Source organism: Balaenoptera musculus, chromosome 6, assembly GCF_009873245.2.
Source record: "Balaenoptera musculus isolate JJ_BM4_2016_0621 chromosome 6, mBalMus1.pri.v3, whole genome shotgun sequence".
Classification (NCBI taxonomy): Eukaryota; Metazoa; Chordata; class Mammalia; order Artiodactyla; family Balaenopteridae; genus Balaenoptera; species Balaenoptera musculus.
Genome location: NC_045790.1, coordinates 62,950,156 through 63,022,244, shown reverse-complemented (window position 1 = coordinate 63,022,244; position 72,089 = coordinate 62,950,156). Strand labels below are relative to the sequence as shown.

The 72,089-nt window shown below is 43.7% G+C and overlaps 1 protein-coding gene across 5 annotated transcripts; it reads left to right on the top strand.

Moving 5' to 3' along the window:
- Positions 1–25,499: 25,499 nt before the first annotated feature.
- VLDLR (very low density lipoprotein receptor) lies at positions 25,500–57,303 on the top strand. Of its 5 annotated transcripts, none has more exons than XM_036855756.1 (20): positions 25,500–25,737; positions 26,070–26,212; positions 38,873–38,992; positions 42,561–42,683; positions 44,073–44,195; positions 45,862–46,233; positions 46,336–46,458; positions 46,548–46,670; positions 47,117–47,236; positions 47,341–47,466; positions 47,964–48,135; positions 48,739–48,957; positions 50,709–50,827; positions 51,438–51,577; positions 51,900–52,041; positions 52,890–53,036; positions 54,250–54,333; positions 54,719–54,799; positions 55,630–55,799; positions 56,648–57,303. In XM_036855756.1, exons 2-20 carry the CDS (start codon positions 26,131–26,133, stop codon positions 56,681–56,683), a joined length of 2,622 nt encoding a protein of 873 aa, XP_036711651.1. In that variant the 5' UTR covers positions 25,500–25,737; positions 26,070–26,130; the 3' UTR covers positions 56,684–57,303. The 5 variants fall into 5 exon arrangements, with proteins under 5 accessions (XP_036711651.1, XP_036711653.1, XP_036711650.1 ...); XM_036855755.1 differs by having other exon boundaries at positions 25,696–25,897; XM_036855758.1 differs by lacking the exon at positions 44,073–44,195 and having other exon boundaries at positions 25,693–25,897.
- Positions 57,304–72,089: the final 14,786 nt, after the last annotated feature.

The window sequence follows — 72,089 nt, the reverse complement described above, 5'->3', positions numbered from 1 at the left end:
TTACATTTTAGACAGAGAGGAGAAGGGACGTGCAGAAATCCAGGAAAAACGCCAGTTGCTGCCCGGCAGGACCAGCAGCTCCCCTCCTCCCAAGCCCTCAACAGCAGCTTCTGCGAAGGGATCTAAGGCAGCTCCATTTCTCTGTCATCTTCTAGGGATTGAGGGTAATGAGGACGGAGACTGTAATAGAACTAAAAGGACCTTCGGGATCACTTGAGACTCACTTAAATTTAAATGAACAAATCAAGACAGCATGTCTTCTCTGAAAAGTCACTGATTATTCTTCTAAACTTCATATACATTTTACCCCATCCCCATCTCAACTCCACCAGCACCCCAGAACTTCAGCAGGGATCTAAGACTGCCATCCTTGAAAGAATATTAATAATCATGTTATAATAACAACTAGTGAACATTTACTATGCTTCAGGCACTGTATTAAAACATGAACTTGAGTATGTCACCCTCATCATCTCCACCGTCGATTCCCAGATACGGAAACAACCTCAGAAAAGTGGAAGGTTTTATCCCAGGTGACATAGCAAGAATGGGTGGATCCAAGATCAACCCCAGGCAACCCCATGACAGAGCCTTGATTTGAATCACTCACTATAGGAGGGGGACGAGGGGAGAGGAGAGGAAGCAGAGGTGAGTCAGACATACCTGAGTGCTGACTGTACGCCAACCTCTTTGCTAAGCATCTTTCACCCACTTCTGCTTATTACAACATCCTAAGATAGACTTGTTTCATCAACTTCTATTTTACACATAAGAAAACTGAGGTTCAAAGGGGTTAGATGATTTTTCTCTGGTCCTCTCAACTGGTAAATGCTGGAACTAGCATTAGAATCCAGATAGCCAGATGCCCAAGTGTTTTTGGACCCAATATTCTTGCTGCTACCATGAAGAGGAACTCACTGAGACGTTTGGCTGGTAATTTGAATCTTGAGCATATTCTAATCTCTAGGAGGATAAGGAAAGTTTCATTTTGTGTTGTTTGATGTTTTATTTTATTTGGTTTGTTTTTCTTAAAAGGCATGAAAAGGGGGCAGTTAAGAGGGTCCTCCAACACTGTAACTCCACCTTAAATAGAGATGGTGCAAAAGCACAGAGAAAAAGTTGATCGATCACTCTTCCTCATGAACCGCAAGTTTAATCACTAGGGGGTTGTAAGACCAAAGAACACTAAAAATAGTATATGTAAAAGAGGGTTGTTCTTTAGCACTATTATCTTTTTATAGACTCCAAATAAAAATAATTTCTCCACAATAAATACGATCTACAGCATGAGACCTGAATCCTGTTGGAGATGCCTGTTGGTGTCCATTACACACCATATTATTTCCCTGGTATCTGATGAAAGTGAGAAAGGTTGATGAACATTTTGGCATGCTTTATACAAGGCTGATCAATATTTTCCATTTCTCATTATGTGCTTCTACAATTCACCAGCTGAGAGGACAAGTTAACCGGATACAGCAGGAGAGAGCAGGCCAAGCAGACCCATATGTCAAGGCAAAAAGAGAAGGGAAAAATTAATGGAAAGAAGCTGGAGGAAGGCGAAGGATTAGAGAAGGACAACAACAAGCTCATAAAAAAGCCTGTGAAGTGACCAGTACACATATAATGAAGGTGGCGGAGTGAGCGAGAAAGCACCCTCCATCCACGCAGCACCAGCCCAGTGTTGTCAGTCTGTCTCCACGTGACTGTCAGCAATTCCTGGAGCCCCAGAAAGCAGAAGCTTCAGATCCTAGACTCACCACCAAGAGGAGACCCAGAAGAGAACTTTGAAACTATGGCCACTTGCAGCATCAGCTCACTCCCTCTAAGATCTGTCTCGGTAGGCCGAAGGCTGCCCGTTAGAGTCAGTGCTGACAGCTTAGACTTCAGGCTCCCTGACGCTGCTAGGTTTGGGTGCCTTGCTTCCTGGGTCCCCGCTTTCCCCAAGGACTTGAGAGTTGGCAGTAATGGAAGAAAGGTGTGCAGATCTAGGGATAAAGTCAAGTCTTAGCCAGGTGCATTACCAGCAACTACCTATCTCCTAGCATGCTCTGGTGGGTTAGCATGAGGAGACTATATCGGAGCCCATTGCTGAGTTCCTTCAACTAAATTAAGCAGAGCTTGGGGATATATTTAAGAATATCAAAGCCAAACCATCACATGACCAGGGAATCAGGAAACGGCCATGAGGCCAGGGTTAGAAATGTGGACATTAGAACCCATAAGAAGCCAAGAGAACAATGAAGAATGAGGTCAGGAGTGATGAAGACCCAAGTCAGGTTTCCTGGGAAGAAAAGGAAAATCAGGGACAGTCACTAAGGAGCTGGCTGCTCATACAGATGGGAGACTAGGGAGATGGAACTCCAACAAGAACATCTCCTGTGGCTTCAAGGGACCTGCTGCATCTGCTCAAGTCTCCTAGACTTGATTCCTCCATGAATTTACCCCAGGGGCCACTCAATCTGCTTGTTTAAAAGTGGATGTTTATTAAGTTTTCTTCTGGGATACCCACAGCCCTCACTACACGTAATAAACTAATGACCCACAAAGCAAGAGGACAGCCTTCTGTGAAGCTCCAGTTGACATGACCGTCCAAAGAAGGGCCATCAGATGAATCTTTGGCCTAATGGAATACATACTTGATAAGGGTTATCTCTAGGAAGGGCAAGGAAGAATATGGGACCAAGGCATCAGAAAGGGCTTTAATTTTATCTATAATGTTTTATCTTATTAAAAAAATTTGGAGTTTGAAATGTTAATTATAAATTTTACATGGTGGAAATAAATTGCTGTATTATGCTCAGTGCTTTCCAGTATTTTTTTCTAATGAATCGAAATAAAAAGAAAGAAACCAAAAAAAAATTATAAGAGAGAGGAAGGGAGGATTGGGGGATGGGAGGGGGAGGACTAGAGGGGGAAATAACAGGAAATGGGGGAGCTGGATGGGAGTGAGAGGAAAAGAGGAAACATTCATGTGGAAAGGTTCTGTGAGGCTACTAGAGAACCTAGGGGTCAACTGACACTGAAACCCAGCTCCACACAAGTATCTAAACTAAAGGGACAATGAAGAAGTTTTAGAAGCCTTGAACAGCGAGACAAACATTCTTAGAATCCACAGATAGACCCAGAGTCCTCCTCCCAGGAATGGTGTGACCCGAGCCTCCAAAGGAGGGAAGAGAATTACAGGTGAAATCCATTGATGTTCCCAGAATTTCAGGGACCCGGTAACCCTCTGAACCAATCATCACACGTTTTTGAAGCCATTTGTCTAGTCTAGCAAGGCAGTTTCTCTGCTTTAGAATAGAAGCTCATGAGAAAAGAGGATTCACTTTGCAGTTAAATTCTGAACCAATTTGTCAGGAAATTGACCTTTTCTATGATGGAGTACCTATACTACATTTACATTTCTGAAATAGAAGTATGAGCAGTAAACATACCACCTAGGGACAGCCTACCTCTCATGCTAGAAGCACAAAAATCCATTCCCTCTTGCGATAAGAAAGAAAACTGGAGTTTTTTCTCTTATAAGACCTTAAATATCCAAAACTAGCAGCTTATAAAATTTTCAATGTTGGAGAGAAGAAAAAATCCCAAACATGTACAGATTGTTTCCTTTCATTAACTGAATACTAGTAACAGAGGAGGATTCATAAGTGCAGGCAAAAGACATCCTCTCATTAATCCCAGCTGCTTAATTAAACCAAATGAAAGGTTCTAATTTTATTATGTCTTTTCAGATACTTAAATTCATTTATTGGGAAAGGAAGAATTTAGAAGGTTCAAGTCACATTTGGTTAAATTTCCTCAGAAGAAATCATCTTTTAGTGCAAAAGGGATTGTCTGAGACAATCTGCTGACAGATTTCCTGCCCCCCACTTTTTAAGGCTGTCAGAGAACAAAGCAACCATAACACTGGGTCTGATTTCTACAAGCCACATATGATAGGAATAAAAACGCTTAGCCTCTTCACTGGACAGTCACACTTCAGTCCCGGGAGAAGGTAAAATCTGACCACGGCATCTGGCTAGCAGAAAACTACCTCAATTTAAGAAAATGCATTTATATATACCTTCCTGGAACAGAAGGTAATTCAGAGTCGCAGAGAAAAAAGTGACACATTTCAAAGCCATACAGTAAGGAGATAAGGAAATCTATACAAGGTCAGCAAATAAATATCTGAACCTAGAGGTCATTCAAGACATGAGTCCAGTGCATTTGCGGTTGTATTTAAGCATTAGAAATGTTTTATTTCTGGGAGGGAGAAACACAAAATTGAAGGAAATGAGCAATAGATTATTGGGAAGTTTTGTATATGGGGACTAGTTTAAATGTAAACACCAGTGTCTAACTATAATCGGTAACAAATTTTTGCCCACACCACCCCAAAAAAAGAAAAATTCTTGACCATGAAAAAAGGGACTCCTGGGAAAGCTACTTTAAAAGAGGAAAAGACCTGCCAAATAGTACCACTCTGGTCTCTTTACTGATCACCGATCCATTTAAACAGCCTCTTTTCCTAATTTTCTCAAAGCGTTGTTTTCTCACAGCGTGTGGGTATATAACACTTCATGGAAGGCCTAAAACCATGGTAGGAATTATATCACAGCACCCTACATGCCCCATAATAGAAAATACAATCACTTACTTTATGCAGCTTAGTTAAATGAAAAATAATATAAAATTGTATGCAAATTCTAATTTTGTTAACATTACCCATGGTGGATGGCGGGCATGGGGAGGAAACATACAAAAGTGCGAATAGCAGTTATCTTAAGGTAATAAAATTATCATTAACTTTTTTCTTCCCCTTCCCTCAAATTATCTACATCTTCTCTGACGCACTTGCCCTTCAATATGCAGAAGTAGACGGCCTTCTCTTCGCCTCCCATACCTTTGGGTTTCCTTTATTTTCCCCATGGATTTAATTAATTAATTTTTGTTTGTTTGTTTGTGTTGGGTCTTCGTTTCTGTGCGAGGGCTTTCTCTAGTTGCGGCGAGCGGGGGCCACTCTTCATCGCGGTGCGCGGGCCTCTCACTATCGCGGCCTCTCTTGTTGCGGAGCACAGGCTCCAGACGCACAGGCTCAGTAGTTGTGGCTCACGGGCCTAGTTGCTCCGCGGCATGTGGGATCTTCCCAGACCAGGGCTCGAACCCGTGTCCCCTGCATTGGCAGGCAGATTCTCAACCACTGCGCCACCAGGGAAGCCCTGCGTTTCCTTTTCACATTTATAAAGGAATGTCATCTCTGCCCCAGCTTACCGAACTGCTTCAAGTCTGTCTCTGCACTTCCCCATCTACAAAGAACTGCCTTCCAGTTACTTATCCGAGATGACCGCCAACTCTTTGCTGCTCAATATTTTGCACAAGTTCATTTGAAAATACATAGTATAAATGGAGAATTGCCTGAAGGCTCTTTCTTTTCCTTTATAGAATCACACTTTGGCAAAATGCCAGCAATGAGGGACATTCTATAAAGCAGTCCTATATAATTCAGTGGCAGTCACTGTGGGGCATTTGAGAAAATTGATCCTCAGAGCTCAAAATATCCTCTTTATTTGTACCTGTGAGAAAACGTAATTCTGCTCTCAGTGCCAGGGACAATTGAGCTCCTTCTAAGAAACTTTATTTTTAAAAATCATGTAACCAAATGAGATTTTCCTCCTTGCCCTGGTTGCCAAATTTTCATCCCACAAGCACACATTTTCTACCCCCAACTTTGCCTTATTTCTCTTTGTCCTTAGTCCTCGTTATATTTTATATTCTTATTTTTTAATTGTCTTAGTCTTTATGAAAAAGATAGTTACAAGAAAAGCACTTGCCTTAATGTTATAAAGAAAAACAAGTTTGAAAAAGTGTCCATGGACTGATGGAAGCATATGATCAGAACTTCCTTTCACTCTTCAGTGAAAAAGACAGCCAGCATCTTCTTTGGCAAAACAACACTGATAAAGGAAAAGAATACTTCTCCAACCTTCAATATTTTCTCTAAGAATCCTGGGCTGTTTTCCATAAGAAAGCTGGATCTCTTTAAGAAGTTCTGAGCTAGCAAAATGTTTTCATTAAATCCATCCAAACAGTTTTTCTCTGTGGTTTGTCCCAGGGAAATGTGTGCGCATCAGAGGACCTGGTTGCTTGTTTTGCATCAACAGAAGCACACATTATATTCGCTTTTGGGGGAAATAGTATAGATAAGGAAGACTCCCATGAACTTCTGTTCCAGGTCCTTTCCAAACAGAATAGTAATAGGTTCTAACTCTGCTTAGCTAGAGATAAGTCGGCATGACACGGCAAACCTGTAATTCCAAAGCAGCCACTGCATATACCTCCAATTGTATAAAGGTTATTGTATGATGATCATTATGCCGTGGCTACTCAGAGGTCCCTTGGGACTGAGTATGAAGTATTAAGAAGAAATTCCCTTAAGTATTAAGGGTCAGAGGGAAGATGTCTGCTTTCACATTTAAAACATTCCATGCAATATGATCCACAGTTGGCTTGTTTTCCCCCTAAATTACTTTCTAGAAAAACTCCCATCACTTTTTGCAGAAATGGAGCTGTACCTTGTCACGGGGTTGTTCTAGGCAGCCTCAGTTGTGACGAATGCTCTTCCCCACAAAAATGACTCCTCAAAGGATGACTGTTTTACCATAAGCAACAACACAAATTAATGGAGTGAGTTCTAACCACGTGCCTGAAACTCTGCAAAGCTTTTTATTAAAGATCTCATTACTCCTCACCACCAAACTGCCAGGTAGGCCTGTGCCCATTTTCACACTGAAGCTCAGGCTGCTGGGTACCTTTTCCAGGGTCACACAGTTACCAGATGACTGAAACAGGATTCAAACCCAGATCTGTCTAACTCCCAAGTACACACTCTTAAACATGACTTGATTGGGACTCTATTTGTCCAGAAGAGCAGAAAGTCTACATTCCCTTTCCAGCACCTGCCCACCCCAACAGATCTAAGAACTCCCCAGGCACTTCCTCATAAACAAGGGGCTTCTTCATCCTTCTTGCTCCTAGGTAGCCCCTAGAACCAGAACTCAGATGTCTCCTTTGATCCCAGAAGACCACAATAGCTCCCGACAGAAGATGGTTGGCTTTAGAAAACAAAGACCAGAAACCTGGTGTTATGGACTTACTGTTTGCATCACCCCAAACTTCATACGTTGAAGCCCTGGAGGTAAGGTCTTTGGGAGATAATCAGGTTTAGATGAGGTCATGAGGGTGGGGCCTCCATGATGGCATTTGTGTCCTTATAAGAAGAGGAAGACAGACCAGAGCTCTCTCTCTGCTACGTGAGGACACAGAGAGAAGGCAACCACCTGTAAGCCAGCAAAAGAGGAACCAAATCAGCTGGCACCTTGATCTTAGCCTTCCCAGCTTCCAGAACTATGAGAAATAAATTCCTGGTGTTTAGGCCACCCAGTTTGGGGTATTTTGTTATGGCAGTTCAAGCTAATACAGCTGGGGTCCCATGAAGTTCAATAAGGTCTTCCATTGGCTATCAATGTCTTCACTAGAAGGCCTGGCCACTTCCAACTGTCTCCAGAGCAATGGAGGTGAGCTGGACCTCTACCCTTGTGCTTCTCAATGAGAATGACATGACCTCCAGAGGGTGTTTTAAAATTAGAAGGGCACATTTTGCTCGTCACAATGACGGAAGGTGTGTTATTGGCTTTTAGTGGGCAGAGCCAGGGATTCTAGACATCCTGCAAAGCAGGTGATACATCTTACTCATCAAGAACAATGACCTACATGACTCAACCATCCAAAAATACTCCACCAAGCATTAAAGTTTTATCCCCTGTTTATAATTATCTGAGCCTAGATCCTGATTCTGTTTTACATATAAGCACAAAAGATCTTGGCAAGGTTTTAACATACACTGAAATTTCCAGGAATGCAGCTACCACGTTCAGTAAAGGGAAAATTATTGGGTTTTTTTGTTTGGAACATCACCAGTTGTGGCTATTTCAGAAAATTGTATCACTAACAGCTAAGCAGCTTGTAATATGACATTCTTCAACCCACTATACCTGTATCAGTTGGCATATGTGGCCATTGTGCTCACAGAGATTCTACACGTGTAATACCTGACTTTGTATTGTGTCTTCTGGTATAGTTGGGCCATATTGCTTTATTACAAATTGGTTTCCATTCATTTTTTCTTTATATTATACTTAGGACATTAGGTTGATTAGTTTTTGTAGATCATATATGTGTATATGTGCTATTATCTATAACTTTCATTTCAATATAGAAAAGGAGCATTTTAAGATATTTCTTATTAAAGGGGTAAACTGATAGCATTGAGAACCACTCTACTCTCCCACCGAACAGAGTGCCAAATCCTGTCTAGGCAACATGGATCTTCAGGTAGAAAGAAGGAGGGTTCCCTACTCAGAGTTTTCTCAGCTGTGGGTGCCACATGCCAAACGTGACTTGGGCTCCCAACTGCCATCTCTTTAGATTCACCCACCCAAGACATTTGGTCAAGGCCAAACCCTTTGCTTTTGGGAACAAGGCAACATCCAGCATCTCTGCTCACATCCAACACATCTTTCCACCCTGAGTGCTTTTACAGAGGCCTTTTTATACTCCTATGGTACTAGATCACTCAGCCCACCCCGAAGGTTTCTATAGCCTGAAATTACTAGGAAAGAGGGTTGAGATTTTGCTCCCTTCCTTCCCAGGAAGGTTATCAAAGTCCTTATGCAAATTTACTTACCCCTACCTACCCCTTCATATGCACTTTCTCTCTTTGGAGCCAGGTGAAATGCTGTAAGAGATAAGTAGGGCAGGAACTATCTCCTTTCCCCAGTTGAAGAAAGTGAGGCCCAGGAGGAGTTCCGGAGCTTACTCAAAGACACAGAGCTCATGAGCAGCAGAGTCTAGACTCCAACCCCAGTTTTTGAATCCAAATGCCAGCACAGGTCATATCACATCAAAGTGATGAAAATGGAAAATGTTGCAAAGCCATCTCAGAGTCAAACAAGCCCCTTCTGCAACATGCTGTAAAATGTATTCATTCTTTCTTGAACAAGGTAACCAGAGTCACCCCCCTAGACAAGTAGAGAGGACAGGACTTACAATTTGGACAGTATTTGGTCACCAACAGGAGCCAGAAATTCTTTTAACACACACACACACACACACAAACTCCCACCTGTTACTTACTCAGCTGCTTATTAATGGAAAATGCCCAAGCAATTTAGAATTTTATCTAGGGGATGCAACTTCTTATTGGAATTATCAAACATCACTGCTTATTATCCCCTGCGTTCTTGAACTCAAAGGTCCTGCAGAGCCTGGAAAAGAGCAAGAAGTTTCGAGAATGCCTCTTTTTCGTGTGTGTTCCTCATCACAGCAGGGGAGCTAAGGCTGCTTTCTGCTCTGAAATTCCATATCGCTTTGACAAAAGCTATTCTTCCTTTCCCTTACCGAACATGGGCACCTCACCATTTCTCCTCAGTGGGTGCCCCTGAACTCCAGGAGAGCACGCCAGGAGCTGATGGAACAGCCCTCCCACTTGCCTCTCAGAACTAACCTAGATCTGTGAGCAGCATGCAGCTCTGTGAGCGAGAAGGGCTGTGGGCTTCTGGGATCTGGAAACCAGTGCTTGCTACCAGCAATGGGAGCACCTCCAGGCTGTATGCATGGGACAGATGTGCACCCCTAGTGCCCACCCATCAGAGTTCATCCCTTAAGGATGGCACTTGTTCTGCATAATCTCTATCAATGAACAAGTACCACAGATCACATTCAGTGGTTCAAATTACACACAGTGGAACCCCACTGTTAACTTCTCTCCACAAAGCAACTTTAGCACAAGGTAAATGTTTCTTGTGTCCAGTCCCAGACTTAAGCTGCCAAGTTACACAAGGATTCCAGTACAGAGTGTCACATCTATGAGAGGTCCACGTTACATGCTCCAAAGGACAGAACTTTATGAAGGCTTCAAGCATTTGGGGTCTCAGTTCTGATTCCAGTAGGAATTTCAGTAGGTTACAGAAGGTACAGTCAGTACAGGCTGGGGACAGACATTCCTTATGTGTGTATGTACTGAAGCCTCCCAGTGTGGGCTCCACGGTTGTGGTCCCAAACATTACAGGGATGTCAACACAGTTGAAGAGACTGGACAGAGCCTTAAAAGGTTAAAAATAACAAAAGGAGGGCAAAGTTACACTGCAAACAAAGAGTAATGTTTAGTGATCCCCAACCTTACTGAATATGACAACATGTATATAATGGCCAAAATTTCATAGACCCCATCTCACATGACACTAGCAACCAAAGACCAAAATAAGCCACGAGAAAACACAAGACCATAGCAGGGGGTTCAGGGCGGGAAGAGAGGGTGATGCACTCACAGAGACAGGTGGGGGTAGAAGGCTCCAAGTGTCCATAATAAGGGGGTTAGCCTTTGGAAGGAAAGACACTGGAACTTTCTCAGCAAGAGTAATGTGTACAGTAGGAAAAGCTGAGAAGATGAATTTGGCAGTCCATCTACACATGACCCTTGAACACATGCGTATGAACTGCATGAGTCCACTTATATATGGGGTTTTTTCAATAAATATATTGGAAAATTTTTTGGAGATCTGTGATAATTTAAAAAACATGCAAGCGAACTACATAGCCTAGATATACCAAAAAAATAAGAAAAAGTTAGTTATGTCATGAATGCATAAAATATATGCAGATACTAGTCTATCCTTATACAGGCATAAAGGTAAGTGATATTGCATATAAAATTAATCACATATTAGTTTCCTTACTGTTTTATAACTTTGCTTTCAAAGAATTACATTACCATACAATATGCCTCACTCTGGTAATTGGAGAAACTGCATATCAGCCTATCATCACAGGTAGGTGGGTTTTTAAATGTAACAATGTTTCCAATACAATATCCAATATGAATATCACTGTAATACTGTATGTCATAAAAATTTTATAACGATTCATTTAGTGTATAGGTTAGGCTACTGTGAAGCAATCGTATTGATGACACTAGGCTACCACAGAGCAATCATATTGCTGCTTCTTTGTTATCAACGCATGAAACATTATACTTGTAAATAAATATGAATTTCTTTGTACATTATCTTTTTACTTTTGATGCTAGTGTTAGTATAACATCTACAGTGTTTTATATCATATAAGACGTTACTCATGCAGGTATTAACAGACAAGGCATCTTGTAAACAAAGTAAACTTACAGTATGGATAAAAACAGTACAGTGATGTAAATGTATTTTCTCTTATGATTTTCTTAACATTTTCTTTTTCCTAGTTTACTTTATTGTGAGAATGCAGTATATAATACATATACAAAATATGTGTTAATCGACTATGTTATCAGTAAGGCTTCTGGTCAACAGTAGACTATTTGTAGCTAAGTTTTGGGGGAATCAAAAGTTATATGCAGGGCTTTCCTGGTGACGCAGTGGTTGAGAATCTGCCTGCCAATGCAGGGGACACGGGTTCGAGCCCTGGTCTGGGAGGATCCCACATGCCGTGGAGCAACCAGGCCCGTGAGCCACAACTACTGAGCCTGCGCGTCTGGAGCCTGTGCTCCGCAACAAGAGAGGCCGCTACAGTGAGAGGCCCGCGCACCGCGATGAAGAGTGGCCCCCACTTGCCGCAACTAGAGAAAGCCCTCGCACAGAAACGAAGACCCAACACAGCCATAAATGAATGAATAAATAAATAAATGAATAAATAAAAATTAAAAATAAAAAAGTTATATGCAGATTTTTGACTGCATGGGGTTGGGGGGTTGGCACCCCTAACCCCTGAGTTGTTCAAGGGTCAACTGTATAAATAAATGCCACAAACCATCAAGTCTCTTTTTCAATCCAATTCAATCAATCAAAGACTCCCACTATACTCACAAGAAGTTTTTTTGGTTTTGTTTTTTTTAATTAACAAGGGAGTATTTGGGGAGAGAAACACAAAGAGTCCACCAAAAATCCTGGTAAGTACACAATAAGGCACAGAGCTTGCTGCTGTGATTGTAAACCTAAGAAGTACACTGTCATGTCTAGATACAGGACAAGTATTTATAGCATGATTTAAATGACCAGCACCATTTCCTTCCAGAGATACTTTGGTGATTAAGAAAATAAAGATTCTAATGGAACAGCTACTTTATCTGACAGAGTATCACACCTGTCAGTGGAAAAAAAACTGAAGCCAGTTCATATCAGCATCAAAGGAAATAGGAAGAGAATTTGACCTATACTGCTAAACAGTTCCTGTTTTCACCTTCAATTTCTAAATAACCCTTGTTGCAATATTTCCAGTAATTTCTCCAGTGAATCTTCCCCTGAAGTGGACCTTGATTTGAGGAAATGATATAAGATCTACAAGGCACCCTTCCATTCCTCTTCATATCCTGTGAATTTTCTGCCATGGGCAGGACCTCCCGAGATTTCTTAAGAGAGCCAGGCAGAATGCAGGGCAGGGACTGGGAAGTGGAATGAAGAAAAGAAAAATAAGCAAATTTATTGGATGTGATTACATTTCCCTTGCACAGGCAGAAAAAGAAATAACTACCGCATTTGTTCTTTCCTTCAAGTTAACGGAATTTCTAATTACCCTACTTTGCCACAAGATCCTAATCAGAACAACAGAGGGAAGTATGACGTTTCCATTTCTCTCTTCAAGGAATCTTCTCTAAGACTCCAGGTTTTGCTGAGGTGAGTCAATTTGGTGTTGTCATGATAACACAAATACTTCTCGGTGTCTCTTGTTCTGTTCTGTCATTTTATTTTTGCCTTGCTCCAAAAAACAAACAAACAAAATGGATGGAGGCTAGGTTTAAGCATGGCCATTTGGGAAAAAGAATAAGAAACAAGAAAAACATACAGTGTGCCTTCTTAAAGCATGAGACATAGAGTTCACCAAGAGACTGCAATGTAAACTTTATATGGCCATGTTTAGTATTAACACCCATCTTTCTCTATGTGAGATTTAGAACTCAACCAATCTGGGACACTTGCTTAAGCTGAGTCTGGACACTGATCTCTGCTTGAGCTCCTTCCAAACTGCTGAAGAGGGATTATTCCCCTTAAAGTCTGTCCACAGTCTCCTCCCAGGGAGTAATGATGTCATGTTTGTAGAGTACTTTGAACATTCTCAGAAGAAAGGCAGTGCACAAATTCAAGACATTCTTCTCACACTATGTAAGACATAACCATCATTTTTTGTTGTTGTTTCACATTTAGAAAACAGCCCCACTAGCCAGGCAAGCGCTATGGAATCACTATAAAAGGAAGAGAAGATCTTCCATGACCTTCAGAGATTTTCTGTTGAGTGTTCTGCATAGAGTTTGTGCCAGCCAGCCTGCCCTTTCTCCCTCATCTCTTTGTTCTTTGTTGGAGTCTCTGGCAAACGGAAGAGAGGAGTAAAGGAATGTCAAGAGAGAAACCTCAGCAATGACCCATCTTCCTTTCAGCCACTTATTCACAGAAAGATGCCTTTCTGGAGTTCACCAAGAGAACCTGATTAAAAGACCTGTTCATATATTCCAATTCAATTTCACAAACATGGCAAATATTTAAACCATAATTTTTGCTTACTATTTACATCAGGAAAGGAGTAAGTTTTGATTGCAAAGAAGAATACTGGTGATATTGGGGTGTTACGGTTAAGAAGATGAAAGGCAAGATTCAGTAGAAGTCTCAGCTATGTCTCATTTCCCAAGCTCCCTCATCCCAATCCCAGTACCCTCCCAACTCCATCTCTATCTACATAAGACCTCTGATCTGTGCTTCCAAATGGCCTTCTGTTATCTTCTTTTTTTTTTAAAGGTCCACATGTGTTTATTTAATTTATTTATTTATTTTAATTTTATTTATTTTTGGCTGTGTTGGGTCTTCATTGCTGCACATGGGCTCTCTCTAGTTGCGGCCAGCGGGGGCTACTCTTCATTGCGGAGCACAGGCTCTAGGCATGCGGGCTTCAGTGGTTGCAGCAGTGGGCTCAGTAGCTGTGGCGCGCAGGCTTAGCTGCTCCGCGGCACGTGGGATCTTCCCGGACCAGGGACCGAACGCGTGTCCCCTGCATTGGCAGGCGGATTATTAACCACTGCGCCACCAGGGAAGTCCATGTTATCTTCTTCCCAAGTCAAATCCAAGGAACAAGGTCTGATTTGGGTCGTTAACCATCAATCATCCTTCAGTTTGGATCAGTAACCATGAACCTTTCTTCAACTCTAGAAGGAAACCCCTCCCAAAGGGTGAAGCTTTTTTATTTCCCTCACATGTAAGAATTGTCCATCCAGAAAAACAATCAGACCCAGAAAATTATTGTGGTAAACATACTCTCTGAGAGAGTTCAATTTCTCCTGGGGTAGGGGAAATAATTGTTAAGATCTCAAGATAGAATTTCAATTTCTACCAGGTCTTACATGTGTTCCCACCACGGTTTAGAAAACAACCACAACTTGCACGTTGTTATCCTATGAGATGATCAGATGAAATCACTATTCCTTAATGTTCAAAAACATACTTTCTCTCCCACACAACGTATTCAAAGGCTCCTTTAAGACTTCAGTGGAAGACCCAGCTCTTGCTCAAAGTGCCTCTCCGAGTACAACGGAATCCCCTTAACTCTTTGATCTGTCTATCCATTTATTCCAGACTTCTGACTCTAGGAATCATTAAGTGGTCTTTCCTCTCTTAGATGGCAAACTCTGTCATGCTTCATAATTGAGTGGGCACTCGATAAATGAATGCTGTAGTGCTAGGAGGAATAATACACTTCCTATTGGCAGCAAATCCAAGAGAAACTTCCTTAGAAGAAAGGACTGTCAATTACCACTTAACAAGCCTGAATTTTGGCTCCTGTAGAAAAGGCAAACAAAACAATAACAACTCTCTCCTCAGTGGCAGCCAAAACGCTATCTGGTTGTTGCCCTCCAGTCACCTGGCAGGCGGCTGGGCCCCAGAAAGTGCTCAGCAAGTCCTTGCTGGGGGATTGATGTGCAAAGGCATGAGACTGGCGATATATAACCTATCCCTGATGGGTAGACACCAGCTGGGTTCCTAGCAGTCTGGTGGTGCAGAGCTTCTGACTTCCCATGGTCCTTGGCTCTCTTACAGCCAACAAATCTAGCTGAATGTGGGATGCCAGGAGCAGGACACACAGAGCGAGGACAGGGAGGCTGTTCTGGAACACAGACGGGGGGATTTGCTCGTGTTTCCTCTGCAGCAGCCGCCATGGCATCGTTGTCGCCCTCGGGGTGAAGTTCATTCAAGTGTTACCACCCAGCTTTCCCTGTCTCCTCTGGGCCAGGGGGCATTAGGCCTGACACCAAGTGAGTCATAATTAGAATGCAAATCACTTGGGAAGCTTAAAAATGCTCACATCCAGGCCCTGTTTCCAGACACTGTTATTGAATTGATCTTGAGTAGGACTCCAGGGTTGATAGTCTTAAAAAGCTCTCCGGGGGATTTTAATGTGCAGACGGGGTCTAGTACCACTGCCTTCCAACGTTCCAATCCTGGGCCCACACCTGTAATCCCTTTGCCTCTCTTTTACACGGGAGCTGCTGATAATAATAAAAACAACAACAATAACAATAAATGTCATTACTATTAACAAGAGTAGCTAACAATTCCTGAGCATTTATTATATGCCAGGCATATTTCTAACTGCTTTACTTGTATCAATATGAGCGCACTGAATTCTTATAAGAAGTGGGTATACTTGTTATCTCCATTTTTCAGGTGAAAAAACTGAGGCATATCGAGAGGTTAAATAACTTGCCCAAAATTTCACAGCCAGTAAGTGATTGAGCCAAGCTTTGAACCCAGGAAGACTGGCTCCAGCACCTTCTCTCATAATTGTTAACCTGCATTGCCCCCCTGCATTCATTCAAGGCACAAAGGCTTTCAGGGACCACATAGGGTGACCTCTGGATCCTATACAGCCATAATCACCGTCTCAAATAATCATATTTCTGAAGACATATATCTGATCCCATCATTTCTTGATCCAAAACCTTCAATGGTTTACTAACTGCTTATGGGATACAGATCCAAACGATACACAGATAACTTCCTCAACTGTACTTGGCTACCCGTCTGTTATCTACTCCCACCTTAAGCGACTCTACCCTTCAACAGTTCAGAATTACTTGCACCTCCTTCAAACAACCATAAAAAGCAGGCTGGAAAACCCAGGCTTCCCTCCACACTCCAGACACAGTCATCAGCATTTGAACTCCTCGTAAATGTGTTTCTAAAGGATTTAGAGATGCTAGGACAAAACCTTCTCAAAGAGCCAGGTGGGACAGAAGCATATCCATTTAGAAACTCAGCCCTTCAAGGAGTGCAAGCAGCAACGTCATACGAATTTAAACTACACACATAGCCAAGTAAAACAACATTAGATATATCAACTATCCATTTCCACAAAACTCCTAAAAGTTTGAAAATGGAATTATCCTGGTGAAATGGTACAGGCTTTACAGCTCACTGCATTACTCATAACTTGCAGATTAAAATTCTTACGTTCTAATAAGCATCTATACTTAGCTAGCACAGTAGGGACCACAAAGCCCCTACTTCCAGAAACACTCCAGTTGTTAGAGTGTTTTAAATGCTATAGCACTACATTCTAAAACCTCTTGTAAATTGCATTTATGACAAATGAAAGCAATCAAATTTGGGACCAGGATCAGAGGAATTAACTATCAGAATTAAAGTAGAAGTGGTCAAGCACTTCATCCCTGCCTTGAAAAACAAAACAAAACCCTTGCAAACTAAAGGGCACTATGAATTCACAATGCAGCCAGAATGTAGATAGCCTACATTGGTCTACCTCAATTTGAATGTAATCTACTTGTCGTTTGCTTTACATCTTCCAGGTCTGTAAATCTACACACTGCCCTTTGATACTGCGTTCACAGCTGTCATTGACTGGACAAAACCCAGTTTGTGTTTTCGTTGTTCAAAGGGAGAACATCTTTCTAATGGGCCATCCAAGTTCCAAATAATGTTCCCCTACCCTGTTCGAGGTAAAAAGCTCATACATTTCAGAATCACCTGACTTTACCTAGTCTAGCCCAGGATATCTCAACTGTGGCAACATTGATACAGATAATTCTTTGTTGAGGGGGCTGTTCTGTGCACTGTAGGATAAGCAGCAGCAGCCCTGGGCTCAACCCCCTAAACAACTACAGTAGTACCTCTCCCTGAGGCATGACAACTTAAAAATGTTCACTGGGGGCAAAACTGTTCCCAGCTGAGAATCACTGGTCTACCGTCATACTCAACCCATTTTGGAGTTTCTCTCTAACCATAACTCTATTTTTACCATATTTGGCCACACTTTTACTCTCTGAAATTCTTCAAAAGCCATCTGCAAAATAGTCTTTGGCCTTGAGATTTCAAAAAAAGTGTTCTTATTAGATTGTAACCCTCAATTAAGGTTCATTTGTAATAAGCCCACATGGAGTGTTTGATTCAGGGCTGAGGTATGGTGGGAGTTGACTTGGTCAGGATGCCCAAGAGAGCAACTGTTTAAGATGGTCCTTACTGATACCTGCATTCCTCTTCCAAAACCACGCCAGAGGGGTGGGCGTGTTATTTCCACTGTAAATACGTCCACAGGTGGAGTTTTGCCCAGTGTTTTACCATATACACGCTACTTCCCTCAAGAGGGCACCTCTATCAGCTAATTACTTGTTAACAATGGAAAACTCAATCCAAACTGGGCTTAAGCAACAAAGGGAATTTATTTGCTAAGAAAAGTGAAAGTCCTACAAATGGCAGCTTTCAGGAGAATCACACCTGGGCTCCAGCTCCAGTTTGGGTGCTGTTTCCCTGATTCTCTCAGCTTCCTCTTCTCCATGAGTCAGGTGGTCTTCAGACTGGCTTCCTTCACAGTGGCACAATGGCTACAGAAGTCCTGGCCTAAGTCCATACACCACATTGCTTATAAAAGAGTGCCTTGCCATAGAGGGAACCTACCTCAACATAATAAAGGCCGTATATGACAAACCCACAGCCAACATTGTTATCAATGGTGAAAAACTGAAAGCATTTCCTCTAAGATCAGGAACAAGACAAGGATGTCCACTCTTGCCACTTCTACTCAACATAGTTTTGGAAGTCCTAGCCATGGCAATCAAAGAAGAAAAAGAAATAAAGGAATCCGAATTGGAAAAGAAGTAAAACTGTCACTGTTTGCAGATGACATGATACCATACATAGAAAATCCTCAAGATGCTATCAGAAAACTACTAGAGCTCATCAATGAATTCAGTAAAGTTGCAGGATACAAATTAATACACAGAAATCTGTTGCACTTCTATACACTAACAATGAAAGATCAGAAGTAGAAACTAAAGAAACAGTCCCATTTGCCATCTCATCAAAAAGAATAAAATACTAGGGATAAACCTACCTAAGGAGACAAAAAAACCTGTACTCTGAAAATTATAAGATGCTGATGAAAAACATCAAAGCTGACACAAACAAATGGAAAGATACACCATGCTCTTGGATTGGAAGAATCAATACCGTCAAAATGACTATACTACCCAAGGCAATCTACAGATTCAACGCAATCCCTATCAAATTACCAAGGGCATTTTTCACAAAACTAGAACAAAAAATCTTAAAATTTGTATGGAGACACAAAAGACCTCAAATAGCCAAAGCAATCTTGAGAAAGAAAAACAGAGCTGGAGGAATCAGACCCCCCCCCAACTTCAGACTATACTATAAAGCTACAGTCATCAAAACAGTATGGTACTGGCACAAAAACAGAAATATAGATCAATGGAACAGGATAGAAAGCCCAGAAATAAACCCACTCCCCTATGGTCAATTAATCTATGACGAAGGAGGCAAGACTATACAATGGATGAAAGACAGTCTCTTCAATAAATGGTGCTGGGAAAACTGGACAGCTACATGTAAAAAAATGAAATTAGAACATTCTTTAACACCATACACAAAAATAAACTCAAAACAGATTAAGGACCTAAATGTAAGACAAGATACTATAAAAACTCTTAGAAAAAAAACAAAGGCAGAACACTCTTTGTTGACATAAATCACAGCAATATCTTTTTGGATCTGTCTCCTAGAGAAATGGAAGTAAAAACAAAAATAAACAAATGGGACCTAACTAAGCTCAAAAACTTTTGCACAGCAAAGAAAACCACAAACAAAACGAAAAGACAACCCACAGAATGGAAGAAAATATTTGCAAGCAATGTAACCGACAAGGGATTAGTCTCCAAAATTTACAAACAGCTCATGTGACTCAATATCAAAAAAAAACAAACAACCCAGTCAAAAAATAGGCAGAAGACCTAAATAGACATTTCTTCAAAGAAGACATACGGATGGTCAAGAGGCACCTGAAAAGATGCTCAACGTCGCTAATTATCAGAGAAATGCAAATCAAAACTACAATGAGATATCACCTCAGACCAGTCAGAATGGCCATCATCAAAAAATCTACAAACAGTAAATGCTGGAGCAGGTGTGGAGAAAAGGGAACCCTCCTACACTGTAGATGGGAATGTAAATTCGTACAGCCACTATGGAGAACAGTATGGAGGTTCCTTAAAAAACTAAAAATAGAACTACTATATGATCCAACAATCCCACTCCTGGGCATGTATCCAGAGAAAAACATGGTTCAAAAGGATACATGCACTCCAATGTTCATTGCAGTGCTGTTTACAATAGCCAAGACATGGAAGCAACCTAAATGTCCATCGACAAATGAATGGATAAAGAAAATGAGGTACATATATGCCATGTATATATATATGTGTGTGTGTGTGTGTGTGTGTGTATGTGTGTGTGTGTGTGTATATATATATATATATATATACACACACACACACACACACAATGAAATATTACTCAGCCATTAAAAAGAACGAAATAAGGCCATTTGCAGCAACATGGATGGACTTGGAGATTACCATACTAAGTGAAGTAAGTCAGACATAGAAAGACAAATATCATATGATATTGCTTATATGAGGAATCTAAAAAAAAACGATACACATGAACTTATTTACAAAACAGAAACAGACTCACAGATTTAGAGATTGAACTTACAGTTACCGGGGGGAAGGGTAGGGGGAGGGATAGATTAGGAGTTTGGGACTGACATGTACACACTACTATATTTAAAATAGATAACCAACAAGGACCTACTGTATAGCAGAGGGAATTCTGCTCAATATTCTGTAATAACCTAAATGGGAAACGAATTTGAAAAAGGATACATAGATATGAATAACTGAATCACTTTGCTGTACACCTGAAACTAGCACAACACTGTTAATCAACTATGATCCAATATAAAATAAAATTTTAAATTAAATAATTAATTAAAAATAAAAATAGCAACACTGGAAAAAAATTTAAAAATAAGAAGTCAGTGAAAAGGAAAAAAAAGAAAAAGAAAGAAAAAAAAGGGTGCCTTTCTAACCAAGCAAAAATCCTGAACTTCATTATAACTGGATCGACTTGAATAATGTGCTTAGGGCTGAAGTATCCAATCAGTGTGGCCAGAAGACCACAGGCTGACTGGTTGAGACCCTTGAATTGATCACAGTGGCTGAGGGGGGAAGTTATGCTGATGGATTTAGAGCGATGGTTCTCAAAATGTGTTCCCTGACCAGTTACATCAGCATCACCTGGGAACTTGTTAGAAATGCAAATACTCTGGCTCCACCCCAGACCAGCTGAACCAGAAACTCTGGGATGGTGCCTAGCAATCCGTGTTTTAACCAGTTCTCCAGGTGATCCTCATGGAAGCTAAAGTTTGTGAGCCACTGGTTTAAACCATCAGATCCTACCTGTAGAGCCTAGAGCGGGGTGAATCCCGTTTATTTCACTGGCTGCCACACAATTAGAAAATGGTGGAGTGGAGGCCTGAGAAATTACCGTCAAAATACTTTAGAAGGAGAAGGCTCGAGAAGGGGACAGTTCATTTCACTTCTTACTTCCTATGGTAAGGCTATGAAGTAGAAAACACAGTAATGAGTGCTTCAGCCTAGCAACATGGTGTGAAGATGACTTCTGCTGCCCATATTTATTAGTTTCCAGGGCTTGAAGAAAACGAAATGCCCAACATTAACCTTCCCATTCTCTGTGGGCCCTAACCCACTCTCCCTGGGGAAATTGGACAAATATATACATACAGGTTTGAGAGAAGTAAAGCTACTTGGCAGTTAAGACTGCATTGAAGAAGACATTCTCTAGGAAGTTTTCTTAATCATGGCTAATCCTAAGAGTCGCCTGGAGTAAGGGTACAAGTCCAGCCTCTTGGGCTGGACTAGACCCAGAGTCAGGATCTCCAAGGGAGGGACCTGGGAATCTGTGTTTTTAACACACATTTCCAGGGATTCTTTTTTTAAAATAAATTTATTTATTTATTTTTGGCTGCATTGGGTCTTTGTTGCTGGGCGTGGGCTTTCTCTAGTTGCAGCGAGCGGGGGCTACTCTTCGTTGTGGTGCTTGGGCCTCTCATTGCGGTGGTCTCTCTTGTTGCAGTGCATGGGCTCCAGGCATGCGGGCTTCAGTAGTTGTGGCTCGCGGGCTTAGTTGCTCTGCAGCATGTGGGATCTTCCCGGACCAGGGCTCAAACCCGTGTCCCCCGCATTGGCAGGCAGATTCTTAACCACTGCACCACCAGGGAAGCCCCCAGGGATTCTTACGGATTGACCATGGTTGGAAAACACTGTTCTAAAAGCTATATGCAGAGGACTGGGTAGAAAAATCTCATGAAACAATTACACGAATATTTCTGACTGCAAATAATAGCTTCTTCCTGTCCCTTCTTGGTGCCTTCCCTCACTACCAGGGCCTCTAACTCTTCTTCCTCTAGTCTTATCCTACACTGCTTCCCAAAGAAGTCACCCTACAGACCACTTCACATCAGAGTGAACTTTCTAAAACACACTGAATGTCAGGCCTCTGATCACAATCTATCACGGTAGAAATCCATCACAAGTCCTCACCAATGGCCAACAGGATCAAGTCCGAAGTGTTGGCATGAAAGGGGGGGAGATAAATTAGGAGTCTGGGATTAACAGATATTCAATGCTATATATAAAATAAATGAACAACAAGGACCTACTATACAGCACAGGGAACTATATTCAATATCTTGTAATAACCTATAATGGAAAAGAATCTGAAGAAGAATATATACATATTCTCACATATATATGTATAACTGAATCACTTTGCTATACACCTGAAACTAACACAACATTGTAAATCAACTATACTTTAATTTAAAAAAATTTTTTAATGCAAAAAAAAAAGTGTTGGCATTTCATACACATTTCCATGTAATCCAGGCCCTGCCTTTCTTCCTTAGCCTTACTTCCCGCTGTCAGCCCATTGGAACACCATTATGGAACCATCCTGAAGCCCCTGCATTTCCTTCAACACTTGATGTTCTCTTTGCCTTTGTTCCTTCTGTTCACCAGGGTCTTCCTTCCCCCTTCACCCAGAGTATCAGTCAAGTTAATGAGAGGTCATGCTGAAGTAACAAAAGCTCAGTAGATAAAGACAGCAAAGGTTTATTTCTCACTCAATGTCAGGAGGTGGCAAGTTTTTTCTCTAAAGATCCAGATGGTAAATATTACATACTTGGTGAGCAACATACAATTTCTGTTGCATTTTCTTCTCCTTCACTTTTTTGTATAACTCTTTAAAAAATGTAAAAACCACTCTTTTTCATAGGTCATACAGAAACAGGTCACTGGCCATCTGCTGACCTCTACTCTACGTGATCATTGCCAGAGACAAGTAGACAGCAGAGAACTACTCAGTCTAGTCATTCAGACCAGGCTAATGTAGCAGCCATCACTTGAGCATGTCTAGTCACCATGCAGACCAAAAGAGAGGGTCTCAGGCAAGTCCCACTAAATGCCCCAGTCCAGAAGTGACACCCTAGAACTTCTGCTCACAAATAATTAGCCAAAACTGGTCTTTCAGCCCCACCTAACTATAATGGAGCCAGGAAGTGCAATCCTACCATGTGTCCAGCAGTAAAGAGAATTGGAATTGCTTGGTAAAAATGATGACTTCAGCTCAGAGACAAGTGCTCTGGAAAGCCTTTTCTGACCCTCTGGTCCCCCAGTCAGATTAGCTACTCTCTCCCTGTCACCTTATAGCACCTTGAAGCCTAAGCGTGTGCTGTGCATAGGGTACCACAATCGCCAACTTCTCCGCCTCCCCCACCGGATCCTGAGCTTCCTTAGACAAGCATCTCCGTATACCTACTGCCTAGCACAGCGCCTGCTACCCAGGGATGCTCAGTGTGTGTTGCTTCAACAAATTGACGAATGTGGTAGATTGTGGGAGCGGGGTTGCCTATGCATTTCCCTGAAGGCTCTGTATGCATCAGTGTCAGCCTCTCTGAGCCTAGTTCAACCACACCCATCTCCACTCATGATAAATGTATCATTTTGGTTATTCGGTTACTTCCTATATTAATCAAATTCACTCTTCCTTACAACCTTTCCTTCTAATAATCAACACTTTGCAGAGAGCTGGTCCTGGAGGCCACAGAGCACTTTGACTTTATGCAAATTGGTTTTGTGTTCAGTTTGTAGGTCAGAAAGCAGGCACAGAGAGGCACTGAGATTTTCCCAAGTTACACAGCCAAATGAGAGGTGGAGCCAAAAGTTATGCTTCCTTTTGATCCAACAAGAGAGCTACAGGATTGAAGACAGAGCCGCAGCTAAGTTCACCAACAGTTTATTTATATCCTTTGGAGAGACAGAAAGCATAACGTGTTTGTCAAAGGTAAATCTTATTATACCATATCAATGTTCAGCTTACAGTATACATATTTATCTCCGAGTAAAATATTAAAAACAAACCACATGACTATATTAATGTGCCTTTTCATATTGCTTCCACTCATCCCCTCTACCACATTTTCTCTTCCGTCAGTGACACAGCTCATTATCAGCCTCTCTTTCAGAACCCCGAGAATATTGAAAATGCCACACACCTGTTTTACCACCATCCCTTAATGCCTGTTAGGTGAGCAACACCTGCATGCCTCTTCACTACTAATGGCATAAAGCAGAGTTCAACTCAGTTTCACATGCAACACATGTGCAGCTGCTGCAGTTTATATCAAACGTGCAACCACAGAGCGAGCAAAATCGAGTTCAAAATGAACTACAGTGCAAGTCTCCACCAATACACATTGACAGAGTTAAGCCCCTTCGTGTAGACCATTCACAATCTGGGTATCCTCTGACCCCACGAAAGTGTATCCTGACCTGGAAGTTTCCTCTCCTCTCCATCTCCTGGATCCAGTAAGTTCCTAATAAACATCCCATCTGATGGTTAGCCTTGACAAATGCCCTGGAGCACCAAGACAAGAGGAATACAGCTAGGCAAGAGCCCTCTACTTCTCACATCATCAATAGAATAGCGTCAGAGCTGGTCCTATTGAAATCGGTGGAGTTTGAGTCATTCAAGATCAAAACAACTTTTAAAAAATATATAAACCCTTTATTTAAGAAGGTGAAATAGCTCGGTGTGTCCTCCCAGTCTGGTTAAATGGGGACAACCAGGGGAAATTGTGCAAGAAAACTGAAGTATACAAAAGCAAATTACAGGCTCAGTATTGCCAGACACAAAACAGGAATCAATCCTTTACAGGAATCTTGCCTTTGCTTCCTTTTTTCTTTCCTTGAGCCTTGTAATTGAATGTTGCAAACTATATCAAGAAGAATAAACCTACGGGTTTCCCCTCCCCCAAGCAAGAAAAGGTTAAGCTTTTAATTACAGGCCCTCCGACTATCATTTGTGCAATTAGCAATTAACTATAATCGTTGATGAGAGAATGCAGAGCTGCGCTAGCGATATCCCCCTCCTCCTCATCCCAGACTGGGTTACTTTCGTCCCATTCTATTACAGAGGACAAACCACAACCGCGCGCACTCTCCTTACACACACGCTCTCACTTAAAGACACATTTAGTTTTTAGCAAAAATGGCATCTCAGCGTTTGACTGAGACAGGCATCCCCAACCCCACATCAAAGTAGCCCAAACGTTTAGACCCACTCCTCTTCAGCACTTTTAAGCGGAGAGAGGAGGCCCAAGGAAGAAGCTACCTACCAGCCTCACAGGACCAGCCTCCTTTGAGGCGCAGGAGAGGGTGGTAGAGAGACGCTTGTTGCCCCTGGAAACTGCAAGTCCCCCCCGGGCTGTAAGCCGCGTTAGTGGGAAGGCGGTGGCAATAGCCTCAGTAGTTGCATCAGTGCTAACTGCTGCTGCTGCTTCTGCTGCATCTACTGCTGGCGGCTGCCGGGAAGGTACAGTAATGACTGTAGGGAGCGCACAGCTGCTGCGGCGGCAGGTTCCCTGGATCAGGAAATTAGGGCAGGCACCGGGGATTGGAGGCGAGGGCGGCGCGCGAGCCAACCAGCGGCCGCCCCGGGCCCCCGTGAGCCCCGGGCGGACGCGCGGAGCAGCCGGGCCCCGGGAGCAGTCCGGGTGGCAGCGGCGGCCACGGCCACTCACGCTCACACTCGCACGCACACTCACACACCCCCGGCGCAGGAACCTGACTGCCCCGAGCTTATAAGAGGAGCGCGTCGAGGGTGGGGAAGGAGGGCTGAAGCCGCCGCGCCCGCCCCCACCCCCCGCTGACCACTCCCCCTCCTGCCCCCTCCTCGCTCCTCACCCCGCGCTCCAGCGGCCGCCAGGGTGGGTGCTCCGCGGCCGGCTCCTCTCTCTTCTGTCTTCTCCGCTCTCGGCTCCCCACCCCCTCTCCCTTTCTCCCCTCCTCTTCCCTCCCCTCCTCTGCAGCGCCTGCATTATTTTCTGCCCGCGGGCTCGGCTTGCACTACCGCTGCAGCCCGGGGAGGTAGGTGGGTGGGTGGGTGGGTGGGTTGGCTGGTGGGGGGTAGATCGTGCAAGTTGTAGGGGAGGGGGTGCGCCTCTTCTTCCCTGCTCCCTTCCCCCCCCTTCGAACTCCTTCCCCTCCTCCCCTTCCCCCTCCTCCCTCCCCGCCCCCACCTCCTTCCTCCTTTCCGAAGGGCTGGTAACTTGTTGTGCGGAGCGAGCGGCGGCGGCGGCGGCACCATCCAGACGGGCACCATGGGCACGTCCGCGCGCTGGGCGCTCTGGCTGCTGCTCGCGCTGTGCTGGGCGCCCCGGGAGAGCGGCACCACCGGAGCGGGTGAGTGAGGACGCGCCCCTCCGCGGCCTGCCCGGACCCAGCCGGCGCGCCAGGGGGCCCCGAGGCGCGGGTCTCCTTTTGCCCACCCCCCTCCTAGGAGGCGCCTCTCCACTCTCGTCGCCTTCTCTCCCTCCCCACCCTGGTGGCGCCTCTGAGCTGTCAGCACCGCGGCTCCCGGGAGCCAGGCTGGGGGGATAGTGGGATTTGGGGTGTCCTAAAGCCTTGCCCGAACTAGTCTTCATTCCCTTACACTCCCTCCCCTAAAACCTGTGCTTCGCCTCGTTTTTCACTCCGCTTGGCCGGGGATGGGGAATATGGGCTTCTGAGCCGTTGAACAATGGTTGTGTCTCCTCTGCCAGGCGGAGTGTTAGGAAGGAGGCAGAGGGCCGGGTGGGCCGGGACGTGCGCGGCAGCCCCCGGAGCGCTCCTCGGACTTCACGGAGGGCGGGAGCGGGCGGTGGATGAGGAAGGGCGCCGGGTGCCGACCGGGACTGGGGTTCCCCGCGGCGGTGAGGAACCCGCACGTTCGGTGGGCTGCCGCCGGGAGTCTCCGCCGAGCGACTAGAAGTGCGCAGCCTGCGCACCCGGACTGCGACTCCCCGGGCGCCGGGCCGTCTCTGTGTAGTGCGGGTTAGAGGAAGAGTGAGGCTTGAAATAGGACTCTCCCTCTCGGGTCTCCAGGATAGCTGAACGGGGGAGGGGAGTGGAACGAAGACTTAATCAGGTTAGTTTGCTGAGCCTCGTTCCCGGTGAGATTTCCTCGAGAGGAATTGGGTCCTAATCTGGTGACTGTAATTAGCCTTCGTTCTAACCAGTAGATCAAAGGGAGTAGCACGAGAGCTGGGAGAGCTGGTGTGTGACTGTGGCTTGTTGGGGAGGGCGGTGGGGACTACTGTCGGGTCCCCAGGGTCTGCCGCACTGGGCCTGGGAGCCCTGTCCTCAGCCACTCTCTCACTTGGGGCCGCACAACTTTCTCAGGCAGGCGACAAGAAGCCCTTCTAAGAGGATTCGGTGAGAATCCTGGCAGGTCCCTGAAGTGATCTCGACATGACACCAAGGGGCTGGCTCGCCAGCTCTGGGGAAATGGGACGGAGCACTGCCCCCGTCCAAGTACCCACTCCAGAGTCCCTAGCTCCTGTCGCCCGGTGGCTTGGGAGACCCGCCTGCCTGCAGGCATGTGTCTCCTGAAGTGAGAGCGAACTTTAGTGTGTGGTCAAGCAGCCCCTCAAGCAATACTTGGGGTGGGGGGGCGTTGAGTCTCCGAATGCCCCCTGCCCTTAGGTTTTGACTGTCCCGAGCGTGAGAAGCTGGGACGGGCTTTTCTGCGCTCTGCGATTGGCTGGCCGCCCGATCACGTTTAGGTTGGTCACGTGGCTCCGCGGGCTCGTAATTTAGCAGCCTGAGAAATGTTATCTTTAAGGGAACGTGAAAAACGGACAGGCTCCAATGGACTTTTCTTTCAAATGCTTTCCCCTGCCTGGACTCCTTGAAAAAAGGCGAGTGTCTAGTGAAGATGGCCCCTGATGTGTAACCAAACTAAGAGATTGGAAAAGCCCTGAAAAGTTTTCAGACTCTAACATTAATCATTAATGGTTGAGCAATACTAACTTATTAAACGATTTTTCAGAGTAGTGCCATGACTTACATTACACCTTTCATATCATTTCAAAAGACTAAGACACTGATGACTGTCCAGGAAGGTGGGAGAGAAGATTCGTTTTTGCTGCGTTCTTTTCATATTCTTTTAATTTAATGTATAATAACTTTCCATTGGAGGTTAACTTTATCCTATAGAACGCTATGAATGCACCTAAATTGGCGAAATGAGTTAGTTGAAGCCATATGTTCAACTTGTATCAGCCTCCCTTTTGCTCCCCTAGGTCACATGTGAAATATGTGACATGCCACGGACAGTGGAAAATAGAAGCCCATGTAAGACTTAAATTCTTCGAAGGAAAGGAGACACATCCTTTCTGAGCTGGAGGAGATTTGGGGTTGGCTGAGGCAGGTATTGACCCTAAGCTAACCCAGGCTGGCTCCTGTCTGAAGTTCAAAGCCCCAAGGCATATGGACTGACTTTCTGGCCCTGGTCTTCTGCACTCTGCCCATACACACACATGATGCTAGTCTAAAATACTCTAGGACAGGGCATGTGTGCTTTAAGACTCTGCCAAGGAACTTAAGTCAGGCTAACAAGAGAAATTAAAATTCAGTAGTGGAGCATACCTGATGGGAAAAAAAAACCCTGGGAGTTCTAGGACATTTTCCTCCAGCCTAGGTAGTCAAGATTAGGATCTGGGGTACCATATATTCATTAAGGCCAGAGCCTAGAAGAACCAGGGTTTTGTGAGAGCTATTCAGATACGGCTAACCACCACCAAGAGAGTCAACGGAACTTCTCCTCTTGTGGGGAGTGGGTTGGTGAAATTGGCAGTACCTGGAGGGATAGGAGACCGGAGGGCAGGGGGAAAATAAACCTGACTTATCCAGATAGCACCAAGAGGAGATATGACAATAATCATAATCCTCATCTAGATCAAAGAATGAGCATGTGAGCAGGGACTCTTTAAAGGAGGGTCACCAGTCAGGCCTTCATTGGCAATGACAGCTGCCTGTGGTCTCGAGCAGCAATGCTCCCCAGATCGCCCCTTTGCCCGATTCACTTGACATTTAGCTAAGTACCTGCCCTGGCTCATTTTGGTTCTTTGCTCGAATTGTTTGGAGTCCCTAGATACCTAAAGCATGTATAAAGGCCAAGTTCAGTAGAGCTGCCAAACGTTAGGACTTCAATATAACCATACTGTATATTTTAATTATAGCAGCCTCCATGCTCAAAAGAAGTGCTTCTGCCTTTTATAAAATTGGATACCCATAAACTCAATCTCACTTGAGTAGTTTTGTTACAATTCTAGAAGAGGTGAAAAATAGTCACAAGCCCCTTCTGTTCCAGGAGGAATGTCAAACTGATCAGACTTAGCAAGAACTCCTAGAGTAGAGCACGACCATAAGATCAAGGGAACAGATAGCCCCCAGCCGTATGGCTTCAGGTTTTGGTCCAGAGACCAGAAGACGTGGAGCACCGCATAGAAATACAGATAATGGATATCAGCTATTTAGACCATTTTCTAGTTCTTACAGAATGTGAGTAAAGTTGTCCCTCTCTAGAGGGAATAGTGATCCAATTTAGGCAGTCATCTATACAATTTCAAGTCATAATTAAATTTACTTTGGATACTGACCTTTCTTTGGAAAGCCACCTTCACATTACTAGTCTATAAAAAATTAAATCCCTCAAAGGACTATGATAAAGTCTATAATGAAGCTTATGATAAAAGTTCCTGCCTTAGAAGCGTTTCTCAGGGTGGGCTAATACGGCTGCTCTCCAGGTGGTTAGGTGATAGACTCAGAATTGCTTAGTTTGTTCCCGTCTGTGCTTAGGCCACAGCACGGAGACTGCTTTCAAGAGAAAGGGTCCAAGCATACCTTGGGCAGAGATGGATGAGATGCACCTGCTGAGCAGAAGTAAGTGGTCCGGGGGCAGTTTTTTGGCCCACCTAAAGAGTTGTTGGCTAGGAAATCTGAAGACCGATAGCTTTTCATAAGACTTAAAGACAGAGGAATGACTTAGCTCTAGGAGAATCTGGCTTTGTAAATGACAATTACCTCAGTTTCACTCTGTGCGTTTTTTCAGTCCGAATTGGTGTCTCCGCTAAGCTTTTCTGTTGGTTTTCAGTAAAAATTCTAAACATTGTTAACACTGCCTAGTTAGAGACACTAGATGCAGTGCAGGGACTGAATGAGATGGCAGGTGATAACCTTAAACTTAGCACACGGTTCCCTTCATGTGAAGTTGCCTAGAAAAGTTTGGGCCTGATGGCTCTATGGGGGCTCTAAATTAACAAGGGAATGCCTGCCAGGTACTGTGAGAATAAATACAGCGATTCTGCTAGATGTGGCTTAATATCTCCTTAGAGATCCTTTGCCCACTTTGTATTTTAAAGATGCTGCATGGGTGGGCGGAGCAGGGAAAGGGCATTCATGGCCCTGTATTTCAGAGAGAACTTCGGGGGCAGAAACTATAAGATAGGACCACTGGCTAGAGTGGTCGACCTTGCCCCCGACCTGGGTCATCCAAGTTGGCTCTGCTGCCTAGTTGCCTTTATGTGTCTAGACGTGGTTGTGGGAGGGGGAGGGGTGGGCTATCAGGTCGGGCTTGTAATTTGCCAAACAAGGGAGGCGATAAAACCCATGGTGATAGACAACATTTGCAAGTTACTTCGTGTGTTATAACATAATTCTTCCCCCAGATACTATGAGTAAATAAGTTTCTTTTATAGACTGTCTCTAACCTTTAGTTTTCTTAAGATACCTTCCCGAGGTCTGAGCTACTAACTGATCTGTAGGTTCCCTAAGTAGGTGGTAGTTTGATGCCAGCCTCCTTTGTACCTCTGCTCAAAACCACTTGACTTCCATTTACTGAGTGCCCACCACATGCCATTTAGCACCAGGCATAGGCGACACAGTGACCAAGAAGTTGGGCTCTTCCTTCATGGCATTTAGTGTAGTGGGGAAGTCAAACCAGGAAATCAGTGATCCAAAGACAGCCTGGAATAGAAGCTCTGGATAGGAGCGAGCAGACACAGTGGTCAAGACTTAATCATAAAAGAGGCAGGTAGCAGCTGAAGATTGCTAGAGGTCCCACACGCCACGTGGGTTAGAGCTTATGAAGGTTTCTCAAAAATCACCGAGAACTTAGACTCTGATGTGACAAAGCCAGGAACTAGTCCATCTCTGCAGATGATCCTACAAAGGTGATAGCACTCAATCAACAATGGATGGCTGCGAACATTACCAAAGAGCGCTAAAATCTGTCAGAGGTAAAAGCCCTGAAATTTCTAACTTTACCAGTGAGCCACTGCTAACTTTCCCTGCGTGCCGGAACCTCTCTCCTCACGTGGAAACGAGGCTAACGTACCCACACTGACACACTCATTCTGATATATAAGTGCAGGAAAGTCCTCTGTTTTTAAATGATAAAGTTTCTGAAGATGAGGTGAAAATACCCTCGTAGGCATTGGGAACTGTGGCCTTTGTAACCTAAGAGTCTTTCAAAGTATGCTAACTAGTGAAACAACTGCTCATACTTGGTTTCAAGTTCAGAAAACCTGGGAAGAATGCTTTGGGGAAAAAAATCTGTAGTTCAGACCAACTTTATTAGCGAACTAACAAATCAACGGACGCATTGGGGAATACTCGCTAGTGCCTAAAAAAATTTTTAAATGTCAGGCACCTGGTCCCAACTTACAAAGACACATTCCAGGCCCTGCCATAGGGGATCTCCGTTTGTAGAGATGGAAGCAGGTAGGTGAGCACATCTCAGTATGTGACAGCTATGTGACAGGCACAGGAGACAGCGAGAAAGCAGTCAGACCACACCTAATTGGTCAAGAAAGCAACTGAGGGCCTCGTTCAAGGATGACATTTGAACGAGTGGTAAGCGATAGGGAGAAGCCAGGGGAAATGGGTAGGAAACTAGACAATCCTAGAGCCCGTGAGAAGCCTGCAAGTGATCCCATCCTTGGCACTCTGGGCCATTCTTGGCTGCCTGATTCACCATCTTGATGTGGATAGAGAACATGGCAGCCTGGAGGCAGAGGAACAAGAGACAAATTTAGATCAAGTGAGAGATGAGTGCTTGGACGTGCCCAGGACTTGATGGCAAAATGTCGGGGAAGAAGAATCTGGGCTCACTGTTGGACTACTGATTTAGAGTAAGTGGTGGGTCAGTCAAAGGTCAGGTGGGGCTTCCCTGGTGGCGCAGTGGTTGAGAATCTGCCTGCCAATGCAGGGGACACGGGTTCGAGCCCTGGTCTGGGAAGATCCCACAAGCCACGGAGCAACTAGGCCCGTGAGCCACACCTACTGAGCCTGCGCGTCTGGAGCCTGTGCTCCGCAACAAGAGAGGCCACGATAGTGAGAGGCCCGCGCACCGCGATGAAGAGTGGCCCCCGCTCGCCGCAACTAGAGAAAGTCCTCGCACAGAAACGAAGACCCAACACAGCCATAAAATAAATAAATAAATAAATAAAATTATTTCTAAAAAAAGATCAGGCACATGGGGGTGGGAAGACAGATTTTAGAAGAACCTCTTTACCGTGTATGCCTATTAAGATATCCAAGTAGATTTTACCTAATGACACAAAGGTCGTCATCATAATCTCTGTTGTTAGATTGGCAGTTGTCATCTATGTCCATCCAGTGGTGCACACAAGGACTTATGGGGTGAGTACTATAGAGTCCAACCCTGAGAATGAAGTAGTCACCTGCATTGTGGGTAGAATCTCAGCCTCCTAACCTTCCCGCAGTGGTTTCAAAGTGTGGTCAGGGACCAGCAGGGTCAACAGCCTCCGGGAACTCAATAGAAATGCAAACTTGGGCCCCATGCTAGACCTACAAAGTCAGAATCTCTGGTGAGGGGGCAGCACTGTGTTTTAATAAGTCCTTCAGGGGCTCCTGATACAAACGTGATCTTGAGAACTACTGACTTTTACCACCCACAAAACTAATAACTTCCCAAATATATCAGGAGGGCCTTAGCTCTTTCTAGACAAGAAAACCAAGCACTGTAGTCCTTCTAGGAAAAGACCTGCTAAGGATACTGAGGCAGCATTTTTTAAAAATCAAAATGGAGATGGGAGGGTGGGCTCTATCTCAACAATAAGGCTGTGTTAGGATAGTGACTTCCTGATAAGTGATAGTACCTAATTCTGGATTAATTTTAACTGACACTACTACCCATATCACAAGTCAGCAGAATATTCTGGAAGGAAGTGGTCCTGAGTCAGATGCTGTAGTTGGTATGCGTGCTCAATCACATGGTATCTGGAGTCAGACTGCCTGAGTTCAAATTCTAGTTCTGCCCAAGGTGATCTTGGGCAAGTACTGTCCTCCCTTCCCCAAACAGGTTTCCTGATATGTAAAAGGGGAACAGTAGCGCTGACTGTGTAGGATTGAGAATTAAATCAATTAAGAGACTGAGGTCTTAGAACAGTGTTTGGCTAACAATAAAAATTAAGTTATTTATCCATGATTCTCAAGATCATCTCAATCTGATGTAAATGGGAAAACTGACAATTGAACTATAGGATTGAGTGAATCAGAAGGATTAACCCAAGTATTTCACAGCGTTTAGCTGGCCCCCCGCCTGGTTCTCACAAGGCTTCAGAGGCTGACAGTAAGGCCAGAACACAGCTCAGTCTCTCATCCTCAGTTCCTCTTACTAACCTTCTTCCCTTGTAGGAAAACTTCTTTGCAGACTTGAAAAGCTGCTTGTCCTAAAAGGAGTTTTAGCCTATGAATAGAAAGATTGGCGTTCAAGTGGCAAGCAGTAGGAGTGAGCTGGACTAAAAATAAATGCCCTTGGCAGCCCCAGAAGTGCCAAAACAAATGGACTGACGAAAATTCCAGGAGATGATAACACCCGTACACTCAAGCAAATGGGAGGGCTGTGAGAGATGTGAACACTTGGCCTTGCTCGTCCCAGCAGTGTGGCAGCCGCAGCCCCTCTGTGCAGGTTGAAGTTCATGTCTGAGCCTGACACAAAGAAACATCTCCTTACTGTGGGCATCCCTTTTGGAGCACTCCTGCAAAGGTGCCACTCGGAGCCCTACAGGGAACTTCGTAGCCCACTTGGAAGGCTTGGTATTTACTGTTAAGGTCTATGCAGTTTTGTTTTGTTTTTTTTTTTACCGAAGCTTACGTACTGTTCTTCCATGTTAACCCTTGCAGGGACAATTAGACAACAACGGCAGGCTGACTTCTAAATGCATTAAAACCCCTGAGTTGCTTGGAGCCAGTGAACTGCCAACATGTCTGGGTAGCAACGTTAACTATTTAGGTAAGCAAGGCTCCTGGGACATGGGCGCCTTGAAGTAAGTTTGCAGAGTCTGATATCAACTGTGTAAGCCCAGAATTAGTGAGGAAATCTTCAGCTCTTCTGGGCATTCAGTCATTCGTTACAAGTGTAAACAGCCGTGTAGACGACTAGGTACAAGTGACTTCCAACCCCCTGGCCCAAAGGGGTAGGGATATTCATCCTAAGTATTAGAGCTGAAAGGAAACCCAGATCTAGTCCAACCGTTTGATTTCTTAAAGTTATGGAACCCTTTTCAAATTCTTACACAAAACTCCAATGTTGAAAAGAAATACTGGTGGAAACAGAGGCGGAATGCCCAGGTTCCCTGCTGTCATAGCCTTTCCCCTGACTGCAGCCACCCCGATGCTGCCAAGGCACTCCTGTGAACCCCGTGACTTTGAGGAACCCACTAAAAATCACATTTACTCCGACTTTTCACCTTTCTGAGCAGATAGACCCTGGGTTGTAGGATGCCGAGCGCTTCTACTTGTAATTTATTTTTTGAGGCATCATTGGCTTTAGCTTAGCCTAAGCACTGAAAGGACCTTGGGTGTCAATAATTTCAAGCTCACCCAGTTCCCTTTATGAAAGTATAATGCTGAACTTGAGACTTAACTGTCATGGATGGAAATAGACTACAGGCCCACAATCCTGTAATCCCCCAAAGCTTTGCAAACCCAAAGCTTAACTTGTTTGGTGTTTTCCATTCTTTTGGAGCTCTGTACGGCAGCATTCCCAGGTAGGCACCACAGGTGTAAAGGGAGAATCTTCCTGAAACTCGGGCAGAAAACCCACCACGCTGCAATCAGGTGTCTGAGCTCTCCCCGCTCTGCACGATGCAGGGAATTAAACAGAACTAGGGAGTCCTTTCTACCCAGGAGCAATCTTTCAAAACAAGGTGCTTAGGAAACTTAAGAAACCGAGGCACGGCCATAGAGCTTAGGACATCTCTTCTCTTCTCTTTAAAGAAAGAGCCCTTTATAAAGCCAGCTAGCTTCACCCACCCCCACTCCCACCCCTCTCCTCTTTTAAAGAAGCAAGGATGGTAGGTTAGTAGCGTACTCCATTCCTAACGCCACTGTTCTCCTTTCTTAATGGAGAGCCGTGTGTGTCATGGTAAAACACAGCTTTATGACCGTCGGGCAGAAGCTTGGGTGAAGGGGAAACGTCTGAGATAAGAGGTAGAAATTAAACTCCTTTTTGTCTTGAGATATTGGAATAAACACTAAGAAAATGCCTGTGTCTGTCCTGAGCCCGCTCAACAGCGACACTTAAAGCAGCATTGCTGGGATTTTAACCCAGCATTTATTACTGTTGATTGCCTGTATGTTACAGTTACATTCAGAGAGCCTCCTTAAGGTGATAGTGGACTAAACACCAGCCTTAGGCTACTGTGCGCCCATATTTAATCCCAGGCCAGCTTGAGTGTCTATAAAGTCTGTAGTTACAATCAAGGCTCATTTTTAAAGAGATCTGCCAGGTACCTAACCCCAAGTGGAAAACCATCATCCAATGCCTACTTTTAAGTCCCTGTCCAAGTCGGATTATATGGTTACCTTTTTGACAGCATAGATATCAACATCGATGTTTTTGTCTCATTTTGACCAAACAACTAAAACCTTTGGTAACTAACACCTCTTCAAAAGGTATTCTAATTGCAACCTGACTTTTCTTTCCAAGTATATGTATATTTCTGTTCTCTGACTATAAATTGTTCTTTTTTTACTTTTCAAGTAAAGTACTCTAAGTAGATTCTTACCACTCCCACAACAGTCAGAGGCCGTGGGGATAAAGAACTACAGCCAGTGGGCCCTGGAGCAGATAACCCCAGCACTGAGAGTATTAAGACTATATCGAGACTCCAGTGATAAAAGGGGGACGGTGAGAGGCAGCCAGATACGTCATACTTGGTTTCGCGGTATAAAAACTAGCGTGCGATGCTTCCTGACGGCCTCTACCCTTCTCCTTGTTCCCCCTTCTTGTGCCCAATAAAATATTTGTGGATTGAATGTATAGTATGAAATACAGGTAGGAAGAGGAGTTCCCTGGTGGCCTAGTGGTTAGGATTCCAGGCTTTCACTGCCATGGCCCGGGTTCAATCCCTGGTTGGGGAACATCCCTCAAGCCACCAAGCCACGTGGTGTGGCCAAAAGACTAATAATAATTATAAAAAAATAAAATAAAATAAAAAATGAACTGCAGATAGGAAGTGCCACTGATTCATCCTGCTTTGTATCTGGGTCCTAGCTTAACTACGCTCTTGCGGGCAGAGTGGTACATATAGTTTTTAAACGAGTACATTTAGTATCTAAGTAACCACACACCCATATGGTGAACTAGGACCAAATTTTCATCTCCCTGGGAATTAGCCACAAAGTATAGAATGCTCCCAGACAGTAGGGAGTAGCTGAGAGTAGGGATGCCAACTAGAGCATTGTGTACATGACACAAGAGTTCCAGTCTGTGCTTGTCACTGTAGCATCTGTTCTTATGCCCACACGCCACAGCTGCAGATGCTGAAAGGTACAGGAAGTCGCAAGGCTTTCCGCTGGGAAGACCTCCCTAAGGAATCTGCATGAACTATATGGCTCCACTGGTTTTCTCGAATATTTGCGGTGTATTTGCTGTAAGCAACCAGATCTTTGCCTTTTATCGCGAAGAAATTACATCCTCCAGAAGGATAGACCTGCTAATGATAGGAAACACCTGAATGTCAGCTGTCCCATTCCAGGCAAAAAAAACTAAGTGCCCTACTTCCAAGTATTCATTCATGCCATTATGTGAATTATATTCATACATTGAGCATAGGAAAACTGAGTTTCAGAAAAATAGAATCCAGGTCTGTGGCTCCCACCTTGCTTTGCTTTTCTCACATCACTAAGTTAAAACTGACCTCCCTTTGGGTGTGGAGAAAAGGGAACCTTCCTACACTGTTGGTGGGAATGTAAATTGGTACAGCCACTATGGAGAACAGTATGGCGATTCCTTAAAAAAACTAAAAATAGATCTACCATATGATCCAGCAATCCCACTCCTGGGCACATACGGGAGAAAACCATAATTCAAAAAGATACATGCACCCCAATGTTCATTGCAGCACTGTTTACAACAGCCAGGACATGGAGGCAACCTGAATGCCCATCGACAGAGGAATGGATAAAAAAGATGTGGGGGCTTCCCTGGTGAGGCAGTGGTTGAGAATCTGCCTGCCAATGCAGGGGACACGGGTTCGAGCCCTGGTCTGGGAAGGTCCCACATGCCGCGGAGCAGCTAGGCCCGTGAGCCACAACTACTGAGCCTGCGCGTCTGGAGCTTGTGCTCCGCAACAAGAGAGGCCGCGACAGTGAGAGGCCCGCGCACCGCGATGAAGAGTGGCCCCCGCTCGCCGCAACTAGAGAAAGCCCTCGCACAGAAACGAAGACCCAACACAGCCAAAAATAAATAAATAAATAAATAAAAAGTAAAAAAGATGTGGTACATATATACAATGGAATATTATTCTGCCATAAAATGAATGAAATAATGCCATTTGCAGCAACATGGATGGACCTAGAGATTATCATACTAAGTGAAGTAAGTCAGACAGAAAGACAAATATCATATGATGTCACTTATATGTAGAATCTAAAAAAATGATACAAATGAACTTATTTACAAAACAGAAACAGACTCACAGACTTCAAAAATAAACTTATGGTTACCAAAGGGGAAAGGTGCAGCGGGTGAGGGATAAATTAGGAGTTTGGGATTAACATATACACACTACTAGGTATAAAATAGATAATCAACAAGGACCCACTGTATAGCACAGGGAACTCTACTCAATATTCTGTAATAACCTATGTGAGAAAAGAATCGGGAAAAGAATCTGAAAAAGAATGGAGATATATATATATATGTATAGCTGAATCACTTTGCTGTACACCTGAAACTAGCACATTGTAACTCAACTATAATATAAAATAAAAATTAAATTTAAAAAATGATCTCCCTTCACCTCTTAACCGTACCTTCTTCGTGCTTTTTATCTTATCTTAGAGTCATTTTGTAAACATGTCTTTTTCCAATTAGACCTCAAATTCTGAGACAAGGAACCATGTATTAAACCTCTCGCCTTTTCTAAATATCCTTTACTTTGCTCGTAATAGAAACATCATTGATGAGTAACAGTATAGAATGTGGACAAGAAATGCCATTAAAGGATTAGGATTTGGCGGCATGATTATAACGACACAATTGAGTTAAATGAATGGGAGAAATGAGTCCACAGGTGAATCCCCTGCCCTGCCACCTGCAGTCTCTGGGCAATCTACGTTCCTTCTATCTCGGTCTGGCTCCATTGACCCAAGATTACCATTCCAGCCACCATGCCTAGTTTTCAGGAACCAGAAAGGAATAAAATTAAGGAAACTGGATCCCCTGTGCCTTTGAGGATATTTCCCAGAAGTTGTATATACCATTTCTGCTTCCATCCCATTAGCCGGAACTTAGTCCCATGGCTATGCCTCCTGCAAGAGAGGCTGGGGAATCTAGTCTTATCCAGATGGTGTGTGCCCAGCTAAGAACTCAGTTACTGTCAGTCACTGCCCCAAGGCCCATCCAGCTCTGGCCCCTACAGTGTTATAGCCTCTGAGTCTGCAGCTGTCCCTCCAAGAGGACTCCTATCCATGGGTTTCAGGTAACTAGCATCTCTAACTTACCATCCTTGTGTCCCAGCTTAGCTAAGTGTTCCCTCCTGATTTTAGGAAGAAAAGCCAAATGTGAACCCTCCCAATTCCAGTGCACAAATGGCCGCTGTATTACGCTGCTGTGGAAATGCGACGGGGACGAAGACTGTGCTGATGGCAGTGACGAAAAGAACTGTGGTGAGTAAAGAGCTGGACAGTCGCACCTGCCACCCCACTAGGACTTATGCATTGTATTGACAGATGATGATATTATATCTTAGTTTCTACAAATGTATCAAGACTCTGAAAAATAGAATCCACTCCTAGGAATTGCTTTGAACTCGAGTCCAAAGATTCTATACTTCCTGGTCTGGAGGGATATGATTGAGTGTTTGATGTGAAGTTAGCGACTTGAGTATGGAATTTTGAAGATACAGTGGAGTTCCTTTCAAATGATAGACCCGGTTGATCTTAGATCAGACAAAATTTTGGTATAGGAAGCTAGAGGAAGGAAGGGGAGGACCAGGAAGACAGACAGACTGAAGATTGCTTAGAACAGACTTTCTTTTTTTAATTCTCAAATGGTTCCGATCCCCAAAAAGCAAGCCGTGGACGGTAGGAAATCCCCTGCAGTTTCAGGAATTAATTTACTCCTGGTATAGAAACTATAAGCCAGCCCAGATCAAAGATCAGATAAGGATTCTTTTTTTAATTCCCTGTCTACAGAGATGCTGATTTTAAAGCACTAGGCAAGATGGAAGACATTCTCTCCCCCAAGAAAATAGGGATACGCCATCATACCCATCGATTAGCATCTATTAAAAGATCATTATGAGAAATGCCTGTTTTTGCAACCTATGTAACCTCTCATTAAGCCAGGACAGCTGAGAACTACATGTCAAGATGGCATTTAGGTACCTTGAATACATGCTGAAGTTTGCTTTATGATCCCTTTGTTCTGTGTTGTAAAACTCTTGTCGGTGATAACATTGTCATTTGCCTTTTAAAAGACGTTACATAAAGATGTCCACTTTACAAACTAAAAATCCAGAAGAAAAATAGAAGCTAAATGTAGATTTCATCAACTGCCATCTTGTTATGCCCTTACCTACTTCTTCATGCATCATTACTAAAATGCTATAGTATAAACATACTGGCAGACAGTCCTGTGCTTGAGCTCTCAGAGCAGTATCATGGATGTCTGCATGCCAATATGTAAATTAGCAGCTCATTTGGAAGCAGAGTAAACCCATGCTGCAATATCAGAAAAGAAGCTTATCTCCAGTCTCAGGACCAAGAATAGTTCTCCAGTGTGACACATATATATCATTTGCATTCTAACACTAAGATTTTAATCTATTCTACAAGATATTGAGTTCTGTGCTCTTTCTGGGTTACCTGGGTGATATAATTCTCTCACTAATTTTCTCACTAAAGGACCTCACTCTTCTCCACTGTTCTCTTGGTGTAAGTAGCCATTCTTCTTCTGTGCTAAACTACATTTGGCAAAACCCTTTTTTTTTTTTTTTAGAGAGTAATTATTCTCTCCATGGTGTGAAGTCTTACTTTACCATTTAACTACCTCAGTAGAAACTAACCTGAGTCATTGTAGGGGTCATCGCTGGCTTTTCCTAAAATAGTCTCTGCATAAATCAATTCTAGCTACGTAACAGGAAGGTTTGGAAGAGGTAAGGAGGTAGATGCACCTACAATCAAGATCATGCAAAGTGGGAAAAAGTAAATATATTCTTGGCCAGAATTCGTCTCTGCCTCTCAGATATGAAGGTAGAGAAGGAAAGTGGGAGCTTTGCTCGGGGAAGTTCCGAATGCTTATTTTGAGATGTTCCTCCATGGAAGGGAAAAGCTACACAATTACTTAAAACTTCCAAAGTCAATTCCTATTTTTCCCGTCCAACGTCTTGATGTTGAACTTGGTTACAATTTCAGCCACTGTAACCTGCTGACAACAGCAGCAGGTTACAATTTCAAGCATGTCAACTAGCATACTTAGTCAACTTCAGCTTGGATTCTGCAAGCCATGTTCTATCAGTCCTAGTAACTCATTCTTCTACAAGTGTTAGGCTGAACTGATACATCAGTAACTCGGATACCCCAAGAATGGAACTGGTAGTTCTCTTCCCCTGTGGCACATCTAAATTTCTATCCATCTCTCAAGGCCCAGTTCAAACAGCCTGTCTTTACCCTCCCAGTCTGTGCTCAGAATGGAGAGAGAGGAACCCTAGCAATTTAGCTGACCCTGTGTATCTTGTTCACTTTGTAGTATAACAAGTCTTTTCTATCCCTGTAACATCTTATACTTCTTAAATTCATGAGGTCTCTTTACAACCATTCCCTACTCTCTCTTTTGCAACTTCTGAAGAGTATCACAGGGTGAATTACAATAACTGACTCTGAGACCCTCTGGCACCTTCCTGCATGCTCAGGAGAAGTTGGGCCTTGGATATCACTTAAACTGTTAACACTGGTGTTTGAGTATTTCAGTGATTTTAGAAGCAGGTATGAATCTAAAAAGTAATATGGCCTTTCATGTTCCCTTGGCTACACAATTTTAGGAGATGAATAATCCTTTTCAGATCATCATAATTGATCATCCCATCTTGAGTTCTAGAAATTGACTATAATCACTGTCTCCCCATTAACAATATCTGAGGCTAACCCAGAGCGGCTCTCTGGTTTACTACACTCTGAACTCTGAGTGTTGTACCTGGCTTAAACCCCTGACTTGAGGTGGTCCCTTTCATCTTTTCAGCAAATTGTTGGCTTTTAGCTGATTTCCCATTACAGAATATTCGTTAGAGAAGAATGTTTTAAACTGGAAATTCAAGTAGAAAGTATAGGCACATGGGCAAAGAAGAATATAATCTGAGAAGGATGACCCTAGAATACCCGATGTGGCTCCTTGTCAAGACTCTTCTTACTCCCTGACTTCCTCACAGGTAGGAAGACCAAGCTGCCTGCTTTGCTTAGCACGGTCCTGGTCAATGCTTATCTTCCTGGGAAAATTAACACTGTCCCCCTTCTACTGAGATTGCGTCAGTCTGGACAACAAATTGCATGGTCACCCTAATTAAGGAGAAAAGGCTGCCCTAGTAAGAATTAGTAGCAGAACTGATACCTTGTCTTAGGCTATTTAACTCTAGTAGTCAGTTATGGGTGCTGGCAGCTTCCATAGCAGGCTCAGTGACTTTTAGCTGGTTGATGTGAGCCCACCCTTCAGATGCTAAATACAACCTCTCTTATACTCAGGTTTGAGCTTTCTCTATTTCTTATCCAGTGGGTTCCTCTGCCCCAATAGACCTGTAGGGGTGACAGTATTCAGTACTGGAGCTGGGTCTTCTGCCTCTGCACTAAACCCATGTGTTGTTACAAGATGCCGCTAGAACAGTTGTACTGTGATCCAGTCGTTTGACTGTTCAACTTGAATGACTTGGAAGAAGTGCATGAAAAGAACAAAATTATTACTGAATCTCAATGTTATCAAGCAGGCAAGAAGTTCATTATAAGGGATCCCTTGACCTCAGTGTCCTCTAAGTCTCTCAAATGATCACCTTCCTCCTCTGGGGAAAAAGGGGGGAAAAAAAAAAGATTTTTCTAAGATTCTCCTGGATATTGGCAGTTGTGTGCTAACTGACTCAGATTTATTTTTTAGAGTAAAACATATCAAAATGCAGTTGTACCCCCAGTGGGAATGTAGGGCTCTTGGGTGAGTGACTTCAACTTTAACCCTGCAAATCAACTTTCGTAGTGAAGAAGACGTGTGCCGAGTCTGACTTTGTGTGCAACAATGGCCAGTGTGTTCCCAACCGATGGCAGTGTGATGGGGATCCCGACTGTGAAGATGGTTCTGATGAAAGCCCAGAGCAGTGCCGTGAGTGTGACTTGCTTTGGACTTGAATTTTTCCGAGCTGTTCCATGTCTCATAGCTCTAAGTATTGTATGATCTAAAACTTGGTTAGTTTTCCTTGGCCTCCCTTAAAGTTAGGCCAGTTGACTCCAAGGTCAGTCAAATCATTAACAGCCAATCTTTAAAAACATAAAGAATGTTCTTCCTAGTCTAACAAGACTGACGTTCTCTTGGGTAGCTTCACTGTTGAACATTTAAGACTGAAGCCAGAAGATTCAAGAACTCCTTGACTAGGTGCATAGATTTCAAATGTTTGATGATAATGACTCTGAGCGGATGGTACTCTGGTCCTGGAAGCTAAGTCAAGATGTGAGGATCCCCCCGTGGGCCAAGTATAAGCTTTTAGATGCACAGCGTCTCATGTTATGAAAAAAAAATCTACTACTGAAGGGGTAAGGTGACTAGAAATAGGATGATAGAGCAATTTTTAAGAAACATGTAACGTAAAGTTATTAAAGTAGGGAGCTTACAGCTTGTTCTTAAATAAGAGAAACTTCATAGGTATGCAAATACGTGTGTGTCCTTAGGCTGATATTCAGGAAAAAGTCTATGAGATCATAGAGGAAGATGATTTGGGACAGTTAAATTAGAATCATTTGCATGTCCTGGTGAAGAAAGTCTCGGTGTTCCTTTTAAGGCAGTAGAGGCCTGTTAAAGCAGTAAAAGTGGAAGTCTAACATGAACAAAGTTTAGGTCCGGAATCAAGCAGAAAGGAAGAGACGTGTGTTAATTTCAGTTTTCCAGGCAAGAAGTAAGGGAAGTTATATGAGCATTGGCCAAGGGAGGTGAGTTACCATAGGTGAAGACGGGTTCCATAAAGATTCAGCCCCAAGTTTTAGTGGGGGATGACCCCGTAAAGTCAAGAATTAGGGGGTGTCCCTACTTTGCAAGATGTCAGTGGAAAGGAGGTTGTGAAGGAGGCCTGTGAAGGAATCCAGGCAAAGGAAGACTTCATAGGTGATAGACCATCTGGCTTTTAATGAAGTTGGGATTAGGTTGCCAGTATCTGGGTCTGTCACTTGATACCCAGCAGATAAATAATGGTCAAGGAGCAGGCCAGCCAATGAACATAACCACGCCAAGTAAAACAAAAGCCAGGACTGCGCACACCGTGGAACCTTGACGGAATAGCACGGTCAAGGCTCTCGGGTGGACTGCCAGGTAGCCTAGGTTGGCATGGCTCCCAAGCCATGGAGCTGTCGAAGGATCTGCCCAGGCTTCAGCTAGTAAGTCGAATTTCACCCGTGTGCCCGGCCACTGAGTTACAGATGTCACCACTTCCAGGCAGCACAAGAGCAGCAGCTTTGCACTCATGAGTTTGGAGGCTCTTTTGAGACTGTATATCATCAACAGATATGAGAACATGCCGCATAAATGAAATCAGCTGTGGCGCCCGTTCCACTCAGTGTATCCCAGTGTCCTGGAGATGTGATGGTGAAAATGATTGTGACAGTGGAGAAGATGAAGAAAACTGTGGTAAGAAGATCAGTGTTGAGTGGCTTATCCCAAAGACCCTTTTGCTCAAAGAAGGGTGGGCATGAAGGTGCAGTTGACTTGACTTGCCTTTTAATGACTTCACTCTCTGCTCTACTAGTTGTCCTTCCTAACTGCCCTCAAACTCTGAGAGAAGTTCACATGGTAATTGACCATTGCTTGCTTGGGTGTTTCTTCTAGGCAGATAGAAATAAGAAGGTAAGTCATCCAAGGCACTTCCATGTAGAAGTAGCTCAGTGAAGCCGCAATTGTGTGGACTCTTGTCTCAGTCAGGGCAGTAACTCGTGGGCCTTCCTCACTTGGGCTCAATCAAGCTAGAAAGGGACGAGGGGCAGCAAACACATCCCTAGGTCGAAAATTGGATCTGCTTAGTGGAATAAACTACTTGAGTCTCACACAAGCACTTCTCAGCCCCGCAACTAGTTTTTCTTTTAACCTTTCCAAAAGTTAAACTGGCACAGAAGTAGGAATTAACATCTTGCTGGCAGATACCCAAAGATAACTCTACCCAACCGGTGGTACCTTTGTCTCCTATCACAGTTCCTGCCTGTAAAAGCTAACTCTGTTTCCTAGCCTTTCATGTTTCTGCTCTTGGAAAATATGTAATAAAATGCTCAATGTTAAAGGTGAGGCCCTGGGAAAATCTCTAGGTTAAACAAACATTGCATTGAATGTTCTTTCAAGCTACCGCCCTTTTTATAGGGCCTCCTGAGACTGACAAGCACAGGCCTCTTGATGCAATAAGTGTACAGCGAGCTGAGGGTACTTGTAGTTGAAACACCAGTCTTGCGCGTAGAAGTCACCTCCTGAGGTCATTACCACTGCACCTAGTCCAATGAGTTTTGGCATTTAATCCTAGAACTGAGCTTTATGGATTGGTAAGCTGTGGCACTGCCATGTGTTTTCCTCTTAAATCCAGACTTTGCTTCCCAAGAGAGTCGTGGTCTCCACCCCAATTACCACCAATTTTTGACCTTAATTAATTTGGCAGGAATTTGAGTCAAAGTACAAACTGGCTAGTCTGACTAGCTTATCATTATTAGCGCACCTGGCTGCTAGATTGCGGTTCTAGCCCCAGAAGTGACTTTCTAAAACTTGAAAGTGTTGAAGACCTGTTATTCCTGATCCTGGTTGGAAGGACCAAAAGAGAAGGAACCGTGTATGGTGTTATAATACACGGGGGCTACTTTTTGGTGATGGTGTCATAATGCTTATTATGAGTGAATGTTTGCTTATATACCTGATGCATGATCATCTCAGCTCATGATATGTGGCCTGGCCTGATGAGCAGTATATCCATTTAAAGATAACTCATGTCTGCCTTCCCCAGTGAAGTCTCTTGTGACAGTTTAAGTTATTAATCACTGTCTCTTTAAGATGCATCTCATCTCAAATTAATTTCTAGTCTTCAACTATTTTCTCGGTCCTTCATTTCTGTTGTTATTCAAATGTCCTAGCATCTTTTACATGGTAAGACTGTTTCCTAGTATTCTGGGAACTGCCTATTGATATAATCCGACTTTAGCTTTTAAGTTAGGCAAGAAAGCTGGGATTCATGATCCATGATCTGCATGTTAGATTTTGGGACAAGATGCTTGAAAGGACGGGTCTGGATGCATTTTCAGTGGGGCGTCCTCTCTCTCCATAGGCAACATAACGTGCAGCCCTGATGAGTTCACTTGCTCCAGCGGCCGCTGCATCTCCAGGAATTTCGTGTGCAATGGCCAGGATGACTGTAGCGACGGCAGCGACGAGCTTGACTGCACCCCACCCACCTGCGGGGCCCATGAGTTCCAGTGCAGCACCTCCTCCTGCATCCCCATCAGCTGGGTGTGTGATGATGACGCAGACTGCTCGGACCAGTCAGATGAGTCCCTCGAGCAGTGTGGCCGCCAGCCAGTGATCCACACCAAGTGCCCAGCCAGCGAGATCCAGTGCGGCTCCGGCGAGTGCATCCACAAGAAGTGGCGATGTGACGGGGATCCTGATTGCAAGGATGGCAGCGATGAGGTCAACTGTCGTAAGTAGCTTTCCTATCAGTATGGCACGTTCAGTTCTCTCCCACGTATCAACCAGGGACGCTTTGGCTGGCTTCATCCCCTGCCGTTCCCTCCCGCTGTAGCTTCCCGAACCTGCCAACCTGACCAGTTTGAGTGCGAGGATGGTAGCTGCATCCACGGCAGCAGGCAGTGTAACGGCATCCGAGACTGTGTCGACGGTTCTGATGAAGTCAACTGCAAAAATGGTAAGGGTCCCTAGTTTTGGGTTGTGAGTCAAAGGACTGCTCTGATCAGACCCACGAATGGAATCTCTCTTCTGTGTTTCTCTTTGTAGTCAATCAGTGCTTGGGCCCTGGGAAATTCAAGTGCAGAAGCGGGGAGTGCATAGATGTCAGTAAAGTGTGTAACCAGGAGCAGGACTGCAGGGACTGGAGTGATGAGCCCCTGAAAGAATGTCGTAAGTGAAGGGGTTGCTTGAGGACAGATTCGGGAAGGTTAATTAGACCCGGCAGAGCTAATGCGGTTTGGAGCCTGCCTAATGCCTGGGTAAACTACTTTAATGAACTAGGCTCAATTGTTGGGCTTAAAAGTGAAATTTTATGACTTAGAAGTAGTGACAAAGTAGTCCCTAGTTTCACCCCCTTTAAGATAACCAATCAGCAATAGAGAAACTTGACTAAACACTGCTTAACTAACTGGTAACGTGCCAAGGAGATTGGGTTTACTATTCCCCCAATACACGCTGAGATGCATATCTATAAGACGGATTATTAGATCTTAGAAAAATCATGGGCTTGACCAGACCATCTAGACAAGTTATCTCAAACAGCCTGGATTTTAAATGTTAATAGGACGAATATCAGTTTGAGTGTTGAGTTATACTCTACTACCTTTTGATTTCAGATGTAAATGAATGCTTGGTTAATAATGGCGGATGCTCCCATATCTGCAAAGACCTAGTTATAGGCTACGAATGTGACTGTGCAGCTGGGTTTGAACTGATAGATAGGAAAACCTGTGGAGGTGAGTCGAAGAACAGAGCCCAAGCCCCGGGGGTGATGGGAAAGGTCAGTAGATCTCCGTAGGTTATCTAGGAACAGCAAGACTAATTCTAATTTCCCTCCTAGATATTGACGAATGCCAAAATCCGGGAATCTGCAGTCAAATTTGTATCAACTTAAAAGGCGGTTACAAGTGTGAATGTAGTCGTGGTTATCAAATGGATCTTGCCACTGGCGTGTGCAAGGCAGTAGGTAAATGGACTTGGACTGGTGTTGCTCTGGTACCTTTATGATTACGTGATTATGAAAGGTGCAGCCAGTGACTACAACAGTCAAACTAAATATAAAATTTAAAAAGTACTTGAGAGCAATGATACTAAACTCACAGTGCAATATCATAGGTTAAATAGCAAATTGTTGCCCCAGACTCCTGCCTTGGTCAGTTCCTTTTGCATATGGTACCTTGAATATCTGCTTACTCTCTGCTTCCAAAACTTGAGTGCAATTCAAATAAGTAACTTATCATCAGCCGCCCTCTTAATGAATGCTGTGACTCCAGGACTGCCTTCTTAAACCATAGGAAGTGCTGAAGTGCTTGCAGGTCCCAGGGCATGGACTTCAGCAAGAGTACTCCTGAGGTGTTCAGCAGTGCCCTCACTTTTTAAGTGCTCCTCTGTTGGGAGGAGGGGACTTGGAAGGACCTTGCCTTCTTACAGCAAAACTAAATTAACCTGACTCCTGTCTTGCAGGCAAAGAGCCAAGTCTGATCTTCACTAATAGACGAGACATCAGGAAGATTGGCTTGGAGAGGAAAGAATATATCCAACTAGTTGAACAGTTAAGAAACACTGTGGCTCTCGATGCTGACATTGCTGCTCAGAAACTATTCTGGGCTGATCTAAGCCAAAAGGCCATCTTCAGGTAACTCTCAGTTCTTGGTGTCTTCGCCTAAGTCGTTGTCACTGGCCTTTGGGAAGGTTTGGAGGAATTTCTCTTGTGTCTTGCTCCAATCTAGCATCTAACTAGTTGGGAATAATAATTCTAAACACTGATTCTTTATTAAATTACTGTCAGTTCCTCATTAGAAAGTAACAATCGCCTATAAAATAAAAGATGGCTACAACTATAAGATTATAACAGACAACATCTTGATTTTTCCAATTTTCCCCCCTTTCTCTCCAGTTAGTTGAGAACTGTTCATAGTTGCTACAGATAGAAATGGTAGTGATAGCTTTTTCTTAACGGCAGCTATAGAGACTCAGGTGATGGTTACTGAAACAAATAGCTTCACTTAGAAGTGTGGTGTTCTTGCGTGTAGAATACAGACCAACAACGAGATAACCTACAGTATTGTTTAGAATCAGTAAGCAGCATGGTTACATAATTGGAGTGGTGAGCTGAGCTATGGGGTTTACTAGAGTTCTTTCTGAACAAAGTTGTTGACCATTTTGTGAGCAGAAAGTCCATTCTCCAGGCTCCGATGGTGTCAAACTCTTAAATTTCTTGTGACCTATTCTGTTTCAGTGCCTCAATTGATGACAAGGTTGGTAGACATGTTAAAATGATCGACAATGTCTATAATCCTGCAGCCATTGCTGTTGATTGGGTGTACAAGACCATCTACTGGACTGATGCGGCTTCTAAGACTATTTCAGTAGCTACCCTAGATGGAACCAAGAGGAAGTTCCTGTTTAACTCTGACTTGCGAGAGCCTGCCTCCATAGCTGTGGACCCGTTGTCTGGGTTTGTATTCTGTGCTTTTCATCACGTAGCCTTTCGGATGCTATCTGCATAGGTCAGGAGCTTTCCTCATGCCTAAAGCAGTACTGAAATCCCAAGACTTAGCAGCTCCCCACAACAAAGAATCATCCAGTACAAGATGTCAGTGGTGCCACGGTTGAGCAACCCGGGAATGGCCTCATCTATATGACAGGCCCTCCCTGAGCAGATGACTGCTGGTTCACATTAGTGAAACAACATTTCTGATTTGAGGTACACCAAAAGCTGTATCTAAACCCTTATGCCCACCCAGCTTCTATGCAAGTGATTTTTTTAAATTGAAGTATAGTTGAATTACAATGTTGTGTTAATTTCTGCTGCACAGCAAAGTGATTCAGTTATACATATATACATTCTTTTTCATATTCTTTTCCATTATGGTTTATCACAGGATATTGAATATAGTTCCCTGTGCTATACAGTAGTACCTTGTTGTTTATCCATTCTATGTATAATAGTTTGCATCTGATAACCCCGAACTCCCAATCTATCTTTCCCTCACCCCCGCTTCCCCTTGGCAACCACAAGTCTATACTCTATGTCTGTGAGTCTGTTTCTCTTTCATAGATAAGTTCGTATCGCTATGCAAATGATTTTTAATTTTTGTCTGAACACTTTATCAGGTCAGCTCTGGATGATCCAACCTAAGTAGTAGCATGAGTTGTAAGGATTTTGGTAACCACATTACCTCTAGGCTTTCATCTAAATGTGCAAGCTGTCTGAAAGTCCAATGGAAATAAACAGACCTCTCTAGAAACATTTCACTGAGGACTTCCCCCAAATTGCCCCTAAATAATATAGAAAAGCAGCTGTTAGGAATTTGACTATAAAGAAGATGTGGCACATATATACAATGGAATGTTACTCAGCCATAAAAAGGAATGAAATAGTGCCATTTGCAGAGACGTGGATGGACCTAGAGACTGTCATACAGAGTGAAGTAAGCCAGAAAGAGAAAAACAAATATCATATAATATCGCTTATATGTGGAATCTAGAAAAATGGTACAGATGAACTTATTTGCAAAGCAGAAATAGAGACACAGATGTAGAGAACAAACATATGGCTACCAAGGGGGGAAAAGGGGGTGGGATGAATTGGGAGATTGGGATTGACATATATACACTACTATGTATAAAATAGATAACTAAGGAGAACCTACTGAATAGCACAGGGAACTCTACTCAGTGCTCTGTGGTGACCTAAATGGGAAGGAAATCCAAAAAAGAGGGGATATATGTATACATAGAGCTGATTCACTTTGCAGTATAGCAGAAACTAACACAACATTGTAAGGCAACTATACTCCAATAAAAATTAATAATTAAAAAAAAAAAGGTATTTGACTAAGGCTGTAGTAATCACAATTGGCCCCCATGAAGCCTCACTAGAACCCAGTCAGCCCACCCCTACTATAAAACTTAACAGATATTCATCTTTTACTCCACTGAAAGAATTGGCCTTTTATACAGGAAATCTATAACCTGTGACTTTGGGCTGAAATTTAAGTATCAGACTTATATAGTTTAATATAGTTAATAATGAGCTTGTAGATTCAGTGTTAACTTTTGTTTACCCAGAACATAATTTAGACCCTCAAGTGGCACAATTTGTACCCTAGAGTTTTCTGCTCACTCTTTGAAAATGTCTGTCTCAAGCTGCAACTTTATTCCTTCTAAACCACCAAGGCTTATTTCTAATTTAATTCTTCCCAGCTTTGTTTACTGGTCAGACTGGGGTGAACCAGCTAAAATCGAAAAAGCAGGAATGAATGGATTTGATAGACGGGCGCTGGTGACAGCGGACATTCAGTGGCCTAACGGAATTACACTCGGTATGTATGTTCTTCCTTCCTCGACCACAATTCAACTGTCTGCAGAGTTTTAACTCATCTCCATAGTTAATTCTGGACTACAGCAGACAACTCTCATGGTGCCTTCTTTAGCAGGGACTTAGGATGAGAGGAACCGAACAGTACAAGTGGAATGGTGGACTTAACAGATGACATGCTCCATAATTACTAGCTTTTCTATCCATTTGGAGCTAATATGTGACATGAATTAGGTGAATCTTGGGCCTTGTGAACTCTCATCCTACATACTCCTGGCCTAGGTGCCCTAGCATTTCCTGAATTGCAGGCTCATAACGGTTTTCTTCTGGCTCCTAAGGGGAGAGCAACAAAATGCTCACCTCTTTTAATACTTCTATAATGTCACTAACACTTCTTAAGTCAGTTACTTTGACAATCTCAGGTACCCCTTGAGTCCCCCCAAATGAATGTGGGTACAGATTCTGCATGCTGCTTCACAAGGTTGGTGGGACCCTGTTAACAACCCCTGCTGGAGAAGGAACCGTGAAAGTTGAGTATTGGATTCCTTAGCTATTTTAAATGGAAGCGGAGCAGTACTGACTTCTTATACAGTGACCATTCTTCTCCTACCCAGACCTCATAAAGGGCCGCCTCTATTGGCTGGATTCCAAATTGCACATGTTATCCAGTGTGGACTTGAACGGCCAAGATCGCAGGATAGTCCTAAAGTCTCTGGAATTCCTAGCTCATCCCCTCGCACTCACAATATTTGAGGTAAGACGTGTGTCTCACATCTAAGTGTGTACCTCTGAGTTACTGTAGCACCTTGGGGAGAAAGAACAGGGGAAGGAGGGAAGGACAGAGGGGCATGACTTGAGAAACTGCTTTCACCTAAAACCTGGGACAAATGACATACTGATTCCTCATAGCATTTTAAGAAACCTGAACTCATGCGTCTCTTAGAGTTTTACATCCGATGTCCCAGACCAGCTTTAAATAAACTTGGTCCATTAAATTGCCAGTAAATAATAATGACCTTAGAGACTGACTCGTGTTAATCCTACACGTACATACTAATATGGGGGTTCTGTTTTAGGATCGTGTCTACTGGATAGATGGGGAAAATGAAGCCGTCTACGGCGCCAATAAATTCACTGGATCGGAGCTGGCCACTCTAGTTAACAACCTTAACGATGCCCAAGACATCATCATCTATCATGCACTTGTACAGCCATCAGGTATTGTGGGGAAGCAGAGCCCCTCGTGGCTACTTTCAGGGTAGCAGCATGACACAGTGCCCCCTGGGTATCTGTAGCTCCCTAGCAACTCAGCTTGCTCTACAATGGAACTTTCCCCTCCTGGACCCTCCCTCAAACCTGGTGCTGGGTATATTTTATTCTGACTTCCAAGTCAAAGAGCTTGAGAACTTCATGTCTTAGCTGCCCTCCCAACCATCAGTGTTCTGTCTTTTATTTCAGTCCCTTCCATATCTCCTTGGCATTCATTCCTTCTTGCTAGGACTATTGCACTGGCCTCCAAAGTAGCTTTTATGCCACAGCCTTTTCCTCCCTCCCCACCATGGCATGTCTTGTATGGAATTGTGTGCTTCCTGAAACACTATGGTCTCCTGCTCAGAATACTTGACTGGTTCTATCCAAATGAGACCCTTAAACCTCCCCATAGCTGGGGTCCTTCCGTTTTGTGGGAGCGAGGCAAAGCCACAGAGCATGCTTCTCTCCTTCCTCTGAGCCTCAGACTAGCCAGTTTGTAAGCTTTGGACCAATAGTGAGGCCAGGTCCGGTCACCCATCTCCTTTCCCCACCTCTTCCCTCACCACCCATCTGTTTACGGCGTAACTCTTATCCTACTTCCAAGAAGTTTCTTTGGCTCTTTGCTGTCCTTAGAGCATGTTGCCTGTACCCTTAAATTTATCCTTCATTGGTATTGGTTTAACTTTAGGGTTTGACAGAGTATACAAGTTTAGGCTCCTTGGAGACAAGGAGTCATGTCTTCAGCATCTAGAACCAAGCTTTATGTATAGCAGGCACTGGAAGACCCATTTTAAAGGACTTTTCTTTCTGAACAGGTGAAAATTGGTGCGAAGAAGACATGGAGAATGGAGGATGTGAATACCTCTGCCTGCCAGCCCCACAGATTAATGACCACTCTCCAAAATATACCTGTTCCTGTCCGAATGGATACAATCTAGAGGACAATGGCCGAGAGTGCCAAAGTAAGGCTTTTTACTTTTCAAACACAAGCAGGACATACAACAGGCATTAGAGTAAAACACTAGCTACAAAAACTAGCCTGGATTTTAAGAATTCTGTTTTAACTCACTCTTGGAATAGATTGGAGAACATATCTGCTACTGTTGCGTGCCAGGAGTTCACATCACTACTTCAGGACTAACTCATTTCAACATTAGATGAGTCTATAGGTGACTATGCTGATTTATACCAATTACAGCACTGAGCCAGCCAACTTGCAGATAATTAAACAAAGTCTTAACATTGTCCTCCAAAGAGAGAGGCCTGAAATTAGGCTGAAAAAAGGCCTTGGGGGACTTCCCTGGTGGCTCAGTGGTTAAGAATCCGCCTGCCAATGCAGGGTACATGGGTTCGATCCCTGGTCCGGGAAGATCCCACATGCCACGGAGCAACTAAGCCCGTGCGCCACAACTACTGAGCCTGGGCTCTAGAGCCCACGAGCCACAAGTACTGAGCCCGCATGCCGCAACTACTGACGCCTGCGTGCCTAGAGCCCGTGCTCCGCAACAAGAGAAGCCACCGCAATAAGAAGCCCGCACACCGCAATGAAGAGCGGCCCCCGCTCACCGCAACTAGAGAGCAGCAAGACCCATCACAGCCAAAACAAAAAAAAAAGGCCGTGGTTACAGGAAACCTTCTGGCCCCAGTGGGTGACATTATCTTAAACTGCTACTTAAATGAAACGTGCATTTTAGTCTCCTGTTCTTAGCTTTTGATTAACTGGCAAATTAAACTCGCAGGTTGTGAGCAAGGATCTCATATTGTGAGGTTTTTATTAGCGTGATACTGAGTCCCTATGGGGACTAGCTCCGTTTACTGAGAAAGCAGTTATCAGACAGGCAGGAAGACTGGTATGCCTGGTGGTCTGGTTCTGAGAGCATTTCTTGCAGCTTCCAGGAGCCTGGGACTTTGCTTAGAGGGGTCCTTAAGTGAGGCCGTCGGTCCTTTTGAATTGTCCAATTGCAGATGCTTGCGATTCTGCCCGAAGACCCCAGTGTCTCTCTGGTTTTGCTGCTGTTTCCCTTGGTTATGGCACATCCACCCTGCAACTTGGTTTGGCAGTGGTTTGTCAATTTCCCGCAGCGTTTAAATAACCCATCACATGGCTTGTCTGGGCTAAACGGCTAGCCACTCTGGAACCTTGGCATTGACCCGGTTCTTGGTTTTATAATTCAGGTACTGCAACTACTGTGACTTACAGTGAGACAAAAGATACCAACACAACAGAAATGTCACCAACTAGTGGACTAGCTCCTGGAGGTATTGGGTTCTGTTCTGCAAACTGTTCATCTCAGCTAACAGCCACACTCTTTGTACCTACCTGTTCCTTAAATCATTAATGCAGCCTTTAACTACTCGTTCTGCCCCTAATTGGTAACCTATATTTAAACTCCAAAGACTTAAAACCTGCAACTCTTAGCCTGACCTGACTCATTAAGATTTCTCTGAGACAGCTGTTAATGAAATGGCTATTATAGCATGAGACTCGCAAATACTTCTAGACCAGTTATTCTTGGTACATGATTGTAGTAGATATTGAACATCAGTGATGGATGCAAAAGGGCATGAGGCTCTCTACCAGGTGGTTGAATTTCTAAGTCTGAATGCAGATCCTTCTAAACTGATTTCTTTTATTCCCCTGTAGAGATCAATGTGACCACAGCAGTATCGGAGGTCAGTGTTCCCCCAAAAGGGACTTCTGCTGCCTGGGCCATCCTTCCCCTCTGTAAGTAGATTCCCCACGTATCTGGATCCAAGGAACTTCTTAAATACCCAATGGGTATTTCTAGTTCATCTAGAGATGCCCTTCCCATGGCCCCTTGACCTGTCATAGCCCTCGTGACACTGAATTACCCTTGCTCCCCTCACCAGCCCGGCACACTGATTTCAGAGTCCACGGCCTTCTCTACAGTGGTATCCTTAGCACAGCGACTGGCAGTGATGAATGGTGCTTACTGCTTTCTACTTCAGAGCTGTTCATCTGGCTCGATCCCCTTTCATAATAAGTCCTTTCCAGTGAAGAGCGCTGTTCTGTTCCCCTTCGAAATATGTATAACACTTCATACAGAGGAGCTACACAAATGCTAAAATGAGTTCTTGAGGAGTTATAGAACTTGTAGAGGGTAAATTAAAAACAGTTAAGAATTTTCAAACCCTCTAAAGCTATTCTAGGGCATGTGAATTCTAAAGCACTATGCCAAATGGCCTCTTTATCCTAAATTATGGGATTCCAAGCTTGGCTAACAAACCAGGAGGACCACTTGAAGAGCCCTCCAGAAGCTTCTGCAATTCGAATTCAGTCAGCCTGGGGAGGGGCCCAGGACTCTACACTTGCCCAGATGGATGTGCTGAGCACCAGAGTCTATAGAATAACACAACCTCTGGTCTGAACTTGTTTTAAGCTCCCAGCCCATTTATATTCTAACTTCTAGTCATCCCAGCTTCCTAAAACTTGAAGCTTTGATTAATGTCAATTTTCATGGATTCTTTAGCATGATCTTTTTTGTATGTTTTGAAACTGGACCTTGTTTAGTCACCTTCTAACTTTTTTTTCAGTGCTCTTAGCAATGGCAGCAGTAGGTGGCTACTTGATGTGGCGGAATTGGCAACACAAGAACATGAAAAGCATGAACTTTGACAATCCTGTGTACTTGAAGACCACTGAAGAGGACCTGTCAATAGACATCGGTAGACACAGTGCATCTGTCGGACACACGTACCCAGCAGTAAGTCAGCTTTGTGTCTTTATGTACCATGACTCGCGGTAGGACTTTTTGGAAAGGAGACCACAACTCAAGCTATGGCTGCCTGCCAAATACTTCATCTGCTACCTGGAGATTAGACAGTCTAGGCTGATAGAACTTAAGTAAGTCAGTTGACAAGTATCTGCCCCAAACAGAATGACAAGTCAATTAAGGACATCACTCTACAATTTGAGATATCTTGGGTTATAGAAACTGCATGTAAACATTAGCATGAGCCAAGTATCTCCTTTCCGAACTGTTCTATCAGTTGCCTGCTGGATACTTAAAAGTAAATTAGCATATCGTATATAGGGGGGTTGACTTAAAGTCAGTGTATTGAGCAAGATTCATTTAGCCAAAATGACCAAATACTTGAAAATGACCTATTACACCTCGTAGAGCTAGCTTTCCTTTCAACAGTAGAGTCAGTCACTTGTTCTTCAGTTGAAACTCACGTGGAGTATTTGGCCTTCACTTACAGAACTCTGAACAGAACAAGTGCTGAGCACTCCCTCAAGCTCTGGTGAAACAAGAGTGTGGTCAGTTCACAGCACACGTGTGTCTTTTCACATTTTTCTCCAGGTTCTAAGATCATTAAGTAGAACAGGCAGAATTAGTCACACTGTTTTCTCTCTCTACCAAGTAGATAGAGTTGAATTCAAGTTAAAATGCATTAGTGATGCAACTCAATACTGTTTGGGATCTGGCTTCCCTTCTATGCACCTTTGGTCTCTGAATGACCAACGCAAAAGCAAGGTTCATTTTAGAGACTGAAGTTGCTACGAGTGAGGGAATCACCAGACACATTCCATGCTTTTTCTCTTCTACAGATATCCGTTGTAAGCACAGACGATGATCTAGCTTGACTTCTGAGACAAGTCGTGACCTTTGAGGTCTAAACCAGTAATAACCCACTTCGGAATGGTAACCGAGCCAGCAGCTGAAGCCTCTTTCTTCCTCCAGTTTGGAAGAACATCGAAATATCTTTGCGTGGATCAAGCTTGTATACTTAACCATTTTTATATTACTTTTGTAAATATTCCTGTCCACATTCTACTTCAGCTTTGGATGTGGTTACCAAAAGTATCTGTAACCCTTGAATTTCTAGACAGTATTGCCACCTCTGGCCAAATATGCACTTTCCCTAGAAAGCCATATTCCAGCAATGAAACTTGTGCTATAGCGTATACCACCTGTACATACATTGTATAGGCCATCTGTAAATATCCCAGAGAACAATCACTATTCTTAAGCACTTTGAAAATATTTCTATGTAAATTATTGTAAACTTTTTCAATGGTTGGGACAATGGCAATAGGATAAAACGGGTTACTAAGATGAAATTGCCAAAAAATTTGTAAACTAATTTTGTACGTATGAATGAAATCTTTGGCCTCAATGGAGGTTTGCAAAGACTAAGTATTCAAACTACTGTACATTTTTTTTTCCAAGTGCTAAAAAAATTAAACCAAGCAGCTTAACCATGGTTTGTGCCTATTCCTCTAGGATGAACTTCTATAAACAAGCTGAGTAGTATCAGGTGTTCTAACTAAATATATGAGCTATAGATCTTGATATTGTATTATATAAGGAAGCCTACAATTTGGCTTGTTTCTCTTACAATCAAGTGCTAAAAGGATGAGGTACCACTTAATACTTGCCTCCCCAAATATTTATTTTGTAAAAGAAGCTAGCTTAACCTGCACCTGGAATTCTTCTTCTTTGAGGAAAGTTCCTATTCTCATTCATTTGTTGCCTGATCCAGAAACATATGCCAAGATTTCTGTCAATTCTGCTTCTCTGTACTTAAGTCTCTGTTTTACATGTCCTATCATTATATACTGTTCAAGGGCAAGTGCCTGGCAAAGCATGGGTAAGGACTTCCTCCTTTTACACGCCTAGACAGTCGACCCTGAGGAGAGCTAGGGAGGTAACAAGCAGAAATGCCATTCTTGAACAGTCTAAAGCAGTGGTTCTCAGTGGAGTTAAGGTTAGCATCTGCATCACCTGGGAACCTGTTAAACATGCACATTCTCAGGCCCCACCCCAGACCTCCTGAATCAGAAACTCTGAGGGTAAGGTCCAGGGATATGTGTTTTCAGAAGCCCTTCAGGTGATTCTGATGTGAACTAAAATTTGAAAACCACTGTTCTAAAGTGACTTCATGGAGAATCTGTAAGATGATCTAACTTGTCAGGCTGGCTGGCATAGGATGGACTCTTTCTATGGACAATTTTTGAAACGTGTAACATGAAGAGTAGATAAGAACTTTGGGTAGAAGAAAAAGTAGCACAGAGCTTGCATAAGTTTTCCATCAGATTGGCCATTTCTTTCTCTAAAGCCACAGGAAGCCAACAAGCAAGGGAAGATACAAGGCTTTAACCCTGGGAAGATGCTCTAGGTGAGAGTCCGCTGCAGAAGATGCAGCAATCTTCATGGATTGAATGATCAGTGCAGTAGCCAAAGGAGGAAGAGAAGATATTTTGAGTAGCTAAATGGATCAGTGGATGAGTCAAAGTCCACCTTCATATGGAATATCAATAAGACAGTGGACACGTGGCTTGTGGCTTAGGCAAAGAGATCAGTAATCCTGGATGAAGAAGGTGCTTCTGTCATCTTGTTTAATAGATACCCTCTTGAGATTTTGGTCAAATGGATGAAAGTGAAAGAAAGAATGGGCGTGAACCTTTTTTTATGGGAGATGTGGAGGTCAAACATGTAGAGCAAAAGGACGTAGTTGTGAAGGTAGGACTCTCTTCTGGCCACCTGTTGCTTCATCTTCAGGTAGTCATAACACTAAACAGGATGTGGCCTGCTGCTGTGAGGTGTCTGGAGTGCCTATTTGATAAGTAGGTGAGCATTCATCTTATGTAAACTCTAAAGGCCATTTGGTTGACTGGGACTTTGACCCTGCTGTGGTACAAAACGCACCGATTGGTTTATTCATTTGGAGCAATACAGAGTTCCCTCCTAGGAAGCTTAAAGACACCAGTGTTTTCCCCCATTACAAGGATTATACAGTATTAATCAACTCTAACACCCCAAAGTCATAGTTTTTAAGAAGAAAATCAAACAGATTCTCCATCATCTCCTGGATTCCAGTCCCTAGTGTGTTCCTCCAGGTTCTAGGTCCCAATTTCCAACCTTCAAAGAGTCTAAAGCATCTCATTCTTTTACCTTGCTCTCCACAGGAAGTAGCCAAGGACAGAAACTCTGACTTAAAAGGTACAAACTCACTTGCAGAAATGAAGTAACTAGATATTTCTATGGAAATTAGCATAGTTACATGGCTAGCCAATTCAGCATGACGTAAGAGTTCATGGGAGACTAGAGCCTGTGCATCAGTATTCACACAAGAACTTTAAGGATCCTATGTGAAACCTTTTGCTGTAAGTTTACTGTGTCTCTAGAGTTTAATGTGGGAAATGAGAATGAATTAAGAGATAAAATATGAAGCTTAGCAAACGCTAAAGGCGGCTGTTTGAAGTTAAATGAGCCTGTCATTACAAGTCACAGAAAGGAAGTCCTCCAGAGGCTTTACCAACCGCTAGAAAGACTGATATTGAGAGATGAATAAACAGGTTTGTGGCCTCTGGTAAAGAAATCCAGTCGAGTCTTAGAGTCCAAATTTTTAAGTGGCCTTTGCAAGCTATCTATTTGGCAAGAAATAGTCCTAGTTGATCAACCAGCTCTCTTAAAACATTCTTATAGCTATTTTAAAGCCTTGGCATCATTTCCGAACCTATGGTATTCAATTCTTGATGAACACAAGGCAAAAAAATGGAGACTTCAACTTTGGCACTTGCTTCTGTTCCTTATATCTTTGGAAGTCTGAGAGCCCTTCTCAAAAAATGAGAAGACAGGCTTTCAATAGCAAAACTATAGGGCATTTGAAGGACTAACTCTTCAGTTAACACTTAGAAACGGGAGACCTAAATAGAAGTTGTTTTTTTTTTTAACCTCTTTATTGGAGTATAATTGCTTTACAATGGTTAGTTTCTGCTGTATATCAAAGTGAATCAGCTATACACATACATATATCCCCATATCCCCTCCCTCTTGCGTCTCCCCCCCACAGAAGTTTGCCTTTTAACTGCCCTCACACCCAACCAGAAGAGTCTGATGGGGTGTACTCCCGTGTCGTACAGCCTAACGAGTAATTTCCTAGAATTCTTACCTTGGGAAGCAGTTTATTATTTTGAACCCAGTAGAAGCTGGACTCCTTGCTTTTAACGGTGGGGAAACTCTCAAAAAGCATCTACACTTTTGCTGTGACAACTTAGGTCTGAGAATGAAGAATACAACCTACTAGTCTTTATCATTGATTTTTGGGCTCTCAGTTTCATAATCAAGTGTTCAGCCTGACTCTTTGGGAAAATTGAGAATTGTATGTCCATGTTTCAGCCATATCGTGGACCTAAACTGTGGAAGTTCAGGAATACATAAAAGTCGAAAAAGGCTTCAAAGGTATCTTACTTCCAAATGCAGCGGGAACGAATTTGAAGATTAAACAATGGCATTTTTTGGACTTATTTCTCTCAAATCAAGCATAGAAGCTTTCCAGCTCAAAATAACTTCATGGGAAGGGTCATCAGCCTTCTTTTTACATGAAAAGCTGAATGCGAGATAGTGGTGAGGTCCTATATGTGAAATGTCGGGGTCCAGGGACAAGATACTAAGAAACAGCCCACAGGAGTGGCCCATCTCTCTGTCCTGTCTCCCAAGTGCGTTTAGTGTTTTTGAGCCTGGCTCATCTGAGAGAGAGGAACGAAGCGGGACCACTGACCAACAGCCCTGCTGTCAGTCTCCTTCCATCCACAGCCACTGAGGCAGGCGGAAGGCAGGCTGAGGGTGCAGGTACAGGCTCTGCGGGCGACACTATGGCACATCATAAACAGTTTTCTTCTTCACTGTGCTCAAGGGCAAAGTCAGATTGGCAGTAAGGAGGTTAAGAGCGCTGGCTGTGGGGGCTTCCCTGGTGGCGCAGTGGTCGAGAGTCTGCCTGCCAATGCAGGGGACACGGGTTCGAGCCCTGGTCTGGGAAGATCCCACATGCCACGGAGCAGGTGGGCCCGTGAGCCGCAATTGCTGAGCCTGCGCGTCTGGAGCCTGTGCTCCGCAACAAGAGAGGCCGCGATAGTGAGAGCCCGCGCACCGCGATGAAGAGTGGCCCCCGCTTGCCACAACTAGAGAAAGCCCTCGGACAGAAATGAAGACCTAACACAGCCATAAATAAATAAATTAAAAAAAAAAAAAAAAAAGAGCGCTGGCTGCTGCGTCAGCCTTGCATGTGGTACTTTTGGGCAAGTCACTAAGCCACTCTGTACACAGAGGTGCTGGGGACTGTCTTGCTATGACACGGTAAGGATTCAGTGAGAAGGCACACGAAAGCTCAGCCCTGCATCTGGCATTTAGAGGGTGCAAGGCACACGTCACTGCTCTATGTCACTCTCAAAGGTATGCCTCTAATTGTATTTATGGTGGCATGGTCTAGAAACTGGTAAGCGACTTGCCCAGTGAGAATTACAGGTAACTTAACTCATTGAGTGTAACACGCATTAGACCTTGTCCCAACTGTTTTCCACTATACCTATCTGATGAGATCTAAGTCTGAAATTCAGGTAGACACAGTACCTTTATATAGATTAAAAGGCTTAAAGGATTACATGCTTTGAACCCTAGAAACAGAGCGGGTGTGTTTCTGCCTCAACCTTTTGACTTCACTGTCTAAGACGTGGAAATAAATATTTGGGGGCCTGCACAGGCTTTGGATGGCAGCTAAAGCACTTTGAATCTCCCTTAACTTCTCACCATACGTTTAATAATGTGCTAAATAAATGCTCTCATGTATTTTATTTGGTCTTCACAACAAACTGAATAGGTAAGTATTACCTCCATTTTATAGATGTGAAAACTGAGGCTACAAATAACAAATGACTCCAAACCCTACGTGCTTACTGGCATCTCCTCTCAGGAAAGGAGGCAGTGCTGTGTAAAGGTTAAGGTGAATGTCACGTTGTATGTTTGCTGAGTTCCCTTTACTAATGACCTTAGGATGCTTCCACAGTTTCTCAGATGCCCACAATGGCTGACTTCCAATATGGTGGCACACAGGGGTGGAATGCTAGCACCTCCACATCAGGTTGGCACAGAATAAGTGTATTAGTTCTGTGCCATGCCTACAAGATGCTAGAAGTTCCAGAATTATTTTCCTTGGCCATCACAGAAACAGGAGTAGATTATTGGATTGCAAAGTGAAAGATAAAGAGTCCCTAAAGGAATTTATAGACATGCAACATCATTCCTGTGTATGAAGACACTGGGGAAAACAAGCTGTAACACAACAAATCTTAAATTTTAAGGTTATTATAAGGAGATACATGTCCAAGAAGACAGAAGGAACTGGAACTTGCGTCCACGGAGTGATGACGCTGTAACTATGACTGGATCTTAGGTATTCTGGAATCTACCCCGAGACCTGGGCATTGCTCACATTTCACACATGCGCAAGGAGGGGGAAGAATTCTTTGAACGAAATGACTGGCTTGGACAAAACTCTCTTGCCCTTTTAAAAATGTCACTTGATACCAAAATGTGATTTAAGAGCATGTAAGGCCTCAGGAGTCCAGAGCGTACAACCAGTTACCACGCTCAGAATCTTCAGAATTCTAGAGGCACATGTTGGGACACATCCCATCCTGCTGACCTGTAGATAAACATTGTTTTATTAATGAACTGTACGTTTAACCTAAATAAAGTTTATTTTTGAGAGAATTGTTGTGAGCCTTTCCTTTTTCTAGAGAACTTTTCCAAAAGTTTTTACCCAAATCTTTCTCCTTTTCTCAACTGAATATGGCTCAGTCACCCCTTTCTGGGAACCAACCAGGACCACCAGATCTGGACCCATCAAGTTGGAAGAATGAGAGATGTCCCTTCTCTTGCCATCCTTAGAAGTATAGTTAGTGCCTCACCATAGACAGCCAATGTGTCACCCTCTCAAACTCCCCCTTTCCACCCCTCCCATGAGAGAAACGAAAATCAAAGCCACTATTACCAAAGAATGTTAGGCCAGACCTTCCTCCCTGTGGATGACGGAGAACAGGCCCTAAAGGTAGGAAGCCCCAGGGTGAAGGGACAAGACAGGCCTTGACAAGCAAGAAAAATCATTTTGATACTTTCCCTTCATCAGCTCTTAAGTGGTCTGTGTTGAAATTCATTTATGATAAGGCTAAATTTTTGTGAGCCTTTAGATATAGATATTCCATCCGAAACTTTTTCCAAGCAATGGCTCCCAAATGTTTGAGTGATATGGGGTGCTAAACCTTGGAATTGGCTCAGGGAGTAGTGGGAAGAAAATAAGGAAATTGAGGGAAAGATAAACTGTCAAAAAAAAAATCTTAAAAAAAAAAAAAAAAATCTTTAAAAGCTCAACAGAGGGCTTCCCTGGTAGCGCAGTGGTTGAGAGTCTGCCTGCCAATGCAGGGGACACGGGTTCGAGCCCTGGTCTGGGAAGATCCCACATGCCGCGGAGCAACTAGGCCCATGAGCCACAACTACTGAGCCTGCGCGTCTGGAGCCTGTGCTCCGCAACAAGAGAAGCCGCGATAGTGAGAGGCCCGCGCACCGCGATGAAGAGTGGCCCCCACTTGCCACAACTAGAGAAAGCCCTCACACAGAAACGAAGACCCAACACAGCCATAAATAAATAAATAAATAATTTTTTAAAAAAAGAGTAATCTTAAAAAAAAAAAAAGCTCAACAGAGAGTCCTTAATGAATTTAAGATTCACTTAATGAGTGAAATGTTGAGTGAATACCAGCTTTGCAGTGACAGAAATGTAAGTTTGGGTGTTCCCTCCTCCACCTGACTAGCTGTGGCCACGGGTAGGTTGCTTATCATCCAAACTTCTGTCCTCTGAAAATCATAACACCTACTTGCATAGGGTCCTCCTACGACAGAGAGGCAACACTTATAAAGTGCTTTACTCAAGTAACAGCTGCTATTTCTTCTCCAGTGCCAAAAATATCATAATTCATTTTTTTTTAAAGTTAAAATTCTTTACTTGTGTCCATTTGGAGATCTGATTTTGGTCTGCACTCATACTCAATCCCATTTGCAAGTGTTCCCTCTTAGGTCTCCCCTCGAAATGCTAGCATTTGGAGATCTTTTTTCACTCCAAGAAATCAAGATTAATCGTGCTGTACCCTAAGAGCTCTGCAGAAATCCTTGTATGTGTGACCCTCTGCTGATTAAAGAGCCCAGGTGACTGGTTTAAGTTCACCGGTTATACAGAGAGGTCTGTTTAATCAGTGGGGGGAAAAGATGTTAAACTTTGTACCACTCCAGAAGGTGAGGTTAGCATGATCTTTGGATTTATCATGCTCAGCAAATGTGATGGGCCCATAACCTAAGAGATGTGGAAGAATGATAAGTATTGGGTCTGAACATTTAACTAATGCTCTAGGCTCTTATTTAGAGGTATCTCTTGCCTACTGGTTGATTGAGGGCAGAGAGTATGGTTTAAACCCATAGTCATGTATGTTTTCTTAAATTCGTCCATTTAGAGGACTAGTTCTCTAAAGCTAAAAGCAAATTTGCCTTTTTACCTGACCCCAAACAAATAGCCCTGTGATTTCCTGAGAAGGGCTTATAAATGCTGGAGGATGATTTTAGATAACTAGATAAGAACTGGCATTCCTTCTCTGGCATCAGGGGACTTAACAGTGAGAGTTTCTGAAAGGTTCTAGGACAGTTTTATAATTGGCATATCCTAAATTGGTCATCAGTTAGGAGGGAACTCAAAAAGCTCTTGAACTTTTAATGAAATTGAGGAAGGATATATATGAACCAACCCCTTCAAAAGGTACCGCCTCTACACACACACACACACACACACACACTTCATTTGTCCTTATTTCATGCATTTGTTCAATACCACCTATGTGCCATACATTGTTCTGGATTCTGGGGAACCAGTGGAGGACAAAACAGGCCAAAGCCCCATCCTTCATGCTGCTCATTCTAGCTGGGAGTCAGGAGTGGAACAGACATTGAATATGTCAGGTAGTGATAAGAACTCCAAAGAAAAACAAGCAGAGTTGAGGGCAGAGAATGATAGAATGAGCTATTTTAGAAACAGCCATCAAGGAAGCCCTCCAAGGAGGTGACTTGGGCAGAGAACCTGGTGGAAGTGTGGAAGTGGCCTACCGAGGACAGAGCAGAAGCAGAAGTCCTGAGGCAGGAGCATGCTTGTTTCATCTATGATAAAGCAAGGTGGCCATGTAGGTGGAGGTGACCAAGGCCGAGAGGGAGGGGAGAAGGGAGCAACAAAGACCAAGTGATGTAGACTTCTAGGACTGTGGTTGGGATTTGGGATTTTAAGTGATGGGACAACTTAAGAGGGTTTGGGGGCAGAAGAGGGACATCTCATTTTAAAAGGATCGTGCTGACTGCTTTGTTTGAGAATAGGCTGCAGGGAAGTAGGGGTGGAAACAGGGAGATAAGTTAGGAGATTATGGCAGTAGGGCAGGTAGATGGCCATGGCTTGGGCTGGGCTGGGGGGGGGGGGATGGAAGAAAGCTCTACTCCACATGCAGCAGTCATGGGGATGGTGAGGGCACAGTACGTGTACAAGCCGTGTCTCTGGATTGTAGAATGTGTCGTGATAGTTGGTCCCCTCCTCCAGGAAAAGCTAGCTGGTTGCTATCTCAGCTGTGCTCTCTACCTGCGGGTATCAGTTTGGCTGCCCCCTGACTGGGCAGGGATGACAGGCATGACTGCAGCATCGGTGGAGAAACTCAATGAGGCTGCATGGTAGCTGGAGGGAAAGTCATGCTTCTCCTCCCTAACAAAGGAGGTCTGCATCTAGAAGAAGATAAGAGCCTGGAGCATAGGCTTCCCAGTGCACAGAAGTACAAGCTTTGCACCCATTCAAAGGGAGTCCTCCTACCTGACAGGGTCCTTTTTGTACAGAGTTCTGTGCTAGCTCTTGAGCAATGTCCTCTACAGGCATGTTTTCTATAGGTCGCACTATTTTTTTCAGTGTAATGGCTTTAGACAGGATCCAGCATTTTCCATCTATCCAATTGCTATGTATTGATATGTTCCCTGTTACCCACCTGGTCTCTAAAGGCATTGGCAGATTATCGAAACTATTTCCCCCAACAAATCTCAGAATCCTGGTATTTCTCAGTTGAAAGGGATCCCAAGGTCACTGAGTCAGGTACTTGTCTGATACCATTGGTAACAGATCCCAGGTGGGGAAGCAGATAATGTCTGCCTATATCTACCCAGCAAGGAGACCCCATTCATCAGACAATGACCCACAGAGTAACAGTTACTCTCCTAATATGCCTAGAAATTCAACAAGAGCTCGTGAGCCTTAATATAAGAAAAAAAAAACACACCGAAAAAACAAAAAGAACATTGTTTTGAAAGACAAGTGCGTCCTAGGACCCAAAATCTGAGGAAAGGAATTTTTTTTTCTTTCCTCTTTTAGAGGAAAGGCTCTTTAAGCGAGGTGAGTCTCTGAAGGGCACCCATGCATGTCACAGAACAGAAGCCAAATATTAACAAACAGCTTAGAAACAGAAAACAGCCTCTTCCCAGACGTCAGCCCCGGTACCTGCTTCCATTCAGACAAGAGAAGCAACCTTTCCTATCTCAGGATCCGGTCACCTCCGGAGAGGACGAGGCTGCGACTAGAGGCTACGTGCCATTCCGCCCGGCTTCTCCCTCCCCTGCAGCAGGCACTGTGTGCCCAGCGCTCTGCGCACTGTCTCCTCTAGGAAACGGATAAGATTTCCACGGACCTCATTAATAGTGCCAATTGGCCAAAAGTGGCACACCGGTTTCAACGGAATCTCTAGTTCTCTTAGAAATCCAGTGACGTGAAGGTGAAAAAAAAGACGATTTAAAACCCAAACTAACTGTAGCTTCTTTTGCCTTGGCAGGAGGGCTGGGAATGTCCTGGGAAAGGAAATTTCTATACTGCTGTGAGAGAAGGAAAATCTTTGGAGTTGCCAAAGGAGGTCCTGAGCTGGGTTTGGGGAGTTAGCGACAGACTGCTGAATTGCTCTGCATTCTAGAAAAGAGGCCTCAGGAGGGGGGTGGGGAAGTGCTGGGAAGCAGTAAGGTGGAGAAGAGGGTGGAGCTACGTGGTGTGCACGGACCTCTGGGGCTCCAGCTGCCGGACAGCAGGAACGTCTAACAGGCAATTTGGGACCGCTGACATTTTCTGCACTGTGAACCCTTCCACCTCTTCAGCCCTTCAGGAAAGTGTGTGGCTTCACACCTTGTGTGAGTGGCTTTTGATGAACGTCCTGGAAAGGAGCCCAGTCCCAGATCTGGGTAGACGTGGTAGCAGGACAGGGAAGGGACTTAACGGAACAATCCAGGAACTGAACTGAACTCAGTAGCTGCAAGAGCTTAGAGAGCAGAAGCCCCCCAGGGACGCTTAGAACGGGGACCATGGACTCTCTACAGAATGTGAGATGGAAGTTCAAGCCCATATTATCTGGAGCTTAAGGGACAGAGTCACTCCAGATTATGCCACAAATTATGACATGTATTAGGTGGGGTCAGGTGGCTTTAGATGATGCATGCTCAGTGTTTTGCTAGTTAGTCAGTGTACAGAACTTATCATAGCAATGGCCTGTAGGGGCTGGGAGTAATTCAAACCATGGAGTCATCTTTCCAAAGTGCAAATATGACTGTGGCACTCCCTGTCTTAGATGACTTCTTGCTGCCTGCCGACAGAATGAAAGCCGGCATTCTTAGGCTCAGGCTCGAGACCACCATGACCCGACCCCTGCTACTCAATTCTCCTCTATCCTGCAATCCCTCAGCCCAAACTCCACGCTCTGGTAACACTTGACTGTAATCTCCACCCCACTCCACAAACTGCTGCTTCCCAGACAAAGCTGTGCCTTTGCTCATGCTCTTCCCTCTGCTTTGTGTGCTCTTCTCATCTCTCCTCACTTGGCTCTCACTCTTCTTTCAAGACTCGGTTCACATGTCACCTCCTCCAGGAAGCCTTCCCTGTTGACCCAATTTGGCTCACGTGTCTCTTATCTACCCCGTTATATAGAGATTATCTATTTTTATGTGTATACCTTCTTGATTGAATGAAATAAAAGCTTCTCTAATGTAAGAATTCGGTCTTGGTTATCTTTGTCCCCCTACCCTCACCCTCCCCCCCCATGTATAGCACAAAGTTGGGCACTTTTTAATGCTCGAATACCGTTCGTTAAGCTTAACCCCACAAATGCAAGCAATTTTTATAAACAAGCATACCAGCACGACGCCTTCAGGTGAGCATAATCTCATTAAAGAAGTACCCTTGAGAGGTTATTTACCTATTCCAACATATCCTACACCCCACCCAAGTTGGAGGTCCTTTTGTGGACTTAGGTTCAGGGGGCACAAGGCTGTCTTTTGCTCACATATTGTTATAGCAAAACTTATATCCTTGAGGGTAGACTGAATATTCTGAAACAGCAAAAATCACTGAGCGTTCTGTCAGGGACCATAGTAATTTGTCATGTTGGTTAAAACCATTTTGACACCCTCCCTGGCCGTCCTAATGAGGAACTCTAACAGAATATACTTCCAGCCAACAGCACCATCTTTGAAATAAACACATAACCAGCCAAGGGAATTACACTGACTAGGGTAACACTCATCTAGGTTACTATATACTGCTGAGACAATTTTAAAAGTTATCCTGGGGCTTCCCTGGTGGCGCAGTGGTTGAGAATCTGCCTGCCAGTGCAGGGGACACGGGTTCGAGCCCTGGTCTGGGAAGATCCCACATGCCGCGGAGCGACTGGGCCCGTGAGCCACAATTACTGAGCCTGCGCGTCTGGAGCCTGTGCTCCACAACAAGAGAGGCCGCGATAGTGAGAGGCCCGCGCACTGCGATGAAGAATGGCCCCCACTTGCTGCAACTGGAGAAAGCCCTCGCACAGAAACAAAGACCCAACACAGCCATAAATACATAAATAAATAAATAAAATATTTAAAAAAAAAAAAAAAAGTTATCCTGTAACTTGATAATCACAACTGTTACTTCATTTTAGTGTTTAGAATTACTTTGCTAACGGAGTACCTTACATAGCATGGCTACAAAAAGCTTGATCCCACACGCCTTTGTGTATTCCGGGAAAAGTGTTACAAGATTTGAGTTCCAGGGCCTCCCTGGTGGCGCAGTGGTTGAGAATCTGCCTGCTAATGCAGGGGACACGGGTTCGAGCCCTGGTCTGGGAAGATCCCACATGCCGCGGAGCAACTAGGCCCGTGAGCCACAACTACTGAGCCCGCGCGTCTGGAGCCTGTGCTCCGCAACAAGAGAGGCCACGATAATGAGAGGCCCACGCACCGAGATGAAGAGTGGCCCCCGTTTGCCGCAACTAGAGAAAGCCCTCGCACAGAAACGAAGACCCAACACAGCCATAAGTAAATAAATTAATTAATTTAAAAAAAAACTGTAGAAAATGTAATCAGCGACACAAAACACAAAGCTGAAAAGCATTTCTATCCCTTATCTTCAAAAAAAGAGTAAAGAATTGTTATTCTGCTATAAAAAAAAAAAAAAGATTTGAGTTCCAATCTTAGTTTTGCCACTTGCCTTACAATCCTGGTAAATTCTCTTCCAGCTCCAAGCCTCCATTTCTTCATCTGTAAAATGAGTCAATGATAAAATCCGACTTAGTTACCAGAGAGTTGAAAGTCAACACTCATGAATCCGTGATTTACTAAGCACTACTACACACACAGGAGGATTCTGGGTACTCTGAAACAAACACAGATGATTAAGATGAACTCTCTCTTATTTATAGATACAGTTAGGTAACAAGGCAAAGCTGTGCTCAATGGGTACCCAATAAACGTGGCAAACAGACAATAAGCTCTCTGATTGCTTAGGAGATGGAGAAATCTTTGGGGGTTGCCTTGGTGTGGGAAAGGGGGAATTGTTTTTATGTCTAGTAGAGTAATTGTTCTTCAAGAATAATCACATCCCTTTTTAAAGTTTGATGAAACCAAAGGATCTGCCCAGAAAAAAACAAAACAAAAAAATTTTAAAAACATACAAAAATTTACATTTAATTTCAGGGATCCCTGTATCTCCTGGTACCTATCTATGGATTCTAAAACTGTCCTATAAACCCCGGTTTATACATTTAAATACATTCACATTTTCCATGACTGTCTCCTTTTTCCCTAAGATTCTACACATACGCTGTCTGAGATATCATCAAAACAGTATATTAATGGACAGAATTAATCTTATTTAATAACAAAAACCTAACAGTTTTTTCTCTGTGGAACTATAACATTTGGGAGTTGACTTACAAACTATTAAACACCAGGGGTGTAATATTAGCTCGCCCTTTGTTACATACCAGGTGTGCGTATTTTGAGCTCTGCAAGCTAGGAATCGCTTCATCATCATATCCGTGTTTTCACGCCAGGGAGGCAGTGTGCCATTAATAGTAATAGCAGGGGAGCCAGTGTTAAGAGATTTGAGTTCCCATCTTAGTTTTGCCACTTACTTGCTTTATAATCCTGGTAAATTCTCTTTCACCTCCAAGCCTCCAATTTTTCATCTGAAAAATGAGTCAACGATAAAATTTGACTAAGTCACTTCACATAGTTGTTATAAGGGCCAGATGAGATTAACAAATGTGTATTATCCAAATGTGAGCTTTTTTTTTTTTTTTTTTTCAGGGATGCTTGAAAAAAAGACCTTTGCCTTGTGTACATTTTGTAGGTTCACTTCCCAGAAGGGCATTTTACTGAAGCTTGACATCACGGACTTTTTGTTTACAATGAAAATCACTGTGCACGATGTTCTGTGTTTAAAATAACACCACCCATATTGACAATGCCAAGTCATTCACACTGATGCCAAATGAAAGTCATTCCCTAATACATTGAATTTTCCATTGATGTCACTTGTGTCTCCCTCCCAACAGCATTGCATTATATTAGAAAGGTGTGCCTGCTTTACTAATATATAGGCATTGTTTGAGTTGCGGTGCAGAAGAAAATGCTGAAAAATGTTCTCATGAAACTTATATTTGGGGAAGTATTTTCACTCATGAGTTGAAAAGAGCTTGTAAAATATGATGGCTTCAGTCTTAAAACAAATAACATATTGTTATTTTTGCAGTTTGAGTTACTAAGCTCCTTGGTTGGCACTGGCCTATCCTATCCCTAGAACTGATGCAATAAAGTGAAACTCATTGTGAGTGGCTACTGCAATCAGATGATCAAATTGCAATATTGTTCTTAAAATAATTAACAGTGTAGAAGGAAATATGTAGAATATTATGCCCAGAACAGAAGACTGTGCTTATTCAAAATGACAAATCTCCAGTGTTGAGGGCAGGCAGCAAATTTACAGAGTTGTGTTATGAACGAGTCCTTAAGATGTATGTTTCTTTTTTTTTTTTTTTTTTTTTTTTTTTTAAAGCACTTTTCTTTTTTATAGCTACTTTATTTATTTATTTTATTTTATTTTTGGCTGTGTTGGGTCTTCGGTTCATGCGAGGGCTTTCTCTAGTTGAGGCAAGTGGGGGCCACTCTTCATCGCAGTGCGGGGACCGCTCTTCATCGCGGTGCGCGGGCCTCTCACCATCGCGGCCCCCCCCGCTGCGGGGCACAGGCTCCAGACGCGCAGGCTCAGTAGTTGTGGCTCACGGGCCCAGCCGCTCCGTGGCATGTGGGATCTTCCCAGACCAGGGCTCGAACCCGTGTCCCCTGCATTAGCAGGCAGATTCTCAACCACTGCGCCACCAGGGAAGCCCAAGATGTATGTTTCTTTTATGACTCTTTAAACCTGTAAAGAAAAGAAAATCTGAAATAATTGTGGCGCTCCAAGGACAATGGTGCTTCAAGGACAAAGGACGACCCTGCCTGAAAAGTTTCAGCGTTACACCCCCTACCGGACTCTTAATCCCCCTACCCACAATGTTGCGATGGTTACGAAATTCCTGAGACCACCTGGGCAACGCCCACCTGGGCCATGGGACCTGTCCCAAATAAGGGAAGGCATCTGGCCTGTCCCACTCCCACCCTATAGAAGGAAGGTATATGTGCCTCGACCAATCAGTAAACGAAATTTTCACCTCGGACCGTTCCTTTGTTTTCTGGCTATAAAAACTGATCAATAGCACATGCTCGGGCTCGACTCTCCCAGACTACTAGGAAGTCAGTTCGCTGTTCTGGTAGCGACCCTTCCCTCTAATAAATCTATTTCCTTTACATTCT

Excerpts from the sequence above, each read along its gene's own strand:
- VLDLR (XM_036855756.1), top strand. The coding sequence starts at position 26,131 with ATGGGCACGTCCGCGCGCTGGGCGCTCTGGCTGCTGCTCGCGCTGTGC. Across the intron at positions 46,234-46,335 it reads CAGCGATGAGGTCAACTGTC|CTTCCCGAACCTGCCAACCT; the intron begins GTAAGTAGCTTT and ends CTCCCGCTGTAG. Across the intron at positions 46,459-46,547 it reads TGAAGTCAACTGCAAAAATG|TCAATCAGTGCTTGGGCCCT; the intron begins GTAAGGGTCCCT and ends TTCTCTTTGTAG.